The sequence below is a fragment of the Falco cherrug genome, chromosome 6, assembly GCF_023634085.1.
Source record: "Falco cherrug isolate bFalChe1 chromosome 6, bFalChe1.pri, whole genome shotgun sequence".
NCBI classification, from domain to species: domain Eukaryota; kingdom Metazoa; phylum Chordata; class Aves; order Falconiformes; family Falconidae; genus Falco; species Falco cherrug.
Genome location: NC_073702.1, coordinates 53,740,982 through 53,813,070, shown reverse-complemented (window position 1 = coordinate 53,813,070; position 72,089 = coordinate 53,740,982). Strand labels below are relative to the sequence as shown.

The 72,089-nt window shown below is 41.1% G+C and overlaps 1 long non-coding RNA gene across 1 annotated transcript; it reads right to left on the bottom strand.

Moving 5' to 3' along the window:
* Positions 1-22,781: 22,781 nt before the first annotated feature.
* LOC129736303 (uncharacterized) lies at positions 22,782-50,726 on the bottom strand. The gene is made up of 3 exons (XR_008732671.1): positions 50,559-50,726; positions 32,746-32,808; positions 22,782-22,866 (listed from the first exon to the last, which is right to left on the bottom strand). It is a non-coding gene; the product is annotated as an uncharacterized LOC129736303 (long non-coding RNA).
* Between the last annotated feature and the right edge of the window lie 21,363 nt (positions 50,727-72,089).

Sequence of the window (72,089 nt, the reverse complement as noted above, 5' to 3'; positions counted from 1 at the left end):
GAGGCAAAACAAAGAGGTTCCTGCGAAGAGTCACTCTGCCACACTGTAGCAACAGCAGAGATGTCTCTCTGCCAGCCCCAGGCATTGCTGCAGAGCGGCCCATGTGTCAAACCAGCCCTGGAGAGCAGGCATCCACATTTACACCAAGACAAGTGGCATGCTGAAGGGACAACTCGCAGCACCTGGGGGGATGTGCTGGTATCACAAAGACAGCACACAGGGAAGCATGCAGTGCTACTGTCTCACATGAACTACAGTAGCCTCAATCAGCTGATGGCATCTCCGATCAACAGAGAGGCTATCTTTAACCTTTCCTCCTTTGGGATCATGTATTAACCACGTGAGTGTGACCCTCAGCATCCCAAGCAGGAAAACACGTCTGCAGTTGTCACTTGCCTGACTACTTGTTTCTCCATCAGTTTCACAGGGATTCTTCATGTGACATCAGAAAAAGCAGTTCCTTTCTCCTATTGCCAGTTATCCCATCTGCAGCAAGAACATCAATAATTCCTGATCTCACATCAGTGTGCATGATTTACCTTCAGCTCTTCTCAAATTATTGCCAGTTTCTAGTCTAATAATTGTCTCTAGATATTTTACAGACAGCAGAAAAGAGAGCAGAAAAGTTTCAAACCCATGAAGAATATTAAGACAGAAGGCAAGACTTAAACCCCAGAGGAAAAGGACCTACCAGAAACCGCCTGTGCAGGAATAACCAAAGCCTGAAACTCTTATGAGGAGTAATGCTTTACTCTTTAAACTATTCATAGTAGCTATCAGGACTACTCACTGAATTAAATGCCCGTCATTGTAAACATATTTAGCTGGGTCCAAGGAGAACAAACCCAGGATCATTTGATCGGCTTCATGAAAGGACTGTGCTGAGTTCCTTTTGTAGCAGAGGCAATGGGGATGAATGGCTGCCCTGTCCACTGTGACTGCTTCTGGAGGGAGCATCATTCCTCATCTCCATGGCCCAGCCCCAGGGATGCATGGGGAAGCTGGGCAGGAGCTGTCTCCTGCTAGCTGTAATGGATGTGAGGGCTGTGTCACTGTCTGCTGTGGCAAACGAAGCAGAGGAAGAAAAATTATCCCAAGGATAAAGCCAGTCAGCCTGCAGAAGTGTTGGCCTCACTAAGCTGAAACAAGACCAGGAAAGGCACCTTGTGTGATCAGGTCTGTGAGGACTTGTTGCCACGCTCTGTGCCCTCAGGGATTCCTTTGTTAGCCAGGTCTCTGCCATCAGTGTGCCACACTACAGCACTCGGGCATGGACTGGCTTGCCGTGATTGCCTGTGCCTGAGCTGCACAGAGGACTTCTGCCACCACTGAGGACAGCCCTTGGCTGCCAGCAGGTTCTCCTGCACCAATGAGTCACGCATGAGTCACTTGTCCCTGCACCAGGAACAGCCAGTCTTCTCCCAGGGAATACAGCAACCTTCCTGGCTGACATAATGAGTCTAACCAAAAAGGACAGGTGAGACACCAGTGTGCATTTGTTCCCAGCAAAATCTCTCGGGTATTAAACCATCAGCACCTAGCAACAGTTTGGAGACAGGTTTAAATTAGATGTTTCTCCCTCCGCCATTGATTTTATTTTCCTTTTTGGCTCTGATAGGAAGTTCTCAGTGGCCAAATTGTAGAGAAGTGTTAGGGGAAGATGAGAGGCAGCTGTTGTCAACTCTGAGGACTTCTGCTAACACATAAAAGTGCTCACAGCATGCAACATTAATAATGCCCTCTAGGAAGTTGCAGGGGAACAGTGATCTCCAGAATAACAAACAGATCAGCCCAAGCTTTTTGCTGGTCTCCCTCAAATGGATTTGTAAAACCTCAGATCACTCTTTGTGAACTTTCCTGCTGAAATACACATTTGCACAGGTCAGGCTTCACAAAATAAAACCCTTCCTCTTTCTCTGTTTGATGATGAATTCACTGGGATGGGCCAAAAATGTCTCTGTCGTGCTTGAAGGAACTTCTGATCGATTCTGGAGTGACTGGACCAGGAAGGCATGGCTTAGAGGCAACCAGTCCAGATGAGAACATAAAGCCTCATGTTCTGCTTTCAGTAAAACTCCCCAAAATTACCCTTTAAAGATGGACCTGTTCTAAACTGACTGCAGAGAGAGGTCAGATGGGCACATTTAGGGACATTCATTCCCCCTATATTTAGGGAACAATGGTGAGATATTCAGAATGAATCTGTTTTCCTTTTGCGTTGGCTCCTTTCTGACAGACATTTAATATGTGCCCTCACTCACACTCCAGCAGGCCTGCTTTGATTACAGGTACCTGGTATCTTTCTAACAAGAAGAAATACAGATGAAGAGTTCATCCTGGCTTCCCCTCTACTTAGTGTCTAAAACTGAAGAGAATACCAAAGAAAACAGAATTTAGCAATTGCTTCAGAGGAGCTGAGAAGAGGCCATTCTTGTGCAACCAAAGGTGGTGTAAAACCCAACAATCTGAGCATCTGAAAAAAGACAAGCGACGTGAGCAGCAGAACCCCACTAACATGATTTTCCTCAGATGAAGCGTTTAAGACTACGGTAAGGTCAAGAAGCCTGTGTAGGACCTTCACAGTGTCCTTCATCAGGCCAGTAGCGCTTCAGTTTTCTTCAGCCCTCACTTGGCAACTCTTAATAGACCAAAAATTGTAAAAATAAATGTTCTGATCCTTTAGCAATAGACAGGAATCGCTGCTATGATACACAGCAGAATGGGCCAAGATACCCTTTTGCACCTCCTCGTCCACACAAAGGGCTACAACACCAGTAGCTGTGTGTTGCACATCAGTGAAACTGAATAACGCTGGGTTTCCCTTCAGAGGTTGTTGCCTCATTTTCGGGTATGCAAACATGTTACTAATATTAGTTTGTTACTGGGAAGTCAGAAAGATTATAAACTTTATTTTGAAGGTAAGAAACAAGGACATCAGGAGCTCGTTTAACTTTCTGCATATGGTGATGAACCACAGGCAAGCCTGTCACTCCAGAGCTGTGAATCCACTTCTCTGCTTTAGTTAGTAGATAATACCGTGTTTCATAGATGCCCCTACCACACTCTGTGCCCCTACCACAATTCTGGAAATCAACCTGCTTTAACACAGAGACTGCAGGAGAGCTTTCTCTGTGAAGCAATCACATCGTTAGCAGCAACATTTTCAGTACAGACACACATTTTTTGCTGCAAAGCAGAGGAAAAAAAATGCTACTTATTTTGTGCTCTGCATCAAGATAAAAATAATTGCAGTTTATCTTCCACCCATCTTGAGCACACTTAATGGGAGAAATGAACCTTGCTGGAACACTCAACTTGTAATCTTTTGGTATAACAGCACTGAATTTCACAATATACCTGGTCTGATTAATGCTCAGCTCTGCATTTACTCCTCATCAGGCTATAAATACAACATACTTGATGATTTTACTTAAGCTACCCAAGTGTAACAGCTCACATCACAGGGTTATTCAGGGAAGCTGTTGCTCAGACCATGATATTCAGCCTTAACTAGGTTTGTATTCATTTCTGGTCCCCTGGTAACACTAACAAAACATGTGACCACTTGTTAAACCAAACACTGGGGCATCTTTTTTTTTTTTTTTTTTAAAGAAAAAAGTTAAATTTTTGTTTTAACTTGTACTGTCTACTGATAAAGGAAGATGAAAAGATAAACAGTGTGCTGGATGCTTCCCCTGTCTGGTTAGTAAGCATTCACCCCACACCCATCCAACTGGAGACATAAACATGGTGAATCATGCCCAGTTTATGAAAATGTTAAAACTGAGCCTTTGATGATGTTTCTTCATATTTTTCCCTCTGGGAAAGTTCCCTAGACTCCTTTTGCAGGAAATAATGTCCTCTCTTGTGTTTCAGTATTCAAGAGAACCTGCAATGGAGTGCTGAGACCAAAAAGGGTTAAAATACTGAGAAAATTCAAGAAGTCTGCTGCCTTCTCTAGGTAGCTCTGCAAATCTAACATATATTCTGTTGAGAAAAGAAAATGCTTGTTCCCTGAATACATGGGATTCATGGTCTTTCAGACTTTTCTGAGATGAAAGAACCAATCAAGGGGCATCGTAGAGTACATTATTAATATTTAGTAACAAGTGAATTTGCCAGATTAGAAGATTTTTTCTACTGCCTACTCATCTTGGTTTGTCAGAATATGGAAACACTGCCAGCAGCTGAACCAAGACTGTGGGTAAACTAAGATCAACTACCAGACAGGAAAAATGGTCCTTTGCAGCTCCTGCTTTCAGTCACAAAGTGAGGCACTAAAGTAGTACCCAAGATCAGCTCCTGAGGGATTATATCTCAAATGTTGTCATGAAGAGAAAGCCAGGCCTAGGTGTTAGCTGCTACTCACGTGGTGAAAAAACTGAGCATTGCATGGGCTGGGAAGTGTTTTTAGCTCAGAGCCCCATCCCATGACCTGGGTAACCCACTGCCTTGGGACCATGGCAGGGGACAGGAGCTGTTTAACACAGAATGTAAAGAAAGTTGCAAATTCTAATGTAAAAGTTTTTTCTTTGCTAATTCTTTGCCAATAATTTAAGTAATGTAGTTTTAGGCAACTCCACAATTGCCTACTGAGTGCTTTTTTGAACTGTCATGCAGTAACCTTTTGATTGCAAAATCCCCACTTCTCTCATTCCCCTGGCTCTGATAGCGTGATGAATATGTTAGCTGATCATCCCACACTTTCCTTCAGACTGGAAAGGACAACTGTCACCGGATCATGGTATTGCCATGAAAGTAGCAGCTGAATGTATACAAGCATTGGACTTGCTGCAAGTACAAACTCTGAAACCCAACAATAATAAAATTTGGAACCTTAGTGAAGGGATTTGCTTTCTCAGGCCTGTCCACTCTTTACTACTTGATCAAGCTAGAATTAGGTGTTGACAGTAATTAATTCTCCCATTTGAAACCGATTTTCTTGAAAACAACAGAATCTGATTTCCAAATAATGCAGTCGAAAACTGGACACCATATTATATGGTCTCTACTGAAAAAGTATAGACACTGCTAAGTTAAATAAAGCTTTGCAGTCATGGAGGCAAGGTAAAAAGCAATAGACAAAAGGTCTTATTTCTTGAACAGTAGGTTACACCTGTCAACTGAAAAAAAACGAGAAGAAAATATGTCTATAGCTATAGCTAAGCCCTGCATAAATGTGATAAAGATCACACGCAAGCCCGCACGCCCTCAGATCCACGCTTTTTAGGCAGGCACCTACAACAACAGATGCTGAGATTACCCATGAGGTTGCACAACCCAACGAGTGCCTAATTCCAGGTTCTGTTATCAGGCTGACACTTTCTAAAGCAAGATCCAAACTATCAGCCCTGTCCTCTGCAGCTGGAACCTACTGCTTGCTTTGCATTAGGAAATGTTTGCTTTGCATTAGGTACCAAATCCTATTCTACCTCCCAACCTCAGTGAATTCATCTCAGTTTAAGCATCATACTAGGGAGGGCAGGCTTTGTCACTCAGGCTCTTAGACCTACTTGCACCCTGCTGCACATGCACTCGGAAAATACTCTCTCACATACGGTCATGGGATCAGGATTAGCAAAATGATCATGAGGCAGAACAGCAGTTCAGAGCAGTTACCCAGGCAGAGACGGCACTCTGAAACAGATCAAAGAGTTCCCTGTAGGCTCTGTCACCCTGGTTTGGGGGCAGCAGCGGGGCTGGCCTGCCACGTTTGTCTTGTCATCCCTGTAGGCGTCCCTTCCACCCACCATTAATCTCCCGTGCTGCTCTTGAGCTTTGCCAAGCTATAAATGAGACCTACCTCAGGTGGAGGTAACCCAGGCCAAAATAGATTTCTCCAAGAAGGCTTTGCCCTAAGTGCTTCAGTGATTAAATACCTATAAATAGCTCAAAGTGATGAGACAAAGATAAGCAATGACCTCTCCTCAGGAAACATCATCCCACTAACTTGATTCTCATCTGCTGCCTATTAGGCCTGGTAATGGGGTTGGGCATATGGTCATTTTAAACTTATTATGTGATGTAGTCCACCTCTTTGGGACACCACAGCACGTGTAGAGAAGATAAGAGTCATCCCTTTAGAATTCCACACGCATAGGACAGTCTCGGCAGCACCACTAGCAATGTAGCAAACTGCTTGTCACCTCATTTTCTTAAAAAGAAAATAAAGCCATTGCCCATGAGGTGTCCTTTGAAGTGTGGGACTCCAGGCTTTTGGCCAACATCCCTTTCCTGGCCAACTGCTTTGTGCATGACTGCAGTAGCACGCTGCAGTCCCACGGGACCTGGTTATTACTCCTGAGTAAACTTTCCCCCTTCAACATGAGAAAACAGATTCACAATGATAGAAGGCTGGGGTTCTGCATAAGGCTTATAAAATTATTTTTTATCTTTTCTTTTTTTTCTTTCAGGCAAACACCAAATAAAAGAATCATGTTAACCCATGATTATAAAACATGCCTTTGATGGCTTGTGTGTTTGCCTTGTAGTACCTCCAAGTCAAATATTGTTTAAATCCCCATCAGCTCGCCAAGATAGATGGAAGAAACAGGATTCAGGAGGCTGGCAGTGAGCTAACTGTATCCGCTGCAAAATAAGCAGCTACCACAGCACCAGGACTGATGCACACAGATGAAAGGAGCTGTCAGGAGATGCAGCCTCTTCATCCCACAGGTTTCTTTTAGGCCAGCAGCCTGGCCAACGCAGCCCCTTTGGTCTCTGACTGTGGGGCCACCTGCAGCCTGTTTGACTGAGGCAAAAGGGTTCTTAAAATCCCTTGGTTTATGCAGACAGTTATTTCACTGTACGCACATTAAAAGGTTTAGCTGTCTGCCTGCTTATTCAAAGCTTCAGTTTAAAATTAAAAATGAAATTATGTGTGCTTGCAGAGGGGAGAGAGGGAGAGAAACAGCCACCTGCAGCCACCTGCCCCAGTGCCCAGCTTCAGGGTATCTCTGGCTGCCCTGTAGCAGGAGGGAAGGAGGGATGGACCTCTGGGCACTACAGAGAAGCTACATAAGGGAGCAGAAGAGAGGAGTTTAATTACTGGTTGTTGCTGGCAGAAAGATTTTGAAAGTGGCAGCATCATATTTATGACTTGAGAGGACTAATTGATCCTACATTTGTAATGACTTCTTCTGGATGTATTTGCTGTGCTAGGTTTAAAAAATAGTTAGCCCTGGAATTCCTTCCTTACCTCCTCTGATGTAGGCAGGCAGCCTGGGAGAGATGGCAGCTCGTTTTACTCCTGGCTCTTGCACTCCTGTTTTTTTGTGAAAGCCATGACTATTCATGTACAAGTTAAATGATGCTGGCATTACACTGAAGTGGTACCACAGTAAATCAGAGACATTTTCAAACTACTCAAATTTTAAGGGGACAGAAAGAGTGGATTTAATTAAATACAAAAAATGAATAATAGATGAAAAGCAAAACCCAAAGAATCTAAAGTAAAAAAAATACCACATATTTATTCCCATTTCAATCCAGACCTCTGGCTTGCAGTCCAGACACCTTGCTGCTTACAGACAGCAACAGAAGGTAAAAGTTATAAAAGGTGTAATGTAAAGTAAAAGTCAAATATAATTTAAAGTTGTTTAACACCAGCTTAACTAGCTCTGAACCTAGAACTGCAGAAGCTAGTGCTCGGGACTAGATAGGTGTACCTATCACAAACATGGGACTGTTACACAGACAAACCCCAGTATTCCCATAGTGCCACCCACTCACAGGCAATAAACATTTAGAGAAGCCCTCTGCTCTCTTGCTTCAATTTACCACAAACTGCAGAATCCTTCGTAACCTGGTACAAGAAGCTTTGGAATGCAATTTTAAAAATCAAAAATAAGCCAACGACAAAACCCTGCATCTCTGGTGCAATGGAAGAGAGCAGCAGGGGCTGAGGATTTCCCCATTATTCTAGAGCCACAAACCACACAGGATCTATGAAGGAAAAAACTGTGTTTGTTGACCTTTTCTTTATATATGCCCACCTATGAAATAAAACCTTTACATAATAAGTTTATTAATTGTATATTATACTGTGATAAATGTTGATATGTAACACCATGTATATTATATATATCTACAATATATTTTATCTGCTCCTGAGTCCAGCATCCTGGAGGACTGCAACATGCACTTTGGACTGCATATACAACACAGGACCATACCCCATACGAAAGTACCTTTTTTGTATATACTGGAAGAACAAAGCACACTCACTACTGAACAAAACACGGCAATACACCTTAGGCTGTAGGTCAAAGTGGGAATCATGAAGTAAAACTTCAGTGAATTCATTAGATGAGCAAATGTAACATGCAAGGTAGGATTTCACTAGGAATCATTATTCTGATGAACACAAGAAGAAATGTATGATTCACAATGATATTTATTTAGTTTAAAAAGACCTATGACAAACAGAAGAAAAGCTAAAACACTTCAGTAGTTTGTTATAAAAGCATAAGTGAAGCAAATCCTGTAAAATGGTTTGTATGTGTGCATGTAATCTCAAATACATACATGCACTTCGTCACCCAGGTGTTCTGAACATCATGTGCTACTCTGGAATCAGAAATGTACAGTACATTCAGAGAGGATATCATAAGAAAGCTGTACAAGGTAAATAAATACTGAGATTTTTATGAGTGAACTTTTGTGAACTAATATAATATGGGAGCATGAGAGGAAGTCATAAAAGGAGGGCAAAAGCCAAAGAACAGATGAGGATGAGAAAATTATATGAGGTATGCAGCAGAGAAAGAAATTTAAAACAACCATGCCTTTTATTTGACATGTATTCAGAAGAAAATCCATTAAAGCCATGAATCTATTTTAGGATTCAGGAAACTAAAGCTTTGCTCTTGCATTATAGTTATTCCCACTACCTGTCTCTGGAGTACAGCCTCATTAAGTTCTACTGAAATTATATTATTCTGGCATTCCAGGTATGCTTTGGAAATTCTTGGCTACAGTGTAGTATAGCTGAAACTGATTTATTTGTATGCAACACTGTAACTACTTTGCAGCCAGTACTCTGAGTTTGCACACAGCCTCTGCCTGTAAAGATCATAAACAGAGTAAAAGGATGACTGTGAGAACAGTGTCTGCAGGTAGGGCCTTGGAAAGCACTCCACAGGCACAGCTTCAGGCGAGCAAAACTAGGAGTGCAAATGAATAGAATATTACAGTTAGTTTCAAATTAAACCAGGCTTATACTAAAGAACAAAAAGTCAGATTCCCCAGTAAAAATACTCACAGGCCACCTCTACTGGTCAAGCAGGTGTTCAAGTACAATAAAAACTATTATAATATGACAGAATATAAAGAAGGGCAGGACTCCAAAAAGTCATTTTTATCCAGAGACTGAACTAAACCACTTCTGATGTGTCCCAGCTGTTCGCAGAGCCTCCAGAGATGTCTTTCTTGGTTATTAGCTAACCTGTCTGCACTACCCCAGCACTTAACCATATACCACAACCTTCCATAGGTGGACAAGGAAGCTTGTGCAATGTCACGCAACAGGTCTGGCAGCTACGCTGTCACCTGCAGCGGTAGGCTTCCTGGTGTTGAGCTGAACAGACGCATGTCAAAACTGTACAAGACTGCTCTATCCACTTGGAAAAAGTGGAAATCCCCCAGTGTTGGCAACCTTAACATTACATGAACATTTATTGCATGTAAAGAACTCAGGAGCAATGATTGTTACCAATGGTGCTATTATATTTTTAAGTAATTTTCCTGTGCCCAGTATGAATTATACCTGGGTCTGAACTGATCAACTTCTAGCAAGTTTTTTAAAGATGGCTGTATCATCAAGATAATTAAAACAATGTAGGTTCCTGTTCAATATAAAATTTCAGGTCATTATAAAGCTGTATGGCATAATCACAAACTGAATCTCTGGGTAAAGCATTACTGTGCTATCACAATGTGTTAATAGCCTGTTTATTAAAGCAACAGGACTATAATTTATGCCACCTTTAACCAACCAATTTTGAAAAGGAAGGCTTCTGGAAAATAATTTTTGATATTTTCAAAATCTGGCAGTCATGCAGACTCCTTTGAAAATCAATCATGTCAGCAAGAATAGCAAGGTAAATTACGGAGATCAATGCTTTTAAGTGCCGAAATGGATGCATCCCATTTTCTTAACCTCTCCAATAATAACAGCAATAATAGGCCCTTTGGTTGTTTTTGCAGCTTGCGAGCAGAGCTGCGCAGTACCGCTGGCCCCAGCACAAACACACTTCAGCAGCCACCAGCTCTGATGCTGCTTCCTTCCACAGTGCCTACCAGCTGCTCCGAGTCACAGAGAGCATGTATCCATCTCCAGTTTCTTCTCGGCAACACTGAAAAGCATGGACGTAGTTTACAGAGAGGTGTGCCAAAGACAACTCTTGTGCTACCAGACTCTTGCCATTTCTGAAAGCTCCTCCGCTCAGCCGCTGTACTGCAAAAGTTGCAGCCAGACATCTCACTATGCCTCTGGGTACCAGTAGGAGAAATATCTTCAGCCTGGCCTTCTGTGACCTTCTTTTTTTCATCTTTTTTTTGTGGGTGGAAGGCCTATCTTCCAGTATGTGGCAGGGTGGGGAGGACCTGACCTGTGGCTTTATTTCTTCTGGAGAAATCTCATGGGGACGTGGGTACCCCAGAGACCTACTGGTGTACTCCAAGTTCAAGTGTTTTTCTAAGTCTCACCTGACAAGTACCTGCCAATAAACAGGTGTAGATCCAGGTAAAAGCCACTCTGAGCTGTGGCTCCTGGCACTCGCCATTCAGTTTGTCAGCATTTTTCTGGGCATGTATGTACAGACTTTTTAAAATGAAATAAATGGGAAATACAGGAACCCGAGCAGTGAGTGGCTATAAACAGATTGCTACCTCTCACCTCCATTTGGCAAAGAGAAAGTGTGAGGAAAAAGATCAGAGAACAAATTTCTATTTCAGGCCATAAAACAATAAGGATAGCATTTCCAAACTCAATGACTGTTCAAGAAGAAGCTGTGAGGAGGACAGAGATGTGGCAACAAGCAGAGGCAAAGCAATGTCCTCTGCAAGGAAGGGCGGGGGGAGGGGGGGTACATAAACAGAGGGTGCTGGGCTACGCCACCCTGAGCTGCTGGAATTGGCAGTTGTAGTATTGGGCAGGACTAAATGTCAGCATGGCATAGGAACAATATCATAGTGTGGCTAACCCTCTTAAAAATCAAGCTCATGGGCAATCTCTAGCAAGCCACTAGTTTTAGTCTTGCTCAGTAGTACTCAAGGCAACAGCTCTTTCTTTTTATTTTCCCCAACAAAAGCTGAGCTGAGGAGGGTCTGGCAAGTTACGAATGTAATGACCTATTCTAAGTGTTCCTGCCACAATTACTGCCCGAGTGGCTAAATCTTGGGTAAATTACCATGATACTGCAAACATGACCTTGCAGTAACCCCCAGCCCTTCAACTCCCTGTGGGCTTAGGAGGTCATCCAGGCCACCCACAGTCGGAGCCAGTGACCCTGATCTGCCATGGCACTGGGACAGCTCTGCAGCGATGCCCAGCTGCCCAGTGGCTGGCCTGGGTGCCCCAGGGGGCTGCTGGTGGCATGGCTCAGCAGCGGGCAGCCTGCCTATGCCCTGGCTGCTCTCGGGGCAGCGCCAGGCGCCTGGCACCTTGCCCTGCACAGACCTGATGCTGGCTGCTCCAGGTGAACCCCCAAACTGCATGGTGAAAAAAGTCACGCAGAGCAAGCTTGCGGCCCCACAGTACTTACAACCAGTTAATAGCAACTGACAAATACCAGTTTTGGTTGTTTTGGGAGTTGTTGGGGTTTTTTTTGATAATTCATTGCAAATGTTAAAAAGGAAGCTGTTTACAGCGTATGGCAGGTCCTGTATTACCCTGCATAAGTTTGGCTCAGTGAGGACTGTAAGCTTGGATTTTTTTACAAATTATTTTCAGTCTCATGCTTTTTCTCCTGGTCTTACCACTGTGACAGCAATCCACATCACTGCTGTGGGCTGCTTTTTAGGAAGTGGGCACATGCTGACACACTGGGGAAACAAAGAGCCAAAACTCGTTTGGAGAGACTTCGCTTTATTCACCATTTAGCATCACATCATGCCATCACGGTCAGTCTTTGCACTAAGAGGATGTCGGAGAGAAGGAGAAGGCGGGCACTGAAAAGGAGACCCTGGTTTCTGCATGGAAGATTGAAAAACCCGCTTTTTGTGATTTTATTCTGATGATCCACTTTCCTGAAGGCCACAGAAATGACCGGCCGTCAGGGAGGCGGTTCAGCAGTAACACCTCCTGACGCTCCGTCCCGGCCATCTTACCTGGCGTCGGTGTGAACGCGGGGCCCGCCTCCGCCCGCCGCGGGGCCGTGGCCGCTGCCCTCCCGCCCCCTGCCGCCCGCCGCCGCGGTGCACGCCTACCGCCGGCCGGGGCCGGGGCCGGGGCCCGGGGGCCGGGGGCCGGGGCCGGGGCCCGGGGGCCGGGGGCCGGGGGCCGGGGGCCGGGGGCCGGGGCCGGGGCCGGGGCACACCGCCTGCGCCCGGCGCCGCCACAGCAGCCGCTTACGTCCTGCCCTGCTCTGCCCCCGGCCACCGCGGGCAGCCCTGCCTGAGGTCTGGGGGCTCCTAGGCCGCTGTGGGTGCCCAGCGAGGGCTGGCACCCTCCACTGCTGCCGCTTATAGGGCACGGCTGTCCCACAGTGCAGCACGAGTGTTGGTTGATTACCCCGAGTAAGCACGTAAGGAAAGGAATGAGGCAGTGGAACTGATTTCACACATCCAGAAGGGAAATGGAGCACTACCTGTGAAGTTAAAAATAGAGTTCAAGAAATAGAAGGGGCAATTTGCTTTGCGTGCACCCTGCAGAGAGGGAAGTCGAGGTGAGGTGGGAAGCCAGGCGCATCCATGCCCAGCCTTGCTGCGGATACAGAGAGGTTCCGCAACACCTTTTGCCACAATCTCTACAGTAATATGACGACATTAACACTTCTCAGCGGTCAAGATCAGGAAACTGTCTGGCACAGTATGACGTAATATTATTTTCCAAAATGCTCTAAAGCAAGACTAACAAGAAGGTCAGTCTCTAGGCATGGCATTCCATAACCTTCTGTGCTCTCCTCCTGAGGTTCAATTCCTGATATTCGAACGCAAACACCAGATAGAATAGAGATAAACACCTAAGAGCAGTCTGTTGCAATTTTACGTTCCAACTTTTTTTGAGGAATTTAAGGGGAATGTAGTTAAAATGTTTGCATTAACTGTTAAATATTAATTATTTAATCGGTAATAAACATATTCAGATTGTTATAGTGAACGGTCAAATGGAATTTTAGAAATAGAGATAAGGTAGAAAAAAGGCTTGGTACAGCATTCTTTCACTGTTTTCTGTCCAAAAGACAGGTCTCTCCTAAAAGTCACCATAAATGGCAATAAATACCACAGATCATACCTTAACCTCTCTACTCTAAAAATCACCATTAAAACATTAAGAATAAATAACATCTAAGTGAGAGCCTTTTTGGAAGCTTTAACCCAAGCAACTGGAAAGTTGGTATGCGAGTTATGTGAGTTAATTTGGAAATAAATTTACAAACAAACATAGCTAAATGCTGGTGTATTTATTACTGCCACTTGCAGCAGTAGACAGCATAGCAGCTCAGTGCGGAATATCTGTCCCATCATGCTAACCCTGGGTGATGTTTGGAAGACTGGCTAGGGCTAAAGAAACTTGGTCTTTTCACTTGCTTAGGACACATGTATTGAAGAACTGTTGCCTTCATGTCTAATGGCTAAATATTGGTGAGGTGCACTTAGACTCAAAATAAGCAGCTGAATGAGGGTAAACAGAATATTCAGATGATTCAAATCTCGTAGTCAGACTGTATGCTCTAAAGAAGTAACAATTGGGAAGCTTTTTGCAAGGCGGAGTTACTGAAAGTGAACATATAGCTTTGACTTAAAAGCTCTAGAGTATATTCACTCAGTGATTAACTGCATCAAGTCCATGTTGGTATACTTGGACAACATACTTCATTTTCACCCCATATTATTTTTTCTGAGATGGTGAATCAGAGATAGATCTGTAACCTGCTTGCCTAATTACCAGTTATCCGTACCCTACAACTACTGGTAAAGAATAAAACCTTGAGGCAATTGAAAAAGAAAATGCAGTAAAATATGGAAATAACTGTAGTAATTAAACGATCTTTTTTCTTAGTTTTTTGGAAAAAAAAGTCAAATACCATAGTTAATATCTTCATCTCAGAATAATGGCAATTCAGCTTTTCATAAGGACACTAAACTTGCTGACATTCCAGTTCCTTTCCATTTCTAGAACACAGAAAATATTTATGTGCTTAATTATTTTTCAACTATAAAAGGGGAACCCAGTGTTTTGAAAAAAGCTGATCAGTCAGTCTGGTTACATTCTTTGCAACAGCTGACCTTCAGCCTCCCCCTTGACTATTTCCACTTACCTCTTAAGAGCTTCATAGCCTGTGACACCCGCCCTGCCCTACTTCATCCCTGCATCTCAGGTCTAGACTGTGTCCAAAGCCCCAGGGCTGTGCCTGTCTCCCTTGCAGTGAGGTATACTCTCAATTCAAATGGATGCTGGCATAATCCAAGAGCTGAAGCATGCTGAGATTTGAAGCTCTCTTGAAGGTTCAGCTGAAGGAGCATGATTAAGCAGATCAGTGTTAAGAATGATCGCGCCAGTAACCATAAGAACAAAAAAATGGAAAATGTCCAAATAAAGACAGAGGAAAGCAGAACATGCCAGTACTAGCAGGCACATTTCTAACATCAAGGATCATAAATGTTTGTCTCCTGAGGCATGCATATTAGAAGGACTTTTCTTGGTAATACTTTTGTGGGTGGATAAGAGTTGGAAAATACCTTTTGCTGTTGAAACAACATCCTCTGAAGTGATACAGTGCTACAGAGCGTGGCTCAACTAATAGAGGAGAATTAATCAAAACAAGCCTTATTTACTTATGGAAATAAAAGCTGTGGGTTTCTACCACCCCCACCCCCCATCCTACACCTTCCACTGACACTGCCAAGTCCTTGCACTGTTCAGTCTCATCCTTAAGTCCTGTAAGTAAACTCGAGATGAAAAGTGTGCCTTTGTTCCCTGAAGTATCAAAGGAACTGTGATGTTCCTTTCTCATGCCAATCATTATAACAATCATTAAGTCAGCACAATAGGTGCAGGGCTTTCATATCCTTAGGGTTGATGGTACATGCACAAAACATTACTGTAATTGTTACTTTTACTATTTTTTAGTCATCGTTTGTTTACACTACAGCAAGCCTATGAAAATAGCAGACATTCAGTTGGTGGTCTGTCTCAGGAATCTCCCACAAAGTCCCATGTGAGACAGGTGAGGAAGAAGCACCAGGTATTCCCCAGCAGGAAAAAAAGCCAGACCAGTCTTGGTCCTGCTTCCATGGGGTCTGTGCTACACTGGGGTCCTGTTGGCTTTGGCTGGATTAGAATCAAGCATGCAGGCATCATCTAGTATTTCTGTGAGCCAACACTGAAGCATACTTGGTACTAAATTCTGGAAAGGTACTAAATTCAAGGAAAAGACTTGGCAGATGTAGCTTTCTTTTAAATATATTTAGCTGTTGTTGTAATCAAAGAGAAAATACTGTAAAGAAGATTACCAAAACATAATGATTCATTCTCAGGTGTTTTGTGAAAGCAGGAGCAGATTTCTTCAGGGTTCTTCCCTCGTGGCAAACCAAAAAGCTTATCTCAACCAGAATGTTATTTAATCTGATTTAATTTTTATTTGTGTTTTTATTGTTGGCATGAAGGAAATTGTGGATCTGGAACCTTCAGAGTGTTCTGGAGTGTGTTAAGTTTGATTGCTTGTATCAGCACAAAGAAATCCTAATTAACCAACACAGAAGTAATAATAAAAATTATGGTATCAAATGCCTGTCCTGTTCTTTCAGCTTATTTTACAAATGGAGAAACTGTGAACCAAAGCAGCTAAAAGATGCCTATCATTGCAAAAGAAATCAACACGGATAGAAATTACCTGCTTCAGGTTCTAGTTTGAAACACGTTTCCCCTTAAACAAAAAAAAAAAATCAGCTTGTGAAAACCAAGAGGTCACAAAGTCCAAATGACTGAGCCCTAAGTTAGTAATACATACCCTCTAGTTCCCACACATACATGATTACACTTGATACATCTAACTAGTGAGATCATTACTTTAAAGTATCTGATCACATAATTTAGTTCCCAAAAGCCTGACATTGCAAATCCTCTGTTGACATTACAGAGCATCCATTCGATGTAATCCCTGAAGGATAAAAAATAATGGAAGCAGGTATTCAAATATACCTCATGAAAATCAAGCCTCTGAGGTTAAGCAAAGGTCAATAAAAATACGAGAAAAAGCAAGACAGAGCATAGGTTTGCCCAGATATACATCACTGGAAGACCTAACTAAAGTGTCTTAAAACTTTTTTTGTAGTCCTTACTAGAGGTTTGGCACAGGCTTGAGGAATCCATCCCTGTTTTTTAAATAAACCTCAATGCCTGTTGTTACAGGAGCCCATGTGTGCGTGTGGTCATTGCCACAGATGTTTAGAAATCCAAGCAGGGTGGATGAATTGAGGAAAGTTATTTGTTCTTTATGTTCATCGTTAAGTACTACCATATTCAACTGAGGTACCTAGTAGTCTGTATGTAATTTGACCAAGTATTTTTTCACCTCCCCATGTATGCCAGACAGGACTAGCCAGAATTTTCTACTTAAAAACATTATTTCCATACTCCACTCTATTTATATTGGTTTGGTAAGTATTCATTGGCTGAGCATAACAGAACAGTGATGCCTGCCAAGCATAACCTCCTTGACTAGAAATGAAGGCAGCGCTCAGCTATCACTGACTGTTGACTTGTAAATCACTTGACATGAGTCTAGAGCACTGATGGGCAAATGCTTTTCTTCACATAGTGTAAATGATCTGGCTATGGTAAAGTAATATTGATTTAGAAAATCAAGCTAATTTACCACTGTTTCTTTAAAAAAGATCACCTGTACAGGACATGCTAAACCGTAAAACTGTAACACGTGACTGGCAGCTCTTTCCAGGTGGATTGCAGAACAAAAAAAAACAATACAGGGCTTAATACTGCGAGCAGTGAAGCAGCAGCATAAGGCTTAGTTTGTTCTACAAGTCACCCATTTAGTCCATCATATACACTTATATTTTACCAGCTACTCAGGTTGATAAATACCACAGACAACATTTCATAGGCACATTTTCAGGCCAGACAAATTTCACACACTGGATGTTACGTTCTCATAATTATCTTTCCTCATGCAATTCTGTTGATTCCCCACCCTCCCGACCCCAGTTAAAAAGCAAAACCAAACCAAACAGAAATATAATGAACACAAAACCACTTTGTCAGTGTATCTCTTATTCTGATGACCTCCCACACCTGGCCATGGAGTAGGGATGAAGCCACTAAGAAAGAGAGCATTCTTGTTGGACCTTGTTGTGTCTTCCTAAGAGAAATTGTAGCTTAGTGTTACCCAGTCCCCATATAACTTGACTTAGTGCCGACACACAGCAGCACAAAAGAAAATGCATTGAGCCTTAAATGTTTCAGAAAGGAGATAAACAAAGTGTTCACATTTTGGCTGTGGCTGACTGGAAGCAGCAGTAGGATTTAGGGCAATAGGCTTCTGATGAATGGTCACTGGTGTAATTTTTTTTTTAATATCAGATGACACCCAATGGACACATCTTGCATAAGGGATGGAGTAGAAATGAGTTGGCCCAGCATTTTTTCAGAGTTTGCATGTCTGGCTATTCTTTTGACAGCTTCAGGTGTATGCTCTATGCAAAGTAGCTAGTAATCATTCCAAGCAGGTACACAGAGAGCTATAGCTCACAGGGATGCTCACAGGCAGAGGCTGCTCTGGAGCTAGTTTTGGTACAGGTTGCAGACAGACAAAATATGGTCCTCTACCCATGCCCTTGTATAACCAAATCTTCTGCCTGGTCCCGGGAGGATACTCCTCATAAGCTACTTCACTCCACATAGGCAGGAACTTTTCCAGTCCAGCCTCTCTTGCTTCTTCCTGCGCCTTTCAAACCATATGAGACTGTCCAGAAAAATCAGGATTTGTGTTTAATTTAGCCTAACTTTTCCCATTGATTGATGGAGCAGATATGCTCTTGTATCTTCAGTATCTGAGCACAGCCTCTTAAAACATGTACTCTTAGAGTGCAATGGAAGGGTGCTGCAGTCCCTACTTTGCAGGCTGCACAGAGCAACTAAAGCTCAGGTCTCCCAGGATACGGAGAAATCTAACCCTTATCAATTTCCTTTGAGTCACAGAGGAAGTTGTTGCTAAAAGAGAGGATCCAGGACCCAGGCTAGGATCTTAATCACTGTCATCTTGCAGTTAATCCAGTTATCCTTCCTGTTTATACAGTACTTTTCCGTTGATCGCATACAGTGGAATGCAATTTTGGGAGCACAGCAGCCAATTACCAGGACATATCCATATTCATGGAGACCTATCAAGCTATTAAAATGCATTTAATGAAACTGGAGACTGACCTAGAAAAGGCTGCACTGTAATTTCCATGCACTGTCAGAGCAAATCAGTCAAGAGCAGCAGTTCAAGATCCTGGCCTAACGCAAGGGATGAGGGAGTAAACAGTTTTGCCTCTTCACTAATCAGCCACCCCTCCACAGGCAGCTGGCAATGCAAGCAGGACACCTAAGGGCAATCTGCAAAAAGATTATTTACTATTAATGAAATTCAGTAGCCTTTAAGGTAAACAAGTGCTCCTCAGATGAAGACTATGGAGCCAAGCCCCTTGCTGCCATTTGGGACTCATTAAGCAAAGAAATAATCCAGTGGAAATGGCTGCAAGAGTCTTCTCTCTCTAAGACCGATTTTGTAAGCCACACTGTTATTTTCCACAGCTTCATGTGATTTATTGCAGCATGTTGGCAGTAACCAAGGAGTTTTGATGTGGTATATGTCTGATCCAAATTCTTCTTATAGAAATAATTTTTGATCTGTCATGTCTATCTTCAAATTCAGAGGTCCTGGGGAGAATGACTTTGTTCAACACAAGTATAAATAGTGTGGAAATGAAACTCTTCCTCCCATAAACTATTTTGCAGGTTAAGATCCTCATGATTCATAGTTCTCTAGTGCCAGACCTGTTTTGGCATGCTGCTTAAGGATCACTCTTTACTAATTAGCAGTCTGTTCAATAAAAGGTACAATTTATTGGCTGACAGGTGGCATTAATTTGATGACACCATGAGACACAAAATTAAATTAGTCTCAGTGTTGCTTAAAAAAAAGAATATAGACAAATAGGCCGTGGTAGAGACAACATGCATGTGGGAGAGGTTTCCCTCAAGTTTTCTCAAGAAAAGAACCCTACAGCACTGCAGGGAGTAATCCCTGCTCTCTTTGGGCTAAATGAAATGCAAAAATAATGATGGGGGTGAAGGCTGCAATGCAGAATTTTGGTATTTTTACTGGGAGCAGTGCTTAATGGCCCAATAAAGCTGTAATAACATACAGAGACATTCATCTCCAGTCCCCTGAGACAAAAATAGTCCAGAAGCAGCCACAACAAGGTTGTTATCTGGTGAACACCCAGTAAGACAAAAGTTGGATGTGTTCCAACTACTTCCAAATGAGTGTGTAAGGCTGGTAAGTTATAAAACTATTTTCAGTTTCCATCCAGAAAGGTAAGAAGGTGAAAGAGAAGTTCAAAGATGTTACCTGTGTTCTTAGCAGACCCAGCAAGGGCTGCAGAGAAGACTGACCAGGGAAAGTGGTGAATTTGGGTTGAGAGGATATGGTAAGTATTTGTCTCAGCTCCTGCACACACAACATCATTCAAACTTTACGCTGCACAGAGGTTCAGTGCTGCTCTCTATATACAGTTTATATACAGAGTGACACGCAGCCTCAGAACAAGCACAGCTGGTGTCTGGCAAGACCATGCAACAAGTTGTACAAACAACTGCAAAACTTTTAAGCTATGACAAAGAAAATACCTTCTTACAAGCCATTTATTTTGCACTTTTAACAAAAACTTAAAAACCTGCGACAGTCACACTCTGACATTAAAACCTGTAATCTCTGTTTCAGGCTGTTTTCTAGCAGGGACATTGTAGCTCCAACTCAGACTAGCCCAGAGGAAACACCATCAGCAAAATGCTTCTCCAACAACTATACCAAATTGTCCTGTAACAACTACACTGTACATCCTTTCCTTTGCATTGGTGCACAAATTAACACAAGCAGCCCAAGGAACTGGACGGATTTATTTTGTAGCTGTAAGGACTTGCCTCTCACATGAAGGAGATAATCTCCCAAGATTTACTCCTATGATGGCATATTCCAATCATTCCATGGATTTCAGGATTAGTCATATCTGAGGTACAATTTTTTTTTAGCTTTTTGAAATGTAGGAGTGAGAGCTCTCAAAATTAACTGCTTGCTGGGCCAGTTCTGAAAGATTTGAACTCAGTCAATACTTTCTTATGTTGTTGTACAACAAAAAGCAATTGCATGGCCTCTTTTCCAATTTGGAAGCATCATTAGAAAAGTGGTAGGATGGGGCAAATCAACTTTGAATTTTGCAATGCATTCTAAGGCCTTACTGAACATCCACATGGAAAATCTAGTGCTTTTTCACCAGTGGCGTATGTCACGGATAACATTTTCTCTTTCTTTGTCCTTCCCAAACATAAGGGCCCCTTTGTCAGAAGGTGTTGTGTACTTTGGTTTCCTGTCAGTCCATGGAGGGCTGGCTGAAAAGGCAGGATGAAGCATTTTCCTTTCACCTCCAAGAGCTTTGTGTTCACATCCTGGGTATTATCTGAAGTGATAAAAGGCCTGAGTGATTTTCTATTGACATATAATATGTTCCTTGTATCAAATCAGTGAACAAAACCCACTATAATATGACTGAGCCAACAGGCCAGCTCATTTTTGTAAAATAGCAGACAATAAACAAACCCGGTGATCCACCTAAAAGTTTGACGTAAGCTGGTAACAGACTTCTAGTTAGGCATTTCACAGTAAAACATGAGAAACCAAGCACCTTGATCCTCACCTCAACAGATTTTAAAGCAAAACAGTTTCATTGTCCCCAGCCTCAAATATGATGCAAACCTAACACACACGTCACCTCGTAAGTGAAGTTACATGGGGCAAGGGTGATGAAGAAAACAGGAAAGGATCTAAATCCCTCAAAAAAGGACTCAGAACTAATGTTTTTTAATTTTGGTTTTCTTATGAATAGGTAAGTTTTAAAATGCTGCTGAAAATGTCTGGAGATATTTAATTCCTTGTCTTCAGACAAAGAACCTGTCATTATATTGACAGACTCGATCAGGAGGGTTTCCTCCTGCAACTATTTGCATAGGCAACCATGTCAAGGAGTTACCCCACGGGAGAGGTTTGATTTTGCAAAAATGTTACATGACATTACAGTGCTATGTTCTCTTTGGATGCTTCATGTTCATGGTGATGTAATTTTCATGTTTTGAAGCCTTGTGTCTTGTTTTTCCTTCTACCTGCCTCCCTTCGGGATAGTCACCAGAAAAGGACAAAGTTCCTCTAAAGGAGTACTCTGAGTTCTCAGAAAAAGGTAGTCTAATTGTTCAGGCACTTGCACAGCCCAGCCCTGTTTATAATAACCTCAGGAGCAACATCCATGCCAGAAATAGTTTATTAGGGAAACTGGAAGTGTTTAAGCCACTCTGCAATTTGCACGAGGTCGAGGTAAACATTCCACCTGGGCAAACAGCAAGGGAGAACATGCTGTTACAAACCTTGAACAAGTGACGCCAGAGCAAAAAGCTGAACACAGGACAGAACATTGTGACAGACCCCAAGTTTTCTAAAACTAAGCATTTACAAAGAAACCCTAAATTCAAGCCAGTCAGGTCTCACTGACTGAACACAACACCTACTTCTTTACACTCCACTTTGATGCTCCAGCTTTGCTTTGCTGGTACCCGTCACATAGCACCACTGGCTCTCTCTTGCAGCAGAACCTGTGGTGCCAGGCTCGGGCCTTTTGGAGAACTGTGATCCAGGGCTGTGACAGAGAACTCCCAAGTGCATGGGGGAAGCTGAGTGCAAGGTGCAATGAAGCCAGGGGAGCAGGTCATCCTGAAGGATGTGTTCTCTGGTGTCATAGCTTTTCCCCATCTTGCCACCTTTTGCTTTAGCCTCACATCATGTTTGATGCTCTCAGAGATATCAGAACCTCAGCATTTTAGAGGGCTGGTCCATTTCATATATCCATACTATTGAAACAGGGCATTAATCCAGACCAATCCTCCGATTCTGCACAAGCACAAATTGAAAGAAATCCTCTCCAGCTATTTTCCACAAATCACATTTGCTACAAGAAGCCTATTTTCAGTCTGAAATGTGAAACGTGGGCGAGCTCATTACAAACCCTGGCTCTGATAAAAAATAAAGTTTTCAGTCGCAGTCTCTTTAGATTACGAGCAGCAATGTGGTTTTCTCATACTTTAGATCACTTAGCTTTCCCCTCTTTCTCTCTAATTTTGCCAGTGCCAATATTGCTTTGTAATGCTGTTTTGGCAGTGGTGAAATGGCATATGCTAACAAACATATTCATTCATAATTTATTCATAAGTATTCCTACCAACTTTGTGTCTTCAGCCAAGGCAAAGAAATGGACAAACACATTCAGGCTTCAGTTTTCAAGCACTTTATTCACTGCACTTGGACTCAGCTATGCTTCACTCTTCTGAAAACATTCATGCCCTCTGTTTCTGGCAGGTGCTGCACGTTTGGATTACTGCAACAAAGCATTAGAAATGATTCAATAATATCCTCAGAAAACTGGATGACATTTCTTCACTCCATGACTTCTTCTAGTTCATCTCCACCTTTGCAGATTGCATAATAAGGAAAAAGAAAATGTACTTCTTTTAGGAACAGCTGCATCTAGTCTTAACTTCATGAGCTGGCCACTCCCACATGCATGGATTTCATACCTAGGGTCTGTAGAAAGTCCTAAAAACAAAGCCAGAAGCATTGTCAAAGACATTATTTACACATCAGCCCAACTTCTCTGCACTTAGCCTTTGCCAGCTGCGTGTGCCTCTTTTACAAGCGTGTCACATGCTTCCTGCAGCGAAAGTAAGAGACCCATGTTGGACACCAAGGCTTCAAAAGGTATGTGTGCTTTCTGTCCAAGTATTGTCTATCTAACAATGGAGCTATGCCACGGAAGCAGTAGAGCAGCCGCTTCTCTCCCCCCAGCCTTTGTAGAACAAAGCACCAGGCTCCTCAGGAGTCAACTTTGTTGTTCTGCTGTTGTATAACGAGCTGTCATCCGGCCACAGGCGCCAGTGGCCACAGCCCCCCTTACAGGAGCAAACAGTTCAAAAGCAGAGCTGGGTTTATGCCGTTTAATTTGATGTGTCAAGCATCTTTATTACGAGCATTCTTGCGATGTTTGCTGTTAACACTCGGAAAAGAACATGTATCAAATCTAGCCAGGACATGGGGAGGGACAGAGGACAGATCTGGCAGCAACTCTCACTTGCTCTGACAGAACAGTAATTTTCAGGGACAGCATGCAAGCTACCAAGAAGATACTTCAGCATGCTGTAGATCTTCCCTGAATATCAGATGGGATAACAACCAACAGCATTTGCCACCGGCAATCCGGTGTTTGCCCCTTCTCCATATCCTTGGCAGTCACTTCCAAGGAGAGAAAAAAAAAATATGTTTGCAGATAAACAGTTTGTGGGCAAATTAGTCAGGCCAGATGTGAGTTAAACTTAGAGTAATTATGATGGTTTTATACTCTCTTTCCAAATGACTATTTAACTCCCATTCAGACTATTGGGAACAATATGACACAACATCCCGTGCAGTAAATGCTCAGTAGAATGCCCTCTGCCAGAGAAAACATGCTGCAAATATTACTGTATTCAGTTATCTCAGCATAGGAAGAGACAATGCTCGTCAACATATTCTTCAAGGAATAGGAGAAAAAAAAGTATAATCTGGAGCCACAACCAAAACCAGTTGCTGACAGTTAGACCAAACCCTTCTGGGAACCTGTCAGTGTTTTCTTCTGCTGTGTCTACTGCACAGGCACCACGGTAATAAGTGATTCAGATACATTCCTGTGTAAATCCAAGAAAGATGACGTACTTCCTAATAATGATAGGCAGACAGACAGAATGATTTAGAAACTACTCTGTTTGTTCACATTTCTCAGAACACTTGTTCACAGCTTAAACTGCCCAGCTCCAGCTAATCCTTTCAGAAATAAAATTGTCATACCAGGCAATAAGAGTCTTCATATAAGTGGAAAAGCTTTTCTTTTCCATGAACCCGTTGACTCATTCATCTTTCAGCTCTCCACTCCAAACACATTTCTTAGAGCAAACCCTCTGCCACTCACATTCATGCATGAACTGCCTATCATAATTACTGACAAGAAAGAAACAAAAGCAAGCTGCTTATTTGTACAGAAGCAAGAATGGTCTTGTGGTTAAGGTACTCTGCCATGACTTCTATGTGTGTACAATTTACCTTACCTCTTGTCTTGATTGTCCTTCCCCTAAAGACACCATTATGGTATCAGGGCTTTCAGACCACCCTGGGACAATGTAAGTCTTTGCTTCATTTTGACAGTAGAAAGCACATTCACCAGCTTTAGTTGCATACACGAGTAATTAGGTTGCCATAAAGAGTGCTATATGCAATTATCCATCTACACAAACTTTCTTAACCAAACATTCCTTAAAGTCTATATCTGTGCTAAGAGTGTTGGGCAAGCAAAACACCAGCTGAGCAAGAAGACCAAGCCTTGTTATGGTAAGTAGATAGACACCACCCAAGGAAGGTAGCCCAAGGCAATAGGCAGCTGGATAGAAAACAAAGAAAATTCCTTTTTCATAAGCGAGCTCCTCCACAGCAACACACAAACATGCCTAAACTAGCTCTCTACAGCTCAAAAAAAACCCACGCTGAACTTCCACTCTCTTCTACCTAGCAACAGGCTCCCTTACAGGGATTACATGCTCTAACACAAGCGTATATGCCACTGTGCTGTGTGAGGATTCCTGAACTTTCCTTCGGAAAAGTAAGGCAAAAATCCCTAGCGAGCATGTAAAAAGGTATATTTTGTACGTTATTATATGGCCTAATAGCACATTGTTACCAGATGTCTAATCAGCTACTTAATAAAAGGTGTCCTTCCAGTTCCAAGTGGAAAACATGCACACTCTCCAATAAGCAAGCTCTTGAAATCTTTTCCAGCAAATGTGTTTTGTCCAGACTAATAACCCTCCACAAAATAGCGCAACTGTGACAAAATTGTGTGCATCAGTAGGAAAAGAGAAGGAAAAGAGGTCTGAGGTCTTTACCCCCAGTTCTTACACACTTCTTTTCAAATTGCATTGCCTGCCTTTCTGCTCATGCACTCCCCTGGCCATTAGCACCTCTATACATGATTTGGAGCACTTAACCTGACCCATTAAAAGGTACGCAAAACACTCTTCAGAGAGCTGTTCTGTCTGCTTATCACAGCACCGGATCTCACCTACCATATTTTTAATCACTCTGATGTCTGCATCCATGTGCTGCATGCCCCTGGGCTCAGGAACCTTATCATATTGTTGATCTGTATAGAACCATGCACACTCTCTATCTATAAATAACAGAAGTAATTATTACTAGTAAATAATATATACTAGCTCATTTAAAATGAATCATGTTCTCCAGTCACCTTAGAGAATGAATAAAATAAGCAAAGCTACAAGGCATCACTTTAAAATACTTCTTATATAATTATTATGAAATTGCATTAGGCTATGACTCATTCCTGCAAATGCAGAGTTCATTGAGGGTAATTAAAGTAAGTCACTATCTCTTCAAGGCAGTGACTCATAGGCTGCTGCCCATAGCAGAGTGAAGTCAGAGAGAAGCTTCTGTCTTTCCACTGAAAAAGCGATAGCAGCTTATTAAAGCAGTAGGTAGGCTCAGTTCGCTCTTCCCTCTAGTCCATTTAGCCAGCCATTTAGGATTTTTTCCCTATCCGAGAAGTTAAATCAACTACATATTAACTAAATGTCTCACTAAGACTATAGGGAAAAAGAAAGAGCTAAACACAACTGGGATATACCCAAATGACATTTCCCTAAATAATTGTTTGTAGGATTTAAAAAAAAAATAATGGTGGTGTCTGTGTGTAGCAATATAGAAGTCATCTAATTAAAAGTTGCTGACAGTAAGGTGCTACACTTAGTAGGTATATATGGATCATTTCATGACAGAAGTTGCAGCTGAGATTGAACTAAGAGCACCCAATAGTTAAGAAGAAGAAACTGAATGTCATGCTCCTTTGGTACTATGGCAGGAACTATAGCAAGAAAAGTGATGTCAGCCTCTGTACCAATGTATATCTGCACAATAGCTGGCAAGAGTTTATATTCTTGAATCTTTTCTAAAAAATACACAGCTTAGATGAGTCAAGTAGGAATAATTCATATAGTCTGGGAATTTGGTCACCAAAGTACAAAGCTACTGAAAAAAAAAAAAGTATGAAAGACAGGAGATTTTAGATGCACTGCTCTCCCATGCTCCAGCACTAATGACAGCTCATGAGTAGCTCTTTGTTTATCTCTACCATGGTTTTCCATGCTGTACAGTTGGTGTTCTGTGTTTCCTAGTGTGTGTTGCTTTGCTAAATGCATATATTTTTGTGCAAGTATATATGTATTCATAAATTTTTCAGATCTTTTGATGTGGGAAAAGCCAAACATCAAATACCTTCCTCATATTCTTAGCAGTTTCATATCAGAAGATTTCTGTCCACATGAAGAGAATTAACTTAGGGAAAGAGTGTGCTTTCAATATATAAATGAATCTAAAATCTACCAGTACTGGGAAATGTACTTCTTGGGAATACACAATTAAGCTGATAGCAGGTTAAAAGAATGTTTTCTCATTATAAATTGCTTTGCAATAACATAGATCATAATTGTAGGAGTCTGTGACAGTTCAATATTAACTGACTTCATTTCCTTAAAGCTTACCATCCCTCCTAAAGCTTGAAAAAAGTTGTGCAATATCAATAATAGAGGATATGAAGAGTTTAAGCTGTTTTATGAGCCTAATCAGACTGAATTTGTTAAGGAAGCTGCCATAAATACTGAAGGACTGCAGAGTTCATGATATCCAAGTCAGGTTAACTTAAAACAGTGCTTTAAACACTTCTCTTTCAGGCTTCACAAGCATATTCCAAGTATTAAGTGGTTGCTTCACCACATTCTCTATACCAAGGGGGGAGCATTAATGTACCATCTTGACAAGCTCCATTTGAATATAAAACATGATATTGTACATTGGACCCAGGGCCTAGAAGTCAGGGTGGAATTCATTTAGCAAGTTGTTTTTTAAAGAGGTTTAAGCACCAATTAATTCATTTTCTTGGTTGGGAATGGAGATCATAACTGATAAAAGCAATCTGCTTTGAAATTTGCATCCATGTTTGCAAATATCCATGGTACATCATTAGGTATAAACTCACTTGTGTAAAAAAAAAAAGTGAAATTATATTTTCAGAATTGAACTGGATCTGGCTAGGATGGAATTAACTTTACTTACAGCAGCCCATATAGAGCTGTGCTTTTCATTTGTGGCCAGAGTGGTGTTGATAATACATCAGTGTTTTGGCTATTGCTGAGCAGTGCTTCCAGATCGTCAGGGCTGTCTATCCAATTCCCCACCAAAGGCCAGTAGGCTGGAGGTGAGCAGAAGGCTGGGAGGGGACATAGCCAGGACAGCTGACCCCAACTGACCAAATGGATATTCCCTACCCTATGATGTCATGTTCAGCAATAGAAGTTGAGAGAAGAGAAGGCATTGGGGTGGGGGGGCAGGGCGTTAAGACATTTGTCTTCCAAAGCAACCACTACACATACTGAGGTCCTGCTTCTCAGATGTGGCTGGACTTCACATACTCTGATAGGAAGTAGAGAATATATCTCCTCATTTTGCTTTGTTTCTGTGTGCAGCTTTTCTCATTAAACTGTCTTCATTTCAGCCCATGAACTTGCCCATCATATTTTCTCCCACAGACCTACTGAGAAGAGGGAGTGAGAGAGCGACCTTGGGGGGGACAGGTGTCTGGATTACAGCCAAGGTCAACCCATCACAACAATATTCACTGACTTTTAACCTCCTAAGCTTTGGCATGCCAGAACTTTGAGGTCAGGTAAGAAGAACTGGAAGGTGTTTCGTAAATCCTCATTGCATCCATTCTTTGTGCCTCATTCGTACACTTTCTTATTCTTAGTGTCCAGGTCTTCATGTGAAAGAAGCTATAAGCTCACACCATTCATTAGGTTCTGTACAAATCTATTAAGCTGCAACATCACATTATCTTTTTGCCAGACCACTTTGCACAGTGGCTGTCTTGTATAAAATGAGTTTTTCATTTCAAAGCAGTGAGTCATAGACATACAGCAGCACTCTAAAAATCAGCATCACAAATAACCAGCCCCAGTGGATAAATCCTGTGGAGTGTTTCAGCAAAGAGGTGCTAATTTTGTAACACAGAAGTCCAGAAGATCACACTAAAATCCTTAGCTGACCTGTTCTGTCGATTGTAATGATATTTATCAGTGTTCTGGCAACTCTATCCAGTGTCTCCTTCAGACAAAATTAGTCCACTCCCTTTTTTCCTCATAAATCTTGTAAGAGCATAACTAGACAGAGCAAAGAAGCTTACTAAAACATTCTCTGTTCTGTCTCCCTTTTTGCAGGCATGTGCTCAAGCACTCTGGAAAAGAATTCAACATTTTTCACTAAAATGACTTCTAAATACAAAAAAAGCCCCCAACATACTAGGGAACATCAGTCACCTCACAAGCAGGAAACCTTTGAAATGTGTTCTGTATTTCTAAAAGAAATAGTTTGAATTCCAAATTCTTGGCCTTCCTGAAATACACTGGACTTCCCTCCTCTCATTCATGTCCATCCTAAAAATCTCCTATTGCTTTTTCTCACCAGTGGAATTTCATTAGTATGGAAAAAGAACCACCAAAACCATGCTTGCAGGACCAGGAACAAATGTATATGAATCATGTATGGTTGTGCACTAAAGAACTATATGAGATGGGTTTTATTATAACCATTATTCTGTCTTTCCCAGTCCTCCATTCCTATTTATGTTTCTGATTTGTCTCAATATAAACTCCTAAAGTTAGAGACCCTGCCGTATCTACGGTACTAGTGAATGCCATGAGAACAATGACTACAGTGCCATTGCTTATAAGGCTCATCCAGAAGACCTGGAAGCAAACTAATCATAGGTACAAAATCAGTTAGGATAGACATACACAAAAAGTAAATTCTTCTTATCAGTACATCACTTTTATTGAACAAAACTGAACACTCAGCTGTCTTAATTGTGTCTAATGATTGCATGTAGTGCTGTTCTTCATGTTAACTAGGACTACACTGAATATCAGGGCATGTTGGCCAATCTATATATATCAGCTTCCAAGACAAAGCTTTTTGCTTCCAGCATCAAAAGAAGACTCAAAGTTAGATCCTGACCAAATCACTACAAATGCAGTCTGAATAGGCTGGGATTCTTCAGCTTGGGAAAGAGACAACTCGTGACAACAAATGGTAGAAGTATACAATATTGCAAGTGCCTTGGAGAGAGTGAAGAAGCATCACGTTTTCACCTCCTCTCAATAAATAATCCAGGGCTCGTAAAATGAAGACAGTAGGAGCAAGTTTCATAACATTGTTCATAACAACGCTCTGGTTCTTGGTGCAGCAGATGCTAGAACTATGGAATACACTGCCCAAAGAAGTCACAAACCCAGCAGTTTAGCTGAGTTCAACTGTCTCCAGCAAACTGGACAAGTATGTGGAAAAGAAACGTTTTATTCTGGAAGTCCTATCAAATAAGTTTATCTTGTTATTGCTGCTCCCAAAGCACCTACTTATGTCCATTGTTGAAGAAAAGTCACAGGGCTAGACGAATCCTTTGATGCTTTTGTAATTGTTTTAAAGTTTTTATGCTATATATTCTCGGGACCGGACTTCCTAGGAATAGAGGCAAAAGATCTTGTGTCACTCAACCAACTGTCAAAGTCCTTACAAAAGCTTTGGAAGCTGTTCACCAGCTTCAGCCAAGGCTGACAGCCATGATGACATTTCTAAAATAGTAAAGATGTGCAAGTGTTTGAAAATCAATGACAGGAAGAAGAAACAGATCCAAATTAATCATAGAATCACAGAATGATTGAGGGTGGAAGCGACCTCTGGAGGTCATCTTGTCCAACCACTGCTCAAGCAGGGCCACCTAGAGCCAGTTGCCCAGACCCTAGGAAAAGAGGAAAAGACTTCAGCCTTCATCCATCAGACACCAGAGAAACCGAACCAGAAGAGACACAAGAAGAAAGATTTAATAGATTTTACAGCTCACAGAACCCAGTTCTTACTGCAGAAATTTTACATTGAAATATTTTAGAGGCAGAGGTGACGGGGATTTTAATTTCAAAATTTGAATTTGACTTCATCAAGCTGGGTAGTCCTTCATATTCATATTTATCTTGTTTCCTTGGCATAATTGCACTATGCCCTATGACTAAGATGTTAAAAATAAACTCCTACTATAAATGACTCATAGCTCTCAAATATAACATATAAAATCAAATTATGAAAGTAATACATACACAATGCATTAATATTGTAGCAGCATCCAAATAATTGCTGTGCTTTGAATATATCTAAAAATACACAGACCTGACCACAAAATCCATTCCCTTTGTAACAATGCAAAATGACATTATGAATTTCAAATAAATCTTATTGTCGGCTGCATGTGGAGCTTTTCAAACATGGCACATCTGTCTTGGCCCACAAATTCTCCTTTTGCAAAGAAAGCAGTAGCCTCTCTCTCTGCTGCTGTGTCCGGGATGTTGCTGGTTACCTAATACCCACTCATATAATTTAGAATTTTACTTCAAAAAGTGCCTTGGGATATTTCAAGTATGAAGGGAATAATTTAAATCCCATTTTTATTCTCTGTCATGCCAAGGGGCAAAAGTAATAGCCTTATGCAATATTACACCACGTTGCATAGGCTGATGTGTTATTACATAACATTGGCTAAGTGCTGAAAGAAGCAAATGTTTTCAAAATACACACAAAAAGCCCTAAATGCAGGGGTCCTTTCAGTGCCCTGAATGAGCACAGCAATACAGACATTGTAAGGAACAAACCTGGCTTTCAGCTGAACTCATTCAGACAGACATGTAAGACCAGTGCTCCTGTTGCGTTCACTTTGCCCAGGGATGAACCAGGAAATGTTCCATTAAATCTCCCAGCCAAAGCAAGTGTATCTTGTATTGTGAAATAGCGTTCCTTTTTTCAGTCAAAAATTACAATGTTGGTGACTACGCATCCTTTGATGAACATTTTAAAATCATCTATTTCTATTTTAGATACAAAACAAAAGTCAAAATTGAAATTCAATGTTTGTCTACAGTCCTGTGGAAAAGTAAGGATGTTCAAGAGACAAACTATAATCTTTAAGAATAATGGGTCAGTACTGTACCATTACCAAGCATCTGCACATTGCTGCCTGTATGTGTTTGCTCCCTGTTGATCAAACAGGACAAGCTAAGTTTCAGAGAATGACTTAACAATATGTAACCAAATTTGACCTGCTTCCTTACTCTTCTACACACATTCAGAAACAATTTTATTTTATACTTCAATAAAAAAAATCTTGTAGTACAATTAAAAGGATTTTCCTTTAATAAATAAAACCGCTGAAGAGCATAACATGCTACTTCTATTACTCCAGACACTAAGGTAGTCTTTGCTCGAGGAACGTACTGCTAATGTAGCAGGGATCCAGCTATGAGCACTGGCCTGAGAGCATCTACAAGAATAAATATCTATCTAGGAGCAATAAGAGCATGACTTTAGGTAAGATATCTCCTAAGAATTAGACTTTGGACACTGCTGAGAGAAAACATTAGAAAGCAAAATTTCAAGTCAAAGGTGAGACTGTATTTTGAAGCACACATCTTCCACAAAGTATTAGCATTAACCCATTAATGACATCATGTTTTAAAAAGATGGTGACATATCGGGCTGATGTTCTCGTGGGAGGTTTGCAGGCTGAGATACTGTAGCTACCAGTTCCCTCTGCATTTTACATTCTAATTGCTCAGTTACTGATAAAACAATTCTTCACTACACTAGGTGTTGTACAGTTTATACTGTTTTTAATCTTTTGAATATTCAATAATTCTGCCAGCTAACTTTTGATAACTGCATACTTTTTTCCCATACTTCAGTCTTTAGAGTTCCAACTGTAAAAACGTCTGGACATTACTGAGAAAAAACAATAACATTTTAAATCACCATTATGCTATTAAAATCAGAACTTAAACTCTGTTCTTACAAAAATAATATATATACTAAACTATGAGAACACACTGGATTTTAATGCTCTAGTGAAGGATGTCATCAATCACTTATAAACCAATCGTTTCTCAATGTATTGTTTTTTCAGATGGATGATAATAAAAAGAAAGTGAAAGTAAATGGAAAGTACACATAAGAGCTACTGATAAACAAGTTATGGAATGTGAAAATATGAAGTAAAGTCTTTCTGTACCTTTGCTTCCTCTTGCTTGGCACACAGGTATGCAGCAAACAGCAACAGAGCAGCAGTAAATGTCTATGAGATAAATCAACATGTTCATGTTTACCTCTGTGAGGTCTTGAGGAAGATTTTCACATTATAATTTCAAGTGTAATATTTACAGCAATAATGAGCAACCATTCTCCTGCAATATCAAACCGTGAAGGATTACCAGAGAATGAAGGTAAAAGGAAGGCTGGTTTAGAGAAATCATTAAAGAAGCTGTGAAACCTTCCATAGAGAGATTTGTTCGGGTACTCTTTGTGAAACAAACTGTTATTTGGTGCACCAGGTTTTTACAAATCTTTCCCTTACCCTAACCATAGAGCAAGATATTCTGATGATGACAGCTGAAAGACCTTCTGAAAGCAATATGACAAGGTTTATTTCTCTCAACTACTTTCAAATTTATTTTGTTTTGTCTCTATTCTATGATACTAGTTCAGAAACAGTGGTGAAACACAGCTGATTTCTAAGACTTCTTTTTTTTTTTTTTCAAAATAAAATTCATTAATTATTTTTTAAATTTTAGTAAAAAGTAGTTTGAGCCATACTGCAACTTTAAAACAAAATTCTCAGTTAACCACTCTAAACTAGACTAATAGAGATTATTTTCTGAGTTAGAAGGAAGTCAGACTAAAAATACATAACCAAGAGCACATTATTGTTAGAAACCTTGTCTGCTTACACACCTAAATTCTAAGGGATGTTATAAGTCCGTTACAAATAAGTGGTGAAATAAAACCTCAGTACAGGTTTATCAGTGTTCTTACAAGTAGGTGAAGGCAGATGACAGTGTCCAGTGGCTGCCACAAATGTTAGCTCAGTTAATGGCTTCACTTGTAAACCATTAAAAATCTGCTTTTACACTGTTTTATATTTAAACTAAGCCAAACAAGCAGTGCCACAACAGAGTGTACCTGAGATTGATGGACTCAGTTTGATGGATGCCTCAAGGTCATCGCAATTTGCATGTAAGGTATGACCGCAGAGTTTAACTGCTGGTTAATGACAGCTTTCTCTCTCACGTCCCTATCTGGGAATTCATCTTGAACTCTGAGTCCCAGAGCAGAGAGGAGAAAGGTCATGTACAGACTCAATTAACCGAAAAACTGGTTGAAAGGAAGCTGAAGATGTCACTGGTCCTTCCTGCTTCTCAGGGCAGAGCAGGCATATGGTACATAGCTTATTCCCCAGAGCCTTTCCCTAGGGGCTTTCAGGGACCTACAGGCACTTCCAGCCATTCTCCAGCCAGTCTACTCCAGCACTTTGCTACTATTTTGAAGAAAAAAAAAATAATAAAAAAGTGAATGTATGAGTCCCCACAAAGAACAGCTATTAGTTTCACACAGCTTCATGTATCCTCAGTGTCTGCAGATAAATCACACTTACACAGTCTAAGTCGTCACGATATCTAGAAAATATAATAGCCCAAGCTAGAAAACCTAACATTTTCTTTCCAAAGAAAAGGAAAATGCTATATCCTGAGGTGTTTCTAGCATATAGGCAAAAGCTGTCTCATGGGTCACTCCCAGTCTGTCATAGAAAAGAGAAAAACAATTTCAGTAATAGTCACAGCTCACTGTGTCCAGAGCCAAAGACCATGTTCAAGTGATTCTGAGCTGGAGCAATTCTTATGCCCAAGAAGGAAGCTCTACCCAGTCTTTTCGTTCAGAAAAAGATGAAAGGAGCTAAGCCTGGTTAGAACAGAGGTCCTCCTCTGCAGAAAGGGAGGTTATCCTTAATAAATAGCATAATCACAGAACCACAGAATGGTTGGGGTTGGAAGGCATCTCTGGAGACCACATAGCCCAACCCCTGCTAAAGCAGGTTCACCTGCAGCAGGTTGCACAGGATCATGTCCAGGCAGATTTTGAATGTCTCCGGAGAAGGAGACTCCACAGCCTCTCTGGGCAGCCTGTGCCAAGGCTCTGTCACCCTCAAGGTAAAGAAGTTCTTCCTCATATTCAGGTATAACTTCCTGTGTTGCAGTTTGTCCCTGTTGCCCTTTGTCCTGTTACTGGGCACCACTGAAAAAAGCCTGGCCCCATCCTCTTGACACTCACCCTTAAGATATTTGTGTGCATCAGTAAGATATAAAATCTTGGAAGTGTAAGCCAAAAGAAATATTGTGAAGTGATGAGAAAAAGGATAACACAGGACAGGAGAGAGCCACTGGGATATGGCAGATCCAGTTTCACACTAACAAGGGCAACAACATCGTATAAATAAGGGTGTGAATGTACTGTGTTCCCTTTTTGTTTTCCTGATTATCTTTAGTTACGGGCTGCATGAATTATGTAGCGACCCAGCTAGGCTGTGCAATTATAGCTGCAAAGATAAAAGCCAAGTCAGAAAGCTTGCTATCCTTTTTCATTTATTATTTCCATCTCACTCTCCATTTATTGTAATAAATGTGGTGATATCTGAATCCTATACAAAACAGGGCTGAAAAATCCTTAGATACCAAGGCAAGACAAGCCCTGATCTAACAAGGCAGTTACTTATGGACCTGGCTGTAAGTGCATAGGTAGTCCCATTGAAGCTGGAGCAACTGCTTGACTGGTGATACTGCTTAGTACTAGGGTCTTCATGGGATGTGAGATGTGTCTTTGCAGTTACCAGAGGACAAAGAGTAAATCATACCCGATGCTATCCATATATGTGCTGTATAATTTCAGTGCACAGTAAACAGCTTGGCCACACACTCTGCTTGCTTATGAAGTGACATGGTCACCACTGAAGACATCAGAGGCCCAAGATGTACTGCTGCCACCCATACAAGCCAGTGATGAACAGCTTTCATCTCAGTCACATTCCATTCTGTATCTACCATAGTGAGAGCCATTCCACTGCTCCAAATGATAAAGGGACTACAGATACCATATCACAGTAATTAAAGATTTATAGTAGTGTAAATAATTAACACTCCCTCTTTCCACAGAACACAAAAGTCATGCTTAGAGGAATTTAAAAAAAAAAAAAAAAAAAAAAAAGCAGTAAGCTCATACCAGGCAGCTGAAACAAATTTATCTATGTCACATCTCAGAGGCGTCGTGTCCTCTCTCAAAAGAACATTTTTTGTTAGGTCAGGATATATTGGCTATAAAGTGGTATATTGCATATTTAGGTCATTTTTCAAAAGAATGAAAGTGTGCCCTATTTCAGAACTGCTTGATAAAACCAGTCCGGTTTGTGTTTAGGCTCAACAAAGTAATGCACTGAGCTCTTCAAGTAGTGAAGACTACCACTCCTCTAGTCCTGACACCAGCAATCTCGTTGCCATCTGGCAACTTCATGATAGGAGATATTTTTTTTACCTTTTGCAATCGTAGGTGCTACAGTATTAGGTATCTAATTTTTTCCAATAATTTTTTCGCGTTGTTGTGTTTCTATTGTCTCTCATTTTCTTTGCATCCTAATGGGATGGCTTTAAACCCCTTTAGATTATACAATGTGCTTTCAAAGCACTCTTCCAAAAGCACAAAGTATGCCTGAATTAAAACATTACGGTTGCAAAGACCACTACTCAGAAGGGATGAAGCAGTGCCAGCAGACAATGTGGTAAATTTAATATAGAGCCATTCCTCATAGGCATTACAGTAATGTCATTAGCTGCTTGGTCATTTACTCTTTTTTTGCAGGCTTTTTCTTTCAGTCGCTGCACATAATGGAGTTGTTCTGGTATGAATGAAATGTGCAATAACAAAGGTTATTCTCTGCAGTTTCTCTGCCTCAGCTGCTGCAGAAGCTGGAGCATGAAAGGTGGTTAAACTCAAAATTTTTGTCTACTAGGGAATTTTCATGTTCTCTTTAAGGTGCTTCAAGTTACAACCAAAAAGGAGAACAGCAGCATTTCCTGCAAGATGGATATTCTGATGATGTTTTGTTCTGTAAGAAGAAAAAAGCCCAGTGTTTTGTTTCAGAAACATGTTCAGAGCTTGCAAGTTTCTTGTTCCTTAAGCAACAGAGCAACAAAAAGATTGCCTCGTAGCTTCTTGCACACCAGCACTGGGCAGTCGCCCGCAGCCTCCCTGTAAGAAGGCAGCCGTGTGGGACTGTGCAGCCCCTCAGCCACCACTGCTCCCTGCCAGGGCCAGCCCTCGGGGCTCCCCCCTCCAAGGCCCTTGGACACCCCAGCCATCAGCAGACACATTTCTGGCTCCCAAGCAAACTCCTTCTTTGGCTTGTCTGCCCAGCTCACCCCTGCTGAAGTGCAACTGCCTGGCCTCCCTGACACCCTTGGTGGTTAGGGATACCTAAGGAGAGCCCAGCGATTTCTTTTAGCCTCATCCTTAGGAAAGGCTGGTTTGGATTGACACGGCCTCGTCTCCAAGGCCATTGCTGCAAAGATGTGCTGCCTTCAACAAGTGCACTAGAGTACTCGAGCTGTAAGGAGAGCTGGTGGAACTCGTGGGCAGGTGTCCCCTGCACGTTAGCAGCCTCAGGTCACGCTCTCACCGTGGCTGCAACACAAAGTTTAGTGAGAAGACATGTCCCTGCCATCCTACACTCAACTCCAGGCAAGAGGACAGGTGACTCTTTGTACCTGCATTTCTGTTAGGACAGAGAGGAGGAAAAAGACCCGTCTTCGGGGTCAAGGGGAGAACATTTGCCTGGGGCACCAGGAAGGCACGCTGACAAGCAGGGGTTATGTGGAGGCAGCGCCTGCCGCGGGCTGGCGTTCCTTTCACGGAAGGGGTTGGGTATTCTTGTACCTGGGCCAGGATTTCTGTGCCAAAATCTGCCTAATGAATAAACCTCCAGGCCTTCCTTTTAAACCACTTTCATTCCACAATCATTTCTTACGGACAGGGAAACAATATTTTTGTGAGTCCATTTGTAATATGTCTCTTTTTTTTTGTTGTTTGCCTCCTTCTCCTTCCTCCTTCTTCGCAGTTGTGAGACGTGACCCTTGGTTGCTGGCAGCCACATGCCCAGCAGCGCCCAGGGGGGCTGTGAATGCACTGAACAGGTCTCAGAGTACGCAGGGGTCATATTAATTTCTCTTGAGAGTTCCTTAGAGACATTTGATTCCTGTGACACAAAACTAGTTACTAAATAACAAAGATTCAAAGATTAGTGTTATTGTGTCTCCCCAGGCAGCCAAGGGGAGGAGGAAGGCAATAATGTGAGCGGCAGAGGACACCGACCCTGCATGTGCCAATGAAAAGAGTCATTATTCATCAGGATTTTGAGCTTAAAAGTTAAACTCAGCTGTTTCCTGTGGCTGATACTGGTTGTCTCTGTTGCACCACCAATGACCACACAAGGTATAACACTGGTTTGCTATCACCATTTCTCTTAAGCTTGTCAGTGGTGATAAAAAGCCCAGATGCTAATTTGCTATAATGCAACTTTATCAGTGCTTTAATGGTAGAAGAGGACAAGGATCAAGTAAGTAATTGTTAAGGAGAGGCTTTCCCTGTTTCCCTAAGACTAGAAGAGGTGTATGTAGAGAAGAAACTGGGAGACAGCAAGGAAGATTGTGGTGAATGAGTGTGTATGCGTGTTGCATAATTTCTTGTACTAGGAACAGTGGGAACATTTGCAATCTAAATCACAGTGCTACAGAGGACTGGATATCCTGAAAAGCAGCTACAAAATGGGTCAGCTCTGCTTTTTGGAGGGTTCTGGTTTGAATATGGCCTCCCAGCCAGCCTGTCGGTCAGTGGGTGCAAGCGGTTCCCATTCCTAAATGCACAGAATGCAAAATATGTGAAACATCGGAAGAGACAGCAGAAGTTTCTCTCATTTTAATTAGAGAGTAAAAAAGAAACAACAAAAAACTCCAACAAAGCAAGCAGGTGAATCTTTTTGTTTCCCCGAAACTGAAATGTTCTTCTTCTGTTCGAGAAACCTCTGGAGCAGTCTGCAAATTCTTTAAAGCTTTTAGTTGCATTAAAATACCCTCAGACTATGGCATGTTCTCAATAATATCCTTCTGCAAAGTGTTCAAATAGCCATATAATGAGGAAAAATGTCTCTAAGCATGTTCTTGTTAACTACAGTGGAAGTTCAGGAGCTTAAAATGCTTGTTTTTCAGACACATGTTCACTGAATATCTGCCTTTAAACACAGTGGGTGATCTCAGTACTTCTCGAAAGCATTACAAAAAGCTTTACAAATGTACAGATTCATCACAGTTTTCCCCTAAAGTCAGGGGATGAACCTTAGGAACATTTAGAAGAAAAAAGGACTTGAGGGTTTTGCATTTTAGGCTTGTATAGTGCAAATAAAAAAGCATCTGTGCCAAGGAGCCTGGGAAACCCACTCCCAGGGTTTTGCAGAGACCCCCTGGATTCATCTGGTGCCTTCTGCCAGCCTGCAGTACCCTCTGAATCAGTTCTGACCACACAGAGCCCCAGCAAAGAGCAATAGCATGTGTGCAGCTGGTTCCTTTTTACCCACCCACTTACATTTGTGTCTCTTCAGAAATTTGTTCTCCCTCTGTGTAGTACTGCCTTTTTATTCTGTGGTTGGGACAGTGAAGAAGCAGCTTTGAAAGGGTGTGAAAACAGGAGCTACATACCCTGACTAGGAGCTCATTGATCCTGTATGCATGCTTCATCTGAGCTGCCATACGCTTTCCAAAATCTGAAAGCTTGTTAGGGAAAGGTATGTGATGCACAGAGGAGGGGTTTTCCCTGGAGTTTTTGCTGATTCATTTTGTATCTACCTGGAGCAGGTAGGAGGAAAAGAACCTTACAGAAATTTTAATACAAATTGTAAATAAACATATTGAGAGCCCAGAACACTTTTTTAAAATTCCCATCTCCATCTATCAATACCAAAAAAGGAAATTTTTTACCTACATAGTATTTTCCTAGCAAGTCCTAAATAGAATTAGGGGCATCAGAAATTATGCAAGAAATCCGTTGACAATTCTGAGGGTAATCATGCATGTTGAGGATGTCTGAATAACTTGAATAACTTGTGGTTTAGATTTCACATTCTGGCTGCTCGTATTGTTAACTTAAGCCAGGCTCTTTGTCTTTTACTTGACAGAGCCAACAATACCTCCAAGGTGGGCAAATACACTTTCAGAGATAAATAATTAGCTAAAAAAAAAATGCATTACTCTATAGAGGTATCATGGCTTCTCTTTCTCTTTGTCTGAGAGCTGGATAAAAAAAAAATTAAAGCAATGGAGATATTTGAATGAAATGCTAACAGCCTAAAATCCTTCCATATGAATTACCACTATCCATAGTGCCAAGAATTCCCTCAAAGGAGCTATAAGTGCTGATGGCAAGGACTGAGAGATATCTTGCTGGTTGGAGTCAGTTTTAAATTGTCATCCATGGGTGGTTAAAGTTCCCATAATACCGGCAGTTTTCTCTGGCTCACTGATCAGGAAAACAGAACTAGCTAGCTCTTCCCCTAATGAAGGATTAGGATTTCATCCTGCAGGCACCGACCATCCTCTTCCTTCACTACCACTCATTTCACAGGTTCATTGACTTCTTAGCACTTACAGAAGAGATACAGTCAAGCAGTCCCTGTGCATCACCACTGTGTTATTTAACCCTTACTGCTGCATGATACTTCAGAGCTCTTTGAAAGAACAGAAAGGAGAGAAGCTGTTCAGAGGTTGTCACAGAGGCATATATGATTGACAGCCCCTTCCTGTCTCATTTCATGCTTTTTTGTTGATCCCATGTTCCCTCTTGGTTTTCAGTTAAGGACATGACACTGGTACATCTTTGCTGAGACTTACTTGCCCGCCTCTTGTGCCATCTTCATTTTCTTGAGTTTGAAAGATGCTTCCTTCCTTTTATCACCATCAAATTATCATTCCGGTTCTACCTATTCAAACTAGTCCTCTCTCTCCTACTCCGTATCACATCAGTGAGTCAGAATCTGGCTTTCTAGCAAAAGCTGTTACTGTGCACACAAAAGCACGCCCCCTCAGTGCACCTCAGCATCCCCTGTAAGATCCTGTATCATCCTCTTCTCTCTTTTCTGTCATTTCCAACCATGTATGTAAGCTACCCCAAACATAGTCCCTTAATTAAAATTAATGGCAAAGTCTTTATCTTTTATATATAAGACATAGCTCAGGGTGGATTTCACCCAACTTCAATGCTTTGCTTTGCATGTAGAAAGGATTACAGAAGAAAAGTATGCACTGTCTTATCGTGACTATGGTGGTGTGCTGAGACCAAAGCAGAGATCTGCTATATTTGAGATGCAGGACAGGCCTTTTATGTTCAAGCTGCTGCTGTTGATACTTGGATCTGTACCAGCTGCACTGTTTCTAATTTGGAGAATAGCAAGCATAGGGGATTATCGAATGCAGCCACATGGTCTACATTTTCCCTATGACACCTTTTCCTGTGTGACCCTAGCCCCCTCCCAAGAGCCAGACTAAGATGCTTCCATTAGATAAGGCAGAAAAAGATCTTCCAGTTTTAGTAGCCAGCATATTTCTCTTACATGAAATGGAGCCCATACCTTGGATTTGATACAAGAGTAAGTAGGTCATTAAATAACCTGGCAACCTACCCAAAGGATACAGAGGCATCTGTACGGGGAAGTTTTTACGTAAACATTTCATTCCAATAGTGAACAGCTATCATTAGTCCTTTAACATGCACTTTGCATAACCATCAGATAATTCCCAGCCTTCTCTCCTATTTCATTTTTTTAGAAGTCTCCTTGTCACCTATTATCCTCTTGGTATATGTCTGCATTGCCACACAATACTATGTTGTGTAACCGCTAGGCAGATTACCTTATTTTGCCAACTGAGCTTCACTGTAAGCTAACAGGCATCTGCTAAATTAAGTTTGTAATAAAGCCATGTCCATTGCAGATCACCTTGGCTTTTAACTGTTGATGAACAGGAACTTACTTCACTGAACGCTTTGCTTTTTTCACTTTTTCCCTGTGCCAAGACACTCAGAACAGCAGCATTCATACACCAAATGTACTATAGCACTGGGACATCCTGGCCTCCACTTTATTATTTTAATTGTTGCTCTGCTTTGAATTTTTCACTGTTTTATTCTCTATAGCATGAGATCCTAGTAGGTTCCTGTGATGAGAGGTCAAACTAAATAAAAATGGCCCTGCTGGTTCTGTCAACTAAATTCAAACATTACTGTAAAGCTTTATAGCAATAATACCTTTCGTGCTACTCTATTCAGTAAGCAATTCCAGTGGAATCCCTGTTCTGAGTGGTTTATTATAGCTCAACCATAAAAATGTGCTTTGGGCTGAAAGTGGATTTATAAGATTTTTTGCCCAGGAGCATATGCTTTGTAAAATTTAATTTAAATCAGCTTAGCTATTTTTTTCTTTAAAGACTGAAGAATAAAAACAAAAATAGATTATTAGTCTTTTTCTTAGCAGAAAAAAAACCCTTTGCTTTTATTTCTATAACAAGTAGGCATTATTCTTGCCCTTCACGCATATATGTAATTCCATCAACTTTGGAGGAGACATGGGGAAGACCATGAGAGCAAAATTAGTCTTTCTTATTTTAAATTAAATATGGAGGCTGTCTGGCCAACTATTTTGACTAGGATTTTCTAGTGAATAAAGGGAAAAATAGGAACAGTGATATTGGAAAAAAGAGGGTCTAATGCACGTTAACTGCTTTTCACAGGAGTTAACAACAAAGACTTCTATGAAATGGCAATAGGAAAAATCTTATTCAATTCAGTATGATTCAGTTTACAGACCCATTATTACTCTTGGGATTCCTGGGCACAACTTTTTTTTCTGCTCTAACAGTTGCTTTATGCAGAATTTGAGGGGTTTTTTTCCCCCAGTTTTCCATTATTTCCAAACATTTGAGCATACATTTTGCTGAGAACTCCCAGACAGAAATATGGCAACTGTTTCACACATGACTGGTGAGTTAACAAGATGCAGTAACTCCTTCTGCAGTTTTCAGGTGGTATTTATAAGTTGGTATGGCATTTTGCTTCATGATAACATTTACATGAAGGATAGAAAAGCTGCGCCTTCTGGAGTAATGGGATCTGTAGCAACAAAATGGATAACCAGTAAGTCTGGCTGTCTAAAAGTTTTATCATCATCATCACATGGATTAACGTAAAACTGAAAAGCTACATTGATTTGGTTCAAAGTGACAAACTTCCATTTTGGTTTGACATAAAACATCATGGTTTTGTTTTGAATAGTTTTACTCTGAATTTTTAAACTTTGTTTTTCTTGGGTGCGATTTTCCTGACCAATATCTCCTCTTTCCCACTCAGCCTTATTGAACAGCAGCGTTGACTTAAAGAATAGTACTCCATCAAACATATTGCAGTTCTTCTGACAATATTCAATCTCATGCCAGGGGCATTGCTTATGAAGAACTAGAGCCCTGGCTACATTTCATCTTCAAATTTTGTTCACCTGAAGGCCGCCTTGATAACTTGCTAGAGGTCATGTAGACATTGAGCAAAGTAGATTGAATTGAGCAGCTCATCAGACAGGGCCGGACCATTTCATCTGAGTCAGCACACAAACTACTCAGCAAGTAACAAGGAGTTTGGAAATATAGGAGTGATATTGCTCATGGAAACTGAAGAAAAAGGTGTCTGATGGCAGTCTATGGGACATAGCCTAATTCAGGGGGCCCATCAGTTCAGAGGGAACATGCTTTCCATTAACATTGTTTCAATAGAGCTGAAGATGAAGCATTTTCATTTTCAGATCTCTGCTTCAGAGTAATTGTCACATACCCCATGCTTTGGGCACTCTACTTCCAAACACTTGTTTGTAGAGGCTTTTTTTTTTCCTTTCCTTTCCTTTCCTTTCCTTTCCTTTCCTTTCCTTTCCTTTCCTTTCCTTTCCTTTCCTTGCCTTGCCTTCACCATAACAGACAAAGTTAATCCAAATGCAGAGAGCTGTCTACAGTGAAAAGATCAGTTAAAGCAAATGAATGAAATCCCACCTTGGGGAGGCACTGTTATCTTCACCTCTTTCAGTGGTTTAGCTGTTGACTGTCAACTTCCAGGGAAAACAGGATGAGTTATAACAAATCAGGTGGATAACAGTACAGACAGAAAAAAGAATGTATTTAAAAATAATTTGGAAATAAGAATAAGTAAAGAAATTATGTTAAAAGAGCCTAATGAGTTTCAGGAATAGCAAGATAAGAATATCTGAAAAAGCTATTTTAATATGCAATGGATTGTTACAGTCAGCATCACATACCCAAATACACATACACACACATATACATATATATGAATAGTCTTGATGCTATTTTAATCTTAAATTAATCTCAGATTTTAATACTGCCAGGTGTTCAAGATGGTTAATCAGTATACTGTATGCAGCTGATACATATCCGGGGATAGGAAGGAAGGAACCTGAAGGCACCTGCCTTCCTACAATATGCTCACAGGCTGTTTAATGTATGAGGCAGTACACCACTCTGGCAAGCTGGAAACAGCTAGCCAAAGTGCCTTGGACATTTAGCAGCAGCCATTATTGAAAAGGAGTCAATGCTGCATGTCAGAGATCCTGCAGCTGTACCATGTCAGATCCTGCAGCTGGATCCAAACATCCATCTTCTACATATATAGTGGATTTCATAATAGAAGAATAGGCAAACTCATTCATGACTTAATTTATACCAGATGCATCAAAAGCTAACATGCAGTTCTGCCATGTGGTCCAGACTGCTTTCTAAGGCACAGCTTTCCAGTCCACACAGCTAAAATCTTCCTCTAAGTTCTCACATCTCAGTACTTCTCAAATCCCACATCTCAGTAGCATCCTTAGCTCTACCATGAATAGGTATGTCTTGTTCCACTCATTTCAATTCATATAGCTTGTTCTCCTATGGCTTGTGTTCATCTGAGACGTTTCACACTTCTTCCTTTTCTCTAACATATGAAATAGAGACAGGTTCTTTTTACCTTTCTAGCTCTTCACAGAGCATCATGCCACTTCTCAGACTCTTCTCAGTAGTATTAAGTGATATGAAAAGAGGCAATGGAAACACACTGAAATACAAGAAAATCCTTTTAAACATTAGAAAACACTTTCTTGTTGTGAGGGTGGTTGAACACAGGAACAGGTTGCCTGGAGAGGTTGTGGAGTCTGTATCTCTGGAGATACTCAAAACCCAACTGGACAGGGTCCTGGGCAAACTACTCTCACTGACCCTGCTTGAACAGGGGTGGTGGTATAGATGACCTCAAGAGGTCCCTTCTCACCTCAGTGATTCTGTGATTCAGTGATCTTATCTACCATCTCTCATTCATTATTGACTTGATGACTCTTCCTTCCAAAAAGTATTGATAGCAGCTTATGCCATCTAGGAGTTGTATTTCCAAACTTGTCCCCATACCATTTCCATGTAGGGAAAATCTCCCTTTCGAACTTCTGCAAAGTGCCCCTCTTCAAGACTCCCCTGAAAACTCTGTTGCAGTCTATAAAGCCTATAAAAGTAATTTGTCAAGATGTAGGTAGTTGCTGTGACTACTTATTACTCTGACTACTGTACTTCTATGACTGTTGCTCCCTTTATAATTCAGGTTGTAAAATGCTTGAGACACAAACTATGCTTGGGTTTTGTACTGCACTTACCACCACTGATTGTTGTACGTAAGTAGAACTGCTAGACACTCAATGAAAAGAATAAGTGGGTATCGCCAAAATAGTCACAGTATGTTCCAGGTTGGGTCAAGATTAAAATAAAGGCCCTAACTACTATTTTAATTGTTAAGGAATTGTTTTGATTGTACAAATACACAGAAACTGTAAAGCATATGAAATCTAAGGTATTTCTTTTTTTGCTATACTATTCATTTAAGTTTCAATAATTCCATGGAACTTAGCCTGAACTTTATTGGTAACTATGGTGACTAACTGTAATAAATGAAGTAATAAAGGTACCTCAGACTTTATTTACTGGGGAATAAGGTGCAGCTAGAAACAGAAACCTCTACTTTTCACAGACAGGTCATTCAGCCATTTACATAGGCTGTTAATATATAGATGAGTTTTGAATCACTTGCCTCCACCTGTATGAATAGATCTGTTTCTCCCCTTCTTTAATGGAAATGTGCTGAGTGCAATAAGCCAGGCAGACAAAGTTCTGAAGCATTTCTTATCAGAGGATGGAGTGTCACTACGTCCTAGACAGATACATTTCCTCCAAATTACCCTGTGCACTGCAGTGTGAGCCTGCAGCCTGAGCAGGAGAAGTTGCTTTCCTATGTGTTTCTGGCTCTCACTGGCAGCAGAGATGATTCTGTATTGAATGTAACCATAATTATGCATCCTGCTGTCCCATTTCTTTGATGCAACAGGGTAGGAGGGAAGACCTTAAACAGGACTGCAGTTGCAGGTGGCCAATTATCTAGCAGCGTGTTTGGGACAGAGCTTTTTGCTGTTTACATTTCATTACCAACTGTGCAGAAAGCAATTAACACCTGGCCTCCCTTCTTTCATTTTTGATACCTGTATAAACAGCAAAAAGGATGATACAAACAGCAGAAGAAATTCAGAGATGAGAATGTTCTACTCAGTCCTGATGCACCAAAACCAGCAATGTTGTACTTGTCTCATACTATCTCCATTCAAATAAGGCAGCAGCTGGAACAGCCAGAAAACATTGACCTCTGTCAAAATGATAACAGCAATACTGTAGCAGCTTTTAAAGTATGAAATTAGTAGCTTGATTAGAGCAATAAGATGTTCTCTTGGGGTTTCATGAGATGAGCAGGAGTGCAGAAGATTTTGCTTGCTTTTGGCTAGGTATCAGAGTGTCATGATACCTATGGTGTCAGGCAGTATGAGGTTTTGCTGTGTTTCATTCCATCTACTCAAATATAAATACACGTATGTGTTATTACTGTGGTATAAAATTCACTCTGTTATGAAAATTCGACCCTTACATCACCAAAATTAACTTCCTTGCCTTATGTTAGTCTCTTTTCAATACCTAAAGTCCTTAGAAACAATATACTGGCAGAGTTCTGCTGCATGGACAGAAAGAAAAGCCAAACCAACCTCTTTCCTAGTGCATTACACCCATATTCCCCAGAAACACCTCCTTGCCCAAAACACAGAAATGGTCATTTCCTCCTGTCAGCCCTGTTTTCTTAGTTTGGGAGCAGAGAGTCACAACTTGGCCAGGACAAAGTAGAAGAAGCTTTGTCATAGGCAGAGCAATTCCTGAGACTTGATACAGAACATGAGTCATATGATTTTGAAATATAATCTATGGCCTGTGAAATATTTAATTAATCTAGTGCCCAGAGTTGTGGTTTGAGAAATAAAACAGCTCAAGCTTGTCATCTTGGGTGGCATTAACCCAGAGCAGAGTTATGGGCACTAAGAAGTTCACCTGAACATAGTTTGTGGCAATGCCTTCCCCTAAGAAACAAAACCATGCAGCACTGGCTTTATCTGCATTTCATGAATGGCCCAGATTTTGTCCCAGCAAGCCCCTGACTCTGCTGGTTTAGCATCCTGATAAACTGGTATCTGAGATTTTCAGCTGGGAGGCAGCAGCACCAACTTTGCTTTTGAGGAGTTAGGTGTCATCTTTGAGCTGAGACTAACAGCTGACTACCGTGCTTCTCTTCTACTCTGTTGCAGTGTGCAGTCCAGCTAGTGGTCTAAAATTACAGACTACTTTAAAACAGTGTTTAAACTCTGTGTTAGGTTTAGCCTTGGTTCAGAATACTTAATTTCACCCTAAGTCTAAAGGGGTTGGAAAAACACCTCTCCCATCTGATCTGGAAGAGCTCCCAAGTGGCCTTTGAATTATTTCATTTTTCTCTAAGGCCCCAAATAAACACAGAGCCTTATAATACACACACCTTGGGTGTAAGCAATTATTCATGATACAACAATACAAATACAAAAAATATGTCACTATAAATTCTTAAATGAGCTGTTTTCACTTTCTGATCTCAAAGTATTTTCTTTGTTTGATCTGTCATAAAGATTTCTCTTAGCTCTTTAAATAGGATTGGCTTCTTGATGTATGTGGGAAGATAACTTATTGCAGTGGTAGAACAAATTAAAATCTCTTGTAAATGTGAGCTACTAAGTGCTGCAAAAGAGAACGGGTGCTTCAATGCAACCAGACCATAAAGTTTCAGCATTAGTTGCAGAACTGCAAAGGACAAATGTTAATGTGGCAAACTGAACAAAGTCGCTGTTGAGACTTACTCACTGGAGACTTACTTCCCTGCATCATCACTAGGACCGTTATCATCATTTACTTCAAACCAGGAAAAAAATGGTGCTGGCACCTACCTTTTTTCACAGGCCTAGTGAAAGTCAGAGAATATCAATGGCATGAATAACTGTAAAATCTCCCCTGATTTCTAAAAAACCCAGCTACCATTCAGTATTAACAGTATGGGCCTTGTCTTATCACAGTGGACCTAACATCTTCCTGCACTTGTCACTATGTTGATTTCTAAACTATGTAACTTTTTACAGGGACTAGAGGGAAGAGAGGAAAAGAGGATGTTTGAAATGCATTGAAATCATGCTTTGCCTTGATTAAATACGTATCAATGCCAACCAGCAACCCTGCTATAATAAGCTACCTAGCAGTTGTAAACAAGTACCATGGAGGAAAAGTATTAAAAAAAAGACTGAGATCTCATTTTCTGATTTATACTGCAGGGTGTTTGGTTGGTTTTTTTTTTTAATACTCTTGTTTAATCATGTCTACACCAACCATTATTTATGTTGCAACTAGAGAACTGAGCAGCAAGATCCTGTATTTTCTAGGCCTGCTCCTGTCCTGCTGGAACTTTTCCACAGCACAGCATGGCTGAGACATCGACACTTTGTTCTGGTCCAATACCCTCAGCTCCAGACAGCCCCAGAGGTCATTGCACCCTATCCAGAGCCAAGAGAGCAGTGCCCAATGTGACAGTCTCCGTCTCCTAGCTCCCTGCTGGCCATCATCCCTGGCAGACAGCTTGGTGTCAGCAGCCCTGGTCTTGCCAGATGTCCTCACCCACCTGAAGATGAGTTTTCCCAAACCCATTGCCCCTCTATTTGAGCCAGAGGTGAGGAGTGTCATGAACTACTAACCTGCCCTGGGTACCAAGGTCCTCAATGTGGCTCATATTTATATTAAAGTGCTTTTTAGGCACTGCAGCTGTCTCTCTAGCATCACTGCCCTACATCTGCACTGCCCGCAGCCAGCATAGGCTCCTCTCTCCTCTCTGTCCTGGCCTTACAGCCTGGAATATTTGACTAGGTACATTACTAATGGCATTTCCTTCCTGTGAACCATGGCACCATGAACAGAAACCTGCATTTAAAGGATGTGTGATTTGCTCTGCTGTAACAAACTATTTCTTGAAGGAAGGCTGAAACAGGTTCTGACACTTTTATAATTATATAAAATACATAACAAATTTTTCTTTTAGGTCTCTAAGTTGTACACTGAAGTCAGTAGGAAACACATCACACTGTGATCAAGTGTGATCCAATGCCCTTAAAATCAGTTTTCAGAACTCATATGTTCCCATTCTCGATGCCTGGTGGGCTGTGCAGAAAAATAAACCCTCTTATACCTCTACCAGCACTCATGCACACACTCCTGGTTGCTCTGCTTCCTTTGGCAGCCCATGAAAGCCAGGCAATGATTCTTCTCCACTCTTCCTAAATAAATGCCTGATCTGCTGTGAGTGCCAGAGCTCCTTGACCTCTGCAGACTAGGGAGAAAGGACGGGCTGTGGGTCATACCCTACCTGTCATTAAAAAAAAAAAAATAGCATCAAGTGGGAAAACTTTTTGCTTCCGCTGTGTTTTGGCAATATGCAAGAATTGGAACAGCTGTTCTGCAGTGGTATTACAGCTAGGACTTCACTCACATTTGAAACCATCTGATAAGCTTACATATTAACCCTGCTGATTTACGTTAACACTTAGCTGTGGTGACAAGTACTCTTTGCACTTACTGCACACTGGCACTTTGTCTTGCTGCTTGCAAGGAATTCAAGTAGAGATTAGTGACGTTAATGAGGAAGAATAAGAGGGTGAATGTAAGCAAAGCTTGAGATATTGGCAGGTATCAAAAAAGTCTGCAAAGGCAGCAAGCAGAAAATACTGATTAACACTCTGCACAGGTTGCCCTTTCATCAGAACACAATGCTTGACGATTCAGTTCTGTCTGGTTTTGCATGTATTCTTTAAACCATTGTTAATCTTTTCATGGAAGGAATTCCATTTTTATTAATTTGTTACAAGTATTGGGATTTTTTTCCCTTGCTTTGTTCCAACACAGAAGTTATAAAATGCAAGCCCAGACACCACCGTTAAATAGTAAAAGTCTCATAATTCAGATACTAATGCCCTCTCTGGAGATCCATTGGGCCTACCCCTTAATGGCTGGACTTGATGCTCCTCAGGGTCTGTTACAGCCTAGATGATTCTTGTGCTTTTCTCTGAAGCAGAGAAAATGCAGTTGTCATTACTCCTCAGAAGTACAATAAAACATTTTACTCTGTCTTTACTCTGTACAGGATTTCGTTACTGAAAACAGTGAGGCCTATCTGAAACAGAAATATGACTTGTCTGAACTATAGACATAGCTAAATAAATCACCAATCACAATTCCTTTACCTGTTTGCTACACCAAAACACTAACCCGTGCACAAGTTCTTCCCTAACCACAACCGTGCACTACTTCTAAGTGAAAGAAGAATAAACTTGGCATGTGTTTCTACCAGGGCAATTAGTGCAAGGCAGCCACAATGCTACAAGCTCACACCCAAACTGAGACATACTTTGACTGTGAAGCTGGCTGACGTAAAAAGCAAAGCACATACCACATGTTCTGTTCTTGGAGAGGACATGACTGGGCTGTGGCAAAGTAAGTTCAAGGGACAGGGTGCCTCTGAGGTGCCAGGCAAAGCAGGGGACAGCAGGAGGCAGGCAGTGCCAGGGATGCAGTATGAGGGAGGCAAAGACCTGCAGGAGATTCCAAGGCTGGTGGTCCTGTAGGGTATGTGGAGAAAAAGGCAGAAACATTGAGTCCTGCAATTAACAAAAAATTAGGAACCCCTGTCTTTGTTCACACTGACCTCACCATTACACAACCATATAACTGTATAGACAAAGAGATGATTCTTGTTGGATTGTCCTGTCATGGATCACTTAGGGAGCAGTCACTGATCCATTTTCCTGAACCAGGAGATCAAATCAATGTTTCCTAAAGTGTTTCTGATTAACATTTTCTGCAGAGCCAGCCTTGGCTGCGTAGCCAGGTACATTGCTCTAAAGAGCACACTGTTGCTAGAGCTAATGTTTACTTAACTGCGGGTGGATGCTGGTGACGCCAATAGAGATGGATAGGAGGGGGGATGGAAGCCAAGCCTAAGATACCAGCAAAGATTAGACAGGCATGCAAAGGTAGCAAACAGAAAATATTGATTAGCACTTAGCATAGGACTATGCTCCCGAGCGAGAGTGCTCAGCTGACTCAAGAGGCTGTATATTTCCACTCACAACTTCACTATGTCATTTCGGTGATTTTACCCTGTTGCCTCTTTCCCCTGTGCCAAATAAGAATAATCACCTTCTTTATAATACTGCTTTCCCAAGCCGGATAATTAATCATGGCCCTTCAATATTTTGTTCAATTAGTTTCCCCCAGTTTTGTCTCATACTATTGGTTTTATTTGCCAATGATTTTGCTGAGCTCCTCTGAGCTCCCTGACAGTTGTTTGGTTTAAAAGAGAAACATCAACACTAATGCCAGTAATCTCATCCAGACCTTCCTCAGACAGTATAGGATGGACAAACGAGACTACTACATGCAGCTCCCACTGTGGTGACACATACCCTGGTGTATGGTGTGCTAACAGTGCGCTGGTAACCCACTCAAGCAAGCACATGCCATAAACCCCATGCCAACCACTCTCCCTCAACAGCAATGCCTAGATTTCCTAGCCCTATGGGCCACTGGCCCTTTGGAGTCGATGAGGCAGAAGAGACAAAGACCGCACAGCATTTCTGACCCACCATCAAAGCATGGCTGGCAAGGGGATGGCATTCAGAGAGCGAGTGATACAAGAAGAAGACAGGTGAGACTCTGGAGACCAGTTAATAACAAATACTGGCTGTCCAAGAAACTAGCAAGATAGCAAAAAGGAAATCTAATGGTCAGCCTTTGTTGCCTCAGAAATGTTTGCATTAAAGCAGAATTTTAGAACATTAGAGCAGAACTAGGGAAACCTTTTCTAATTTATGTTGATTAGAGGACTGATGACTTCTGCAGCTAGCCTGAGACTACACAGCTTAAAACCCCTTCTCAGTCTGCTCCTCCAAATCCCAAAATGAATGCAGAATCCCTGTTCTGTTCTCCATATAAGTTATATTGGCCTCATAGCTACAACATATAGATCTTTCTGGAAGGAACCTCATCCTAGAAGAATATGGACTCAGATCCTTTAATGTATGAGGGTTTCATTTACCTTATGAGGACATTTTTCACTGAAAGACCATCACAGACAAGCTGAACACATGCACTATTGGCAGTCCAGGTCATGCTGCTTTCAGCTGCCAGTGCAGCAACAGAAACAGGCTTGGATTTGTGGAGGGACGGGCAAAGTCACAGGGCTGCAGCTTGCCAGTTAGTACAAATCACTGAGTGTGTGTGTGTTAGTGTGTCTGTGCTCCTGACACAGCCCACAGGGACTTTCAGATTGGGACTGCAGTAGACACTGCTGAAATACAACCTAATTCTTTCCTGACAAAAGGGAGTCAGAGTAACAAAGGTATGCAAGAGCCAATATGTATTTAAACAATAACAACAAAAAATGTCCAGGTCATAGCAATGCTACAGAAGACAGTACAAAGGGTTCAGGAAAGTTAAAGTGAAGGCAGGCCTCCTCCAGGGCCACAGAACAGCATCACTTTTCCACAGAAGTCTGGATCAGTGTTAAATTAACTTCAAATTTCCTGGCCTCTGCGTAAGTCTTTCATTTATTAAAATCTCAAATAAGGACTGCTGGGGTTAACTTCCTCGTATTTTTTTGAAGAAAATTAAAGAATTTTTCATATAAATTTCCACCAGAAAAGACTCATATTTTCCATCATCTGAGCTGGAAAGTAAAGAGAGATGAAGCATGGTAAAGGAAAAAGAGATTGGGATTCTCAATAAAAGGATGAAGAAAAATAATTATGAGAAAAAAAAACACACACCAAAAAGCGAATGGTTGGAAGGAGGAAGAGACCTAAAGAACGTCCTGCTCCCTCTGGGTTGCAGCACCAGGCTTTCTTATGTTGTAAGGCCATGACAACATGAACTCCATTGTCACTGAAGTCAGCATCTACATCATCACCCCTAAGCATGAAAAACATGAGGTCAAGAGCAAGCAATAGGCATTGCATGACTGCTTTACAGAAGAAGGATGTACACTGAAGAGCAACTCATAAAAGAAACAAAGGAACTCTTGAACTGTCTTCTGTCTGCCTTTGGGTAATCAAGGATCCACAGCAGGAATGGGGTAACTGTGGCCAGGCATGTGGGATAATGTCCAGCATGGGGGAACAGGGTGTGTTAACAAAATATATGGATGAAACAATATTCCAAAGTAAATTATTTTGTTTTTTACAAGTCCCCTTCCATGTCCATGCTACCAGTAGCATCTAGGACAAAACTTTATTTCTTGTCATTTGTAATGGTACAGTAGAAATATCTGGAGACTTGAGCAATATTATCTCATACTTTGCTCAGACCTAGAACAGGGCCTCACTATTGTGGCTGTGGATGATGGATAAAAGGCCTTTTATTCTTTAGTACCAGCCACTGAGCACACACTCCTATGTCAGAAGAAGTCAACTGCAAAGTCTGCTCAGTTATGTCACGGTGGTATTTGCACCTCACTACCAGCAGAGTGAAAAATCTAGGTCTACAGTATACTGATGGAAAACATCTGTACCCTTATAAAGGTACAGAGGATCTAGACCAGAATATCCCGTGACCATTAAAGGCAGAAAACTAACCTTGGGAGATACTTTAAAAAGACAGTGTGAGGCTGATAGGCCCCAGTTACCAAAACCAAAAGAAACAAACAGAGTGTAACGTCACTAAAAAAATAAATACTTGGATCTCCATTGTACCTCTGAATACTACTTTAAGCATCAGTTCTTTTCAGTCAAGCTATGGCATTTTTTTTAGATTTCTCAAAGGATTTGGATGCTCTATTGTGGCCAGACTGTGATCTGGCTTCACTTCCCGCAAATCAGTATTAAATACAGAGAAGCAACCTGCTACACAGGCATTTTGCAGACTAAAATAGTGCAGAGCCTAATCAGGAATCTCGTGGCAGGAAACAGGCCTTCCTACAACAGGAAGCATAGGAAAGACTACTGGAGACAGCCGTCCAAAAGAGGCCGCTCTGCCAAAAAAGACAAAATGGCTGTATACTGGCAACTCCTGCAGCAGGAAATCGCTGAATTAAGCACTCAATCTACAGAGCAATTTAGTATGTCATCTGTTTCCTGGCAACAGATATTTGGAATCACTTCTACATTGCATTTCAGCTCTGTCTCATAATCAAGCTGAGGACAGTGTCCTCTCCAGTAAGCGAAGAGGTCAAGGTCAGAGGCTTCTCTGAATCCTACCCAGAATAAATATTTTTAACCCCTTTCCTTTCTCCATTTTCATCATTTTATCATTTCTAATTTAGGGGCCTGACATTCCTGTTTCTACTCTGATTTGGGGCCAGGGCAGACTGAGTCACTGATACGATGCCTGCCAAAGTTAACTGTGGCCTTCATGGGACTCTACAACAGAGTCTGATGGAAGATAAGTATCACATGCCACAGTGAAAGAGGGAAAAGGAGATCAATGGATTCTCTGTAATTTGTTTGATGAAGGGTCAGGAAACTTCAGGAATAGAGAGGCAAAGGGAAGGAGGGAGGGAAACAGAAAAGAAAGAAAGAAAGAAAGAAAGAAAAGAAAGAAAGAAAGAAAGAAAGAAGGAAAAGAAAGAAAGAAAGAAAGAAAGAAAGAAAGAAAGAAAGAAAGAAAGAAAGAAGAGAGATAAAAAGAGAAAGGAAGGAAGGAAGGAAGGAAGGAAGGATTTTTTTCTTTGAGGCCCAAGCGTTGATGCAGACTGTTGGCAAATTAAGTTATTTTTTTCATTATTTAACCAATATGACCACTTGCTCATGTCATTGAAGACATAAAATATTATTTCTTCATTTGTTCCTTAAGCCTTACGGAAGACAGATGTTCAGATGCCACATCCTGTATTTCTGTTTGTGCCCATTGCTTCTTGTTCTGTCACTGGGCACCACTGAAAAGACCCTGGCTCCATCCTCATTACATCCTCCCTTCAGGTGTTTATATGCATTGATAAGCTACCCTTGGGTCAGCTCTTCTCTAGTCTGAATAGTCCCAGCTCTCAGCTTTTCCTCATAGGATTGATGCTCCATTCCCTTAACCATCTTTGTGGCACTTCACTGGTCTGTCTAGCATGTCAACGTGTTTTCGGTACTGAGGAGCCCAGAAGTGGACGCAGCACTCCAGGTGGGTCCTCACCAGTGTTGAGTAAAGGGGAAGGTTCACCTCCCTTGACCTGTGGCAACAGTCCTTCTAATGCAGCTCAGGATACTGTCAGCCTCTTTTGCAGCAAAACACATCTAACACAATCACTGTGGTTTTGGCTTTGGCTTTTGAAAATATCCAAATAGTGGATAAAAAATACCACAGTTGAGAGAAAAAAGCAGACAAGAGATAATAATAATGACAGAACACAATTTCCTTCTGTCTGTCACATAGCAATACACATACATTCATGCCATATTTATTAAAAAGTCATGTCATTGCTGACCAAAGGAGGAAGAAGGATGCCAACAATTAATTGTGGATATTTTAAGCACAGTTATATAAAGTAACTCAGTTTGCATAAAGTGATTGATGTCAGTTAGATTTTCTGGAGTCAGTGATGTCCCTGTACACTTTTGGTCACCCCAGGAAATCCCCCTTAGGAGATTTGGAAGCTGTAAAGTGCCACCTGCTAGTGACTTTAAAAGGCCTTGCACATTCGGTGAGTCAGGAGGCGTGAAATCTATCTCAAAATGAGACTAACAGCAATAATAATCACCTCAATTCAGCTTCAACAGTTTTGATCAAAACCAGCCAATTTCTTATTTTACCCTAAGAGTTCCCATATCTGTTATAAAAACAGGCTTTTATGACAAAAGAGACAGGCTAGCAACATTATATTTACAACAAGAAATGGAAAATAGATTTCTGAGGAAAGCTTGCTCTTACAAAATGAGATGTGCCAAGTTTATAAGATGCATGAGCCAATTTGATCATGAACACTTCACACTGATAGAAAGAAATGGCAAGCAAATTTTGAACTATATCTTTGCTAACAGGGAGAATAAAGTTTGCACCAACACTTCACAGCACAGTCTGACAGTCCCTAAATTATGGTTTTGCTTCCATTTTGTGTTTTTACATCAGATTTTTTGGTTTATTATTTGTCAGGTTTTTAAACGTTTCCTGTGACAGAGCAACACCCTCCTATAGCTATGAGTATTGAACACCTGGCCAAGTGTCAGTATCAGAATAAGGAACTGTACTTAAGCTAATGCTTTTGCAGCTAAGAGGTTTTTGACAACTAATATTACTGGGTAATTCTGCAGAAAGAGCTGACGTATAACAGGACTTGATGAACTTCCATGTGTGCAGGTTGCTGCTGTATTTTAGCACACACAGTTGGGGCTTTGCTAGGTGAGAAAATGGGAGAGTATCACGATGAAAGCTGAGAGATTTAAGGATGGAGTAAACACTTCTGAAGTCTAGGCTTTGTGTCAGAATACAGTTTCTTCAGTTGTTGCAGTTTCCATTGTTTCTGTTCCCTCATATTCATCTGTCTTTGCCTCAGAAATAGCTATACAAGGGCTTGTAGTTTAGTGAGACAGTTTTCCTAAGTTAACTGTGAAGGGATGACATATGTGATTTTTCTTTCACAATGCACTAGATCTACAGAAGAACCTGTCATCTCGTCTCCTCAAGAATCCTCTGGTCTTGGAGACATCTGAGGTCCACAGTGCTTCTTCCAGTTGGTTCCTATGTCTCTAGCAGTTAAATTCTCCAGATATTTAACAATCAAAGCAAGCCCAGGACTGCCTGTGTCTAAACAACCCTTTAGCTTCCTGAATTGTGGTAATAGAGCAGAAACCCAACAGGCAGTTGTTTTCAAAGAGACCCCACAAGGACCTTCCCCTTGGACAAACCCTCTGCCAGCAGCTGAGGTCCCTGATCCAGCTGAGCAGCACTTAGACTTAGGGACTTTCCTCAGCTTGAAAATACCTAAGATTGCATGCCCTCAGTGAACACTTTAAAACAGACATAAAAGGGCAGCTCTTCCTGAAGTAATTCCACTTTGCATAGACCAATTAAATATTTATTGGGCTAGAAACAGAGAGAGAATAAACCTACAGCCTAGGAGCTAGGATGGTCTCTAACACCGAGAGGTAGGTAAAATGTGAGCTCACGGTATGCAAAGGAAAGAAAAGGAGTCCAGTCTCTGCTGGCCCCTGCACACAGCCAGGCATGCCCTAACCACTGAAAACAAACGTAGCGATGATGCCACTTCTGCCTAGCTCCTATGCTGCACATTTCAGTGTGGGCTGCTACAGGCCCCAGCAGCACCAGAAGACATTCCGCCATGTTAAATCCAGTCAGTGCTGAAGACTCCTTTGTGGCCTCGAACAGAACATATTTCCCTTTCCCTGGGCAGGGAGCCTTGGCCGGCTCCGCACCAGGCGTCTCACCCACTGCTATGCCATGAGCTCTTGCCGAGCACGTCATCTTGCACATCTCCTCCCAACATCTGAGTGTAAAAACAGGCTGTGCTGCAAATACCGTACAAGCTCACAGTGCAACCCAGCGCTTATTTCCTACAAGACATCTGATTGATACAGTTCCAGCTTTGGCCTCTCCCGGTATGGAGGGGGATCTCCAATAGAGAAAAGAAATGAAGGAAAACAGGGGGAACTGAAAGAAGACAAAACGAAGATAAAGGGAAAATTGGACTGAGAAGGGAAAATGAAAGATCTTTGGAAGAGGGAAATGTAGACAAGGTGTGTAAAGCCTGGTGTTACACTCCATCGCTCTAGTTCTGCCAAGACACAGGTAGGAGTTGATGGGGCATAAAAATACGGCAAGTATTTCTGAAAGGACTGACCTCTATCTGGTGCCAGAGGCATGTCTTTACCGCTTCGTCAGCACTAATGGGTGTGCAGAGCTTTCAGGGCACACAGAACATGAATGCCCAAGGTCCTATTCCATTCAAATCATTATCAGCTCCCTTTCTGGCCCTTTCCTTCCTGGTAGACACAGAATTATACCAAAATCCCAGTATCTAATGTCCCTGAACTGCAACAAAGTTTAGATCTGATGCATAATCAGGCTCTTCAGTGTAGCATGATACTTGAATTACACACACGTGAAGTCCAGATGTTGACCCAAACCAGGATTTAGCAAGTTGGAAACACCTGAAATTCAAAAAGAAAGTTACAAATTACAAAAACAGCTCAAGTCTCTGTTTGTTGTGGGACAGAACTCCATTAGCACAATTTCACATGGAAACTAGGTGGGTGGGTAAAAAGTTTGAATTCAAATGCAAGGGTGGATGATGAGAGGTGAATAGGGAGCTGAGGGTGGAATGTTAGCAGCACCACCCTTGATTTCCTTTTAACCTACTGTAGCCAAGCATGTATCCACCGAGCAAAGCAGCACACAACAACCAACTCTTCCATCTGTGCAGGAAATTTTAATACATTTTCAGAGCATTTTCTTGACACTTTCTCTTTCTTTGTTCATATTTTTAACTTTCTAAGACAGCTTAAGACAATGAATGCAAATGCAATGACAAATAGGGTATTAACAAAAGTGTTAAGTATACAAATCTACAGTTTACATCTGCATTGCAAAGGTATTGTTCCTTTTTAACAGCAAAGCAACAGAAGTAATTTTAATGGCAGTGGTCAGTCTAGCCCTCCAGACATGGCCTGGTTCAAATAGGTGACTTAGAAACATGTCAGAACTACTCAGAGATGTTCAGCACCCAGCAACTCCATGCCCAGATGAGACCTTCAAAAAGAACTTGGTCGATACTAACTTGAGGCAAGAAGTCCCAAAAGTCACAAGCAGCGACTTGTGCACCACCCTGAAAAGTTCCAGCACTTCATAGCAGGGGAATACCTGCCAAATGGTGTCTTTGATAAACTTCCTCCTAGGTCACTTGTCACATGCTACGCATGATCCAGCCCAAATGTCACTAAGCTATTACTAACATACTGGGTAAAATGCAGAAAGAACCAGAGGGATGTTAGTGTTGGAAAATTGCAGCTGAAAGAGTTACACATCATGAAAAATCCTGCACCCAAGGAGGAATAACTCTGGGCACCAATACCTGCTGGGGGTCACCCAGCTGGAAAGCAGCTCTGCAGAGAAGGATCTTGGGGTCTTGGTGGACACAAAGTTGAACATGAGCCAGTGATGTGCCCTTGAGACAAAGAAAGCCAATTGTATCCTGAGCTGCATGAGGACGAGTGTTGTCAGCAGGTCAAGGGAGGTGATCCTTCTCTACTCAGCACTGGTGAGGCCATACCTGGATTGCTAGGTCCAGTGCTGGGCTCCTCAGTACAAGAAAAGTATGGACTTGGCAGAGCAAGTCCAGTACAGGACCACAAAGACAGTTAAGGGAATGGAACACCTTTCATATGAGGAAAGGCAGAGAGAGCTGGGACTGTTCAGCCTACAGAAGAGCAGGCTCAGGGGGATCTTGTCAATGTGTGTAAGTGTCTGAAGGGAGGATGTAATGAGGATGGGGTCAGGCTCTTTTCAGCAGTGCCCTGTGAGAGAACAAGAGGCAATGGGCACAAACTGAAGCACATGAAATTCCATCTGAATACAAGAACACACTTCCTTACCGTGACAGTGGTCAGACACAGGAACAGGTTGGCCAGGTAGTTTGTGGCATCTCCATTCTTGGAGATATTCAAAACCCATCTGCACATGGTCCTGGGCGTCCTGGTATGGCTGACTCTGGTCTGGGCAGGGGGACTGAACTAGAGAAACTTAAATAGGTCCCTTCCCCCCTTAGCAATTCTGTGATTCTGTTTCCAAAACAGAAGGGACTGGAAAAATTAAACTTGAAGTGGCCTCAGGATCAGTGGCAAAGAGTTCCATAAATCAAATAACAATGACTATTCACTCTGATTGCTACATTGACAGTTAATAAAAACATTTCACTTGGGTAGAGCAGTTTTTGCTTTTGTTTCAATGCCTGCTCTGATTGGAGTTTTTCTTCACTGTAGGGTGGGTATGCAGCATGTCCTCAGCGATACTGATGACAAATACACTGCTTCCAAGATGTGTTCATCCTGGGGAAACCAAACTTTCCCCTCAGTTTCTGTGTGTACCCTTCTTTTCAGGAATACCAGATGAATCCTATTGACCTCAAGCAAGTATGAGGACTCAATCAAAGCAAGTCTCTCTGACACCTATTCAGAAGTTGGAGTTAGGTATGGTGGGCGTGTTTTTATGGAGCTCTCATAGCCTATGCTTTTGAAAACAGTGAGGAAGAAGTACCTTTCAATGTGAAACTCACTAGAAGATAAGAGCTGAAATAGCCACTGCCATCAGCACTGGTTCTGTGTTGCTAGGAGGAATTATGTATGTGTAGTTGTAGGCCATACTTTGATGTATTGTGTCAGTCCTGCTATCCCAGACAGGAAAAGAGAAGCTGTGTTCCCTCCCATCAAGACTGCTTCTTGATTGTTTGTCTGATTTTTCCTTTTCCTTCAGAGAAGGATAAAAAGACATTTGCCTTTGTCCTGAAGACTAAGCTGTAGGTAGGCTGTGGGGGTTCCTGCCTTCTGGGCAGATCCTGTTCCAAAGGCTCTACTAGGAGAGACAAAAACTTTCCCCTACAGTTAGAAAGAAGACAGTTGTAAAAAAAGTATGTTAACTTTATTTTGTTTGTGTTTAAATAACAACTGTAGTTAGAGATCTAACAATGAAAACTTACTTCTTCCTAGGTTGATCCCACAGCCATGAAAGATTTGGCAGCCTGAGGACAATTGTAAGGTGGAGAACCACGTTGCTTCAGAGGTTCTGACATTTCCTCTCTGAACCATAGTAAAGACATTCAGTTGTAGAAATTGCATAGTGCAGAAAGCAGCACATCATGCCCTGCTGTGAAAGAAATTAGTCTGACAGTCAAGTTGGAAATTACAATGCCAACCCACGTGAAACTGAAGTTGTTATGCAATATCTGTTAGGCCAGGTGACTTGAGGGCATGAAAAGGTTTGCCTCTCCTTCACTTTGTGAGACAAAGTCTGACACAGCGTGTTACTGTAACACGGAACAGCTGCTAATTTCACTTGTTCCTTAAACCAAGTATTCGTGTCTGCACACAATACCAGAAAGTACTAAACACAGAGTTTTATGTTGTGTGTATAAACAATAATACTTATTAGTGGGGTTTGGTTTTGTTTTTTTTTTTTTTAGAAAAGCCAGAAAGGCCATTGTGAAAGCAGTTTGATTGTTACAGATGAAAATGGAAAATTAAAAAACTACAAGCCTAGCAACCTATAGTAGGACTGCTAGACAAAATTCCTCAAAGGTCACAGAACTATTATCTGGTAAAAAAGTGCCAGCAGGCATCTTATTCCCAGTGACCGTTTTTTTACACACAATTCTTCTTTTATACCACATAAATAAGTCCACTAAGAAACGACCACATCCACAAATGCTTTAAGTATATGCACCTTGTCAGCATTATATCACCACTTCCAGTTCAGCAGAAAAACTATTTGTAATAAAAGTATCTTCATCTATTCTTGTTCACAACCTTCTTAACTATCACAACTGATGCAAAACCCCACTGAACTGAATCAAAAAAACCCATACTGAGATCTACCTGGTAGTCCAGGAAAAGCTGGAGGTGAGGGTCCCTAACTACCTACATGTAGAGGTAGAAAGAAAAAGATCTCTACCTGCACCTGGGAGTGGTTGCATACAGATTGTTTCTCATCCACATTTCCTCTGGCAGAATAATATTTGGAGAATGACACTCTCACTTGCCTTCTGATTAATATTTCCAAACCCTGAGACCATAATCAAAACCTCAACAAAATATTGCTTACATTCTCCTTACCCTTTGGCTTCCAAAGTATTATTAATCTGATAAAACACAGTTTCCTACCCAAACACCAAACTAGTGGTATCTGAGTCTCTTAGGCAATGGCCTGAAAATTCTGGCAAGCCTCCCAACTTTTTCTAGCCTCTTCATTTTTATAAAAAAGCACAAGGTTATTAGTTGATTTATCCAGATTTTCTCCTCCCTATTTAAAAAGCCCAGCTAAAGTGTAATAAGTAATACTAAATATGCAAAAAAATAAGCACATCACTTAAAAAAAATAATAAGTGTATGCAGTCTATCTGCATGGAGTCTTTATGGCACAACTAAATCTTTTAAGTCACATTATGCTTTTGTAGCTATTTATAGCCACGTACGTCCATCCTTTGCATCCTATAGTTTGGGGTTTCTTTTCCAGATATAAACAGAGCTTCCTCCCTCGCTTTGTTTATGTGTCTGCCTGTCAACGTAGCGCCAGCGACTGTCTCTCCACTTTGCTGGTGCTGCTCCCTCATCCTGTTTATAGGTCAGTGATGACTGCCATTGCCTCCCTGCTACCCAGCAGAACTTCCCATAGCACTTCAGGATGTTTTAGTCACATTAACCTATGCCGCCTGTCTGGAGCCAAACATCTACCCTCTGCACTAATGCCGCAGGCAGCATTCGCCTCAACAAAACTCAGCTTTGCTTCCTGGGAGGCCCAAACGTTTTCAGCTGTCCCTTGTGTGAAAACACAGCTGGGTTCTATTCATTGTCCCATGCATTGCAAAGAGCATAAACAGATACACAGCTGAAGAGTGAAAAAATTCTCCTACCCCTTCAGTCTCAAGCATGTGAAGCCTTGCAAGCCACCGAATGTGGAGAAAAAAAACCTTGTACCTCTTAGTTGGATGCAGGTTTTTATTTTCCTTATCTAGCAATGTCCAAGGTCATTAATACAGTAATTCTTTAGGCATTTACTTCAGCAGGACTCAGCAAGAAAAACAGGTCAGCAGCATCATGTGATGTGAACATGCACAAGACACAACAGGGGAGGAAGAGTCAGATCAGCTGTGGAGCGTAGAGCCAGTTGCTGAAATGGAGCCAGTAAAGCAATGTGTCTATATCCCCACAGCACTGCGAGAGTCCTCTTCCCTCCAAGCCAGCCAGGTGAAGACGGATAAATCCAGAACCTTAGTGCTTTATGAAATCCATAGGAATAGGAGTACAGCACTTGTACAGATCACCTTTTCTGGTTACAAACACCTAGTAGTAGAGAATTATTATTAAACTCAGAATGTTTTGGTCAAAGATTGTTGAAAGACATTATCATCTGTCTACATGACCCACAACCTCCTCCATATTACAGGATTATAATTCAGGGTCCATCAGCATATATCTGGTAGGAGTATGTAAATATCTCCTTTAACAACAAACTCACACAATCTGTTTTAAAACACACATTGGTAACAGTGTTCACAATTGCTTCTGTGCTACCTTGCTGCATTTTGCTATCCATAAAGATACACACTGTGTTTAACCTCCTCTTTAGGCTGGGAGATGTAGGGCAACAGAGAAAAATAATGATGAATGAGGCTGATCTGACCTCTGCCAGAAACTGCTGCGTGGTTTACAACCTCTGTAGAGGTTTCAAAAAACCTAAATGGCACTCACACACCTAGTTTTCACAGGTTTCACATTGGTAGTGAGGTCCTTAACTACCACTTGTGCCTTTTAAAAATTTCCTTCCTGGTCTTTAGAGTTATGTAAAAAAATGCGATGCATGAGAAAATTCAGCATCTCAAGTTAAAAGTATTTGTTATGGACAATTGAGCAAAATGAATATAACATCAGAGCACTCTTGGCATGTAGATTGAAGTTAAGCGCATGGCACAAATGCATATTCTTAGAAAAAAAAGGCTTATCTAATAATTATGTTTCTTTAGATTCTACTGCAAGCTTTTAAAAACCTCTTACTGCAACAAAAAAGTTGACGATTCTGACCTACAAGCAGCTTGCTCTACGCTCAACAGCCGTTGATCTATGTGACAAGATCACAACTTCACATGACCCAGTGTGACCAAGCTTTGCAAATGCTGTTATGAATCTCATGATGCTGTGCTTTCTGTGATAACACTAGCTCTAGGACTCATATGAACAAGTATAAATTTGTTAGTGTGTTTGTATTTCTTGCTTTATAAAGCAGTGTGCTACCATCCCACAGTTTGGGAAGATGAAGCTGAAAAATCTGAAAATATTAGAAAATACACAACAAGATCTTAATATTTAAAACCTACATACACACACACACACACACACACACACACGGCTTCCAGATATGCTTAGGTGCTTCTTGATGTACTCCATAGCTTTGTTACAGTTCAAGAGATTATGCCTATGTTTATCATCTTCCCACTTTACAAAACTGAAAAAATTTCACTGTACAATAAAACTGCCTCACTTCAGTAGTGCTGAAGGAGTGAATTCCATTTTGATTTAATTCTATATCTTATCAGAAGAGTAGTGCAGGAGCTTCTTTGTGGTGTTTCTCATTGGTTTGTTCTCTTGTATTGTTCCTCTCCTCATTTAGATAGATCTGTATTCATTTCACAAGCTGCTTCCCTCTGAATCTTTTGTTCAACTGTTAATTATCTTATGCACCACTTTCTTTTCAAAGGCTCCCAACACACGTAAAAAAACTGATGGCCCAATTGGTGCATAACTTGATATGTTCCAAGATTCTTGTCTGTACATTAGATTCTTATTTTCCTAAAAAATAAGGAGCACAAACCAGAAAATATCAGTATACCTGAGCATCCTCCTGTAATTACCAAGTGACTGCTGAGTAATACCAAAATATGCTAAACTTGCCTAATGTCTCTGATGAAAAAACATAATGCCAAGCTATGGAAAGGCAGAATGACATTTAACTCATTTTCCATTACTTCTCTGCCAGCTTTTGATGGTGTTCAATGGTATAGCCCGCTAGTGTGCTGAATTACTCTTCTGTTTATAGCAGTTCCCTGTGCCAAGTCCTACAGATGTTCAGATTTTCCCCCACGTGGATGGGATGCTAGATACGATCTTACCTTCCCATCTAGTTCTGAGGGAAACCAGAGATGAAGCTTATAAAGCAAAACAGCAACCTCTTTTTTGAACAGCTGGGAATAAGGGATCAACAAGGGGAAGAACGAGAGAAAGAGAGTCAGACACAGGCCTAGAGCTCCTAGTCAGAAGTGATGACCTGGGAGTAAGATGATTTTTCACTGATTTTTTAGAGCCATTTCTGCACATCAAATGATGCTTGACATTCTCATGTGGAGACTCTGGGTGAGTTAGGAGCAAAAGATCTAGGAAGCCAAATCAAGTTAAAAATATATCAGGTCAGTTCAGGGTGTGCAAAGACAAGGGGCATCCCAGTGACAGAGGGGAAAGAAGTGCATATAAGTAAGCACTACACACCCAAGAGTTAAAATTGATCAAAATAAGAAGAGTAAAAGAAAGAGACCTAGACCTGCATCAAAGTAGTAAAGTGTGGGGCTGAAGGGAGGCACTGGTCAAATATCCTTAAAGGGAAGAGGAGAGAAGAGGGAAGGGAAGGGAAGGGAAGGGAAGGGAAGGGAAGGGAAGGGAAGGGAAGGGAAGGGAAGGGAAGGGAAGGGAAGGGAAGGGAAGGGAAGGGAAGGGAAGGGAAGGGAAAAGGAAGATTCTTCTTCAACAAGGAAGGGATCAGTGTTCCTTGTTTTCAGCCTCTAGATACATCTTCCAGTGGTGTGATCTCACTGATGGATCTGTCCTGCTTTCCAGAAGTATTCAGGGTGTGTCCCAGGAGAACAGGAAGCAGAGCAGGAGGTGCTTTATCACCTGCTCTTCCAAACACATAAGTTAAGAGCAAATCAAGATTTGTCACAAGTCAAAACCAGGTGTAGCACATTTTAATTTTTTTACTGTTCTCATGATAGGTGTAAGGAAGAGTTACATTTCAGTGTATACACACATACATATACCTATGTACATGTACATGTATACATATACATGTGCATTTGTGTATACATGTATATGTACATATTGCATTGCTGCTTGCTTCTCAAAAGCACTTCAGACAATTCAAACCAGTGCTGGTGGCCAATTTGAACTGTTTAAAACATAGCGTCTGTGGATTTATTGGCAGGATTTCATACGATACAAAACCTGTTCCGCAACACCTGTACCTTTTGAGGTCTGCTCAGGAAAGCTGGGTTTGCCTTTGAGAAAAGCCTGTGTAACGCTCAAAGTATCAGACCAATCTGTGGAAGAAATCTTGTATGGATTAAGATCATGGCTTATTGCAACTCACATCTTTGTACCACTGTTTGTCTTAATGGACTTTTTCTTTCCCTAATTGTAAATAACTTTATTTACCTTTGCAGAAATACAGATTAATGTGTTTGCTTACTTGTTATCAGCTTTGCTTTATTTTTGACGTAGGACCAGTTACTGCTTTATTCGGACAAAACCAACAGTTCCAACAACGTTTCCTACAGGAGTAGCTTTCCCCAGCTGCAGCCGGCGGTGTAAGAGCGCCGTCTATGCTCAGGCAGAAGAAATGCAAGGCAGGGAAGCCATCGACACCTTGTCCGCAGGTGGGCTTTAAAGTCCATCATTCCTGGGTGCAAGTTGAGCTATTCTTAAACCAGAAGGAAGGGTACAAGAGCTTTCTCTCTGTTAAAGGAAATGTGTCCGGCTCATCCTCAGGGTGGCAAGGATATACCTCTCATCTTTGGAGAATGATTACCAATACTTCTTACTGCAGTGTAAGCGTAGTCTCGCTGAGGAGCCTTAGCAAGGGTTCTATCAGCAATTAAATTGTAAAACAAATTTTTAAAATAATTTTTGTAACCTTCTCTGTGGTTTTTAAGGATCTATGTGGGCATTAATGTGCTGGCTTCACAGGGCAAAATGCCAAACAGGGGTTTGAAAAAGCTCTTATTCTGGAGTGTTATTTTTCTCCTGGGTCATTTCAGTGATCCAGTTTCCCAGGCAATTTCACAAACAGTTGCGGTTGCCCAACTAAAGAAGAAGCAAGCTGTGGTGGAAAAATACAAAAAGCCCTCACAACTGGACAGAAGGAAAGGACAGGAGCTACCTAAGCCAACACAATGCCAGTGTACATAAAACTAAACAAAACTTGGACCCTGATGGCCACCTTCTGGGTGACAGTCTAATTCCTAAGCTGGAAAACCATGTTATTCCTCCATGGACAGATCATCTAGTAAAGCTGTGGTCTGGCAAGGCCTTAGGAATATGCTCAGCTTCAGCCACACAAATACTTCACGTCAGTAGGACAACTTAGGTCCTTAGAGCTGAGCACATCTTGGCAGTGGGGCTTACTGTAACCCATATACAAAGGGTAAAAAGCTAATCCCACTGAAATCAACCATGCAACATTTCTACCTTGATTTCAAACCCCCTGTAATTTTTCATTTTACTCTTTCTGTACACACTGATTTTGATACAAAGACTCTCTTACTCTATACATGGTCTCCATATGAACAGAACTAACTATAGTCAGAGCGAGTTAGTTTTTCACCTCCTTTTTGTCTTTCCATCATCCCAGTACATCTGTAACTGGAACTAATACACCCAACACAGTCCTTCATGTGCCCTTATGTGCAGGAAAGGACAGCCAAACCATGCTAAGTAAAGCAAAGAGCTCCTATGATCTGTTCAGTTATATGGCTGGCATGCAAGTTGTCACAGCACCTTTTCATTATATTAATATATATAACCCATCTCCCCATCCACATTCAGAAGAAAAGTCAACCTTTACTGAGAAACCAGGTGCTCTCCATTAAGCTCTTAATGGCAAGCTGGCTCAAACAAAATTAGATTGATCATGCTGTTCAATGGTTGAAAATCCCATTTTCCAAGCCAGGGAACTTACTACACTGCTGAAACATCGATATGTGAAATGAGGTAACTCGCTCATGAACAGATACGAGTCTAAAAGTGGATTATGTGGATGTGGCAAGTGATCGCATGTGCCCAGAGGAGTCAGTGACACAGCTTAACACCATGCAGTGAAATAAATACCTTGCAGAGTGCCAGAGCAGACACATAAACTAGAAGCAGTATCAGCACATCAGACCAGTCTTGTGTCCAGTAGTAAATCCTTCTGAGATACAGCTGTTATTGAGCTGAAGGCAGCACCGTGCCAATGTAGCCATAGTATTCTGCAGCCCTAATTACTCTCTACAACCTACAAGCCTTGCCTACCCTAGGGGAGTTTTACTAGTTAAACTGTCCTGGCAAACTCCCTTAGCAGAAATGAGACATATACCAGCAAAAGACTTTTACCCCCTAGAGCTTATACAAAAGCTTTCCATATTGCAAGCAGTATCAGGGCTTAGCCAGACAGTCCCCTTACTCCATCATCTGTCTTGTGGCACAGGTGTGGTTTACTTTTTTCAGAAAATTCAAAAAATTGCTTGGGAGCAGAACAGATGAGATATTAGACCAGCAAAAGCTATATTGTGAATATCACTGAATGTCATCTGAAATACATTCTCTCACTGATTGAAAAAAAAAAAAAAAGGTTTACTCTAATCCCTAAAGGATGTTTTCTTTACAATTAATAAAGTAATCTTGTAATCTCTGTCTCTCACACACACACAAAAGGACAGGATATAAAAGCCAGAGTAAAAGCAAAGCATACGTTTTGGAGCTTAAAGTAGCCCTTTCAAAATACATCTGTCTCAAAGGGGAGGAAAGATGTGAATGGCTGAACAGTATAAAAATCTAAATTATATGTGATTTTATCCAGTCCAATCTTCATCTATGATACTAGCTTTCCTATGGACATTCTTATCTTCTTAATAATTAATAAAAGAGGTCTTTTTAAAAAATACTTTCACGGTAGGCTGCAGGCAATGATGGTATGTGATTTGTCATCAACTACAATGGAACAGGAGGAAGGAAAACTGTTTCTATGCAATCTTGGACATATTTATTTTTCCTTACCTTTACTTTGTTTCAAGCTTACCACCTCTTAAGCAGCAGTGAAGTCATTCACCCAGGGGTATGCTTGACAATTTAATTCTTGTTTTAAAACTATTAAGAGAGGTGGCTGTTATGTGACGTTCACAATACGCAACATCCTACCTCAGTTACTTATTTGATCCTCACAAAGCAATCCAGCCTGATTTTAAATATAGCGTATTCATCAGCATACAAGTCTGAAACAAAGAATAAAAAGCTTTTTTCCCCTTTTCTGTCACTGACCAGTTGACTTCATAATTGGGCAAGTAATGCTGCCCCTCTTTTCCTCTTCTTCTTCATCTGTCTTGCTGATTCATGCTGAAAGCCCTTTGGAGCCAGATCTGTACTATATTTCATGTATGGGTCCCAACCAGATGAAAGATGTTCTAAGCTTCCCTGCATATTCTCAGCATCACTGTGAAATAGTAATAATTATTTCTGTTTGAAGAAGTTTTCATTTAAGAAAAATAAAGATGGCAACCAGTGATTCAACCAGCAGTTAGTTGGCTTTAAATTATTCTCTCAGTTCTCTCACAGAGTTAGTATACTCTACAACTTGAGGAGTTTTATTATCCTTGAAGTATATTACCAGAAATAATTCAAATTTAAAAGCTCTTGTGGTAGAGAGAAAGAATTGAGAAGCTGCCACACAATCAAAACAAAAAAAAGTCACCAGTATTTTCTCAACATTTTTTCAGGTGAGCATGAAGATGGATGCTTTTAATAATTGGATGGTCTTCCATTGGAATGATCTTAATATTTAACCTTATGAGATGGTGGAATTACATTAAATGCGTTGTGCTACAAAGTTTGAATTAACCTAATAACACAGATAGTGTATTCAGAAATGCATAAGTAGATTTTTCAGCTTGCAACACTATTCAATAAATCTTAGGAAATTATATAAAAAGAGAGGAGCTCAAGTTTAATATTTCAAATGAGGTTTTAGACACTGAGAAGCTTTATTTGGGCCCATGAATACTTTCCGCTGATCTCAAGCACATTAGAAACCTGTCTCAAATTGAGAGAAAATGATCTAGTTTTCACAGCATTCACTTGAAACTTTGGAGATCCATAATGAACTCATTATTCTGCCACTGGGTACCATTTTACCCATTTATCTGGTAAATTTATTCAGGGTAAATCAAGAAAGCCTGGAGTTTTAGAGATAGAGTTATCTATTTCTAACTATCTAGAGACACCTCTAGAGTCATGAGTCTGCTCAGTCCTAGATTATTTCATTCAGTTTTGAAGGGTTAGTTCTTTTTTTCTGTGTAACAGAATGTAAACCCACATCCCCTGGCACTGAGAGGAAAACATTTCTGACTTTCTACAAGAGCTCTGCAACAATGAGACACTTAAATATTCATTGAGGCAGAAACAGCAAAGGAAGAAGTTAGAATCGGTATTCTTCCAGACTCACGTGGGAAGAAGGAAATCTAGATTTCAGTCCTTGCACCTATGACATTTTTTTGCTTTTTCCATTAGAAAATTATTGGATAAACAAGCAGAAACTGGACCACCCACTGATTTAAACACCCTCATTCCTTTGAAGTCTCAGCCATAGTATCACAAGTAATTTTTTAAAGAAAATAAAGGAATTGGTAGATTAAGCACTGCAACACTGAGGAGACCAGTGCCTGAGCATCTTTACAATGACCTTCTGTCTCTGGACATGCCCTTAAACACACCTAGATGCCTAAAGCTACCAGAAGAAAGTGTATCTTATGATTTTAATAACTTTGGAGATCTTTGGTCTCCAGGTAGCAGCACTGCATGTACACAATGCTCTAGGTAGCACTCCATAAAAAGGATGCTCAGTTGTAAACTATCTCAAACATAGACAGAGATTCTGCTCTGGAAAGACCATACAGATTTGTGAAGGTCTTGGGATTGAACCTTTCACAGCCTCAAACTGATACTGATGTAAACACTTAAATTATGAAATGCATAAAAATCACAGACTTGGATTCCACTGGCACAATTATGGCAAAAGTGGCTTCAGACCCTATATAGTCCATAGCAGATCTATGTGGCATATGCTGGCATGGCCACAGTGGTCTTAATAACCAAATTCACAAGATGAAAGCTGTCTGTGTGTCTGTTTGAAGTGCTATGGAGTGCTCGCAGACATACGTTGCATCCCTACCCCACCTAAGCTCCTAACTTAGATATACTCCATGTGCATGTAAAACACATGTGGCTTCACTGGGTGGGAGCCCAACTCTTTATCCCTTTTCGTCAGTCCTTGAGAACGATAAGAAAAGTGCATCACAAATTTTGGATACAAATGATACTATCTGGCAGATTTCCTGCAAAAGCTGTCAAAGACACTAATGATAAACCAGGACCTGACATTTCTAGTATAGAAAACCAGATGAAGAAAAGACGTTCACAGAGAAGCCAGAATTCTGCCATACAACATCACCATGAAATGCCCACCTATGGCATATAGAACCACACCTTAGAGGACATAACAGACATACATATGTACATGCATTTTACAGTTTTGACATTTATCTTCGAAAAGCCCCTTACAAATTCCACTGTCTTAGCACATAAGTAACTTAGAAACCATTTAACTTTGCCTAGGTAGGTAATTGCACGATGGGGGTTCTTGTTTGTTTGTATTTCTTTGAATCAGTAGCATGGAATGTACCAGAATATCAGACCAAGAAACATTCTTAACATTTTTTGAAAACATGTTTTTATACTGCTGCTGTCAAGCTCTCAGATCACCATTTCACATCTGTCCATACAGACACTCCTCCAGACAATGCAGGGAAACCCCACCTCACTGGTTATAGGACTAATGTACCCCCACAACAGCACTGCAGGTAAATTCCAAGTACATGAAATGATCTACATAAACCCAGTGCCATGCTGAAAATTAATTTTATTTTGTACAATGTGACAGGTACTTCATTTTTATAAAATTTTCTTCTTTGGCTGGAGCATACACATCTATATTTGCAGAAGGGGGTGTGTGTGTTGTGTGTACTCTCTATATACAGACATATAGAAAAACAAGTCATGCAAATCTTGCACAGGTTAAATTTTACGGTAACATACTTAAATGGAACCAGATGTGGAAATTTTCAGGCTCAGGTCCATGTTTAAGATAATTAACCTGTTTCTTCAGTTGTCTTTATAAGTATATGCACCAAGAAACATCCTGACACATG